Here is a 72089-nt window from a genome sequence, read left to right on the forward strand (position 1 = left end):
ATTTTGCTTGCATTTGCCTTTTCTTTATGTGTCACTTCCCCCTTCCTGTTGAAAGACCGTAGAATGAGGTCCATATGTCCCAGAAACACAATTTGGGGATCAAATAAAAGCTGAAGGCCTGTATTAAATGATGACATCAAACACTAAATTTTCAAAATGAGTGACTTATGTCTGGTTTTGTGTTTTGTTTTAATCCATAGTCTAATAATCACATATTATTGATTTTTCGTCATCAGACATTTGTTTTAGAACATGACTGGAATGGTAATCGATAAAATAACAAAGACATGTTGCAATGCATTGAATATTCTACATCAAATAAACACAATACAGCTAGTGCAAATTATCGTCGGGTGCATCAGAGCTCTGCCAATTCAACAAATTACAGACCTCAATTTTTCCTAAGTAATTAGTTATAAAATGTTAAATTTGAACTATCTTTGATTTTTACAAAGTACATACAGTGGAAATTCATTATAACGAAGTTGTCATGGGACATGCAGAGAAATTAGGTCTATATCCAAATTTCGTTATATCAGGGTTGTAAAAACAATAAATAACAAAGGAATCTTGTATCTTGGTTCTGGAAAAATACTTCTTTATAATAGGGTTTTAATTGTTTTACTGTATTTCACATACTGATCTATCTTGAAAAAACATGCATTAATTTAAAACCACTTTCATTAAAATCCATAGTCTAATTAAATTATACATGTAGAAAGGTAAGGTTAATAACGAAGATTTTCAATTGCGATTTTCCCGAAATGCGTGTTTTTCGAGATAGACCAGTATGTTATGCGTCCGATGATATATACCTTGTGTTTCCAAATGTACAATATGTGATGCGATCAAGCAAAATCAGTTGTTTGTCGAACAAAATCAAAATTCACTTTTCCATTTCATTACATATGCCTTTTCAGAGCTATATTTCACCGTAATTGAAGATCCTAGTTCTAAAAAGGGGTCAAGTCACATTGAGTGCATTTATAGATAAATGGCAAAGGTATAGCAATGCAAGGAGGTGGTTTTGTCCTTGCAGTTTCAATGCTCTACCACATTATTTCACTGTGGAACTTGTAGAGAGGATGTAGATAAACCTTGTAGCAGAAACTGAAACTAGCTCCGTTTTCATGATTTTATGAAAATTTTTAGCTAGCATCTTCAATTGGAATCATGGCTCAAATATATGGCAATTGTGAACATATTTGGAACTTTTTGGAAAACAATTGTAATTTTTAAGCTCCATAGCCTATAACTTGGCTCTAATTTCAGTTCATCAAGCCCTTATTTTGTCCTAAAATCAGTTCTTAGTTCCCAAAGTTCAGCACTCAGCGCTGCACACCCCTACCAAAATTTATGTTGAGTGCACTCCCGGGACTGGTTCCCATTATCTGTGTTCCGAACCTAGATCAAAATGATCAAACACAAAGTCAATGGATTGCCAATTACAGGTGTGCAAACCAAGCATGATCAAGTAAACTAAGATATGACCACAGAGCATCACTGATGTACCAACTTAAAATGGAGTTCTTTGGGCATATGACATATTCACTATGACGGCAAATAGAATGTAGAAATTATCAAATGTCTATAGCCCAGCCATTGCTGATAAAGCCTTCTTGTACGAAAGCCTTGATTTGTATATGACATGCAAACCAGATAACAGTATCTTTCAAGCTATTCATAAACACAATATCATACTCGTTTAGGCACACCTTTATGCTGTTCAAACAATACCTCATTGTCTATTGTCTTTTGTTCTGATGAACTAATCACACCTGCTGGCAGTTCTTGTATAGTTTCTCCCTCTGTAACTTTCTGTGAATGTCTCTCAGTAGGTGGTCCCCTTGAGGCTGGTGGTCCTGACATGAAATATTTTCTTTGGCATTGCTGTGTCAGAAAATGGGCTGCTAGGTAGCTTGTCATAACCCCAAAACCTGCAAAAAAGAAGTGGATATATTTTGATATTGTAGCTAGGCCCCTATCTCCATGTACACCAATCATCCATAGTCCCTAATTTGTTTGATCATCGATACCAGAAATAATAAATAATTTTTGGTGAAACATTTGGGTTTATAACGCATAAAAGCATAAAATAATGTTAAGACACATCACCCGACCCCAAGTATCCACTACCTCCTCTCAACATCTAGACCAGGCCTTCTCAACTGGCGGCGTGCGTGCCACTTGTGGCGCTTGGAGTCAGTCGAAGTGGCGCACAGTAATCTTAATATTTTTTTTCACATAAATCTAGAACAAAAATGGGGTGAAAATACTCAATCTGGGCCTAAAATCCAGGAGCTTCCGGAGGCACTGCCCCCTGGACCCCCAATAAAGCTTCACCACTGCACCGTACCCGCTATGAGCTCGCTCTAACTCACAAAGTCCTCAGGCGCCCTTAACATTTTGGCACTTTATGATGACAGAAATTTTCCAGTTGGCGCTTCAAATAAACTAGTTGAGAAGGCCTGATCTAGACCAATCTCCACCCCCAATCAATCAATCAATCAATCACTGACATTTATAGAGCGTCAAAAACCAAAAAAAGAATTTGCACTAAGGCGCTATAATCTAGGCACAAAAAGCAATGAATAAACAAAGATTATACAATGAAGGTGAATACCCCACCCTCATTCCATTTAATAGCAACATGAACCGACTTTACACAGTGTGCAAAATATATATACCGGTATTCAAGAATCCACAATTGACTTACCAGCCATCACAACAAAGTTGTATTTTTTGCTGTACTTTGGATAGATTTTTGGTAGAAAATGAGAAATGACATAGCCAGCACCTCCTCCTGAAAAGCCAAAGTAGTATTGAAGAATAAGCACACACTTGATCAAATAAAACGTTTGTTATACAGAGTCATTTAATTAAAGGCCCATTCAGTGATCCCATCGAAAGTGTAAAAAATTGAAATTTTGTATTTGCCTAAATTTATTACACTTTATCAATGGCACAGAATTACCAAGAATATACTATTGCACAAGTTACATCAAAAATTAAACAATATCATAAAAGGAACAATTTTTTTTTGAAATGTTTAGTGAATGGCTGGAGTGAACAGGTGCATTAATGCATACTGCCCCACCAAATCCAAAAAGATGGGAAAGGGAAAAATAGAGGGAAAAAATGTGTAGGGTGAGTCATTAAAATTGGCAAGAGGTATTTTTGAAATGCGAAAATTGGCAAAAATAAAAGCAACAAAAACAGCAGTTTTGACAAAATTGAAGCCCCATTCAAATACAAGTAGCTAATTTCTCTACTTAAGAGAAATTACAGATTCATGTAAAATGTATTTTGTCTATAATTAAAACCACTAGGGGCTGGTTTCTCAAAGCATGGCTAGTGGTTGGCCTTCTTAAGCCACCAGGCTTAAGCCCAAATACCAGTGCTTACAATTTCACATCGTATTTGTACATCATCTAGAAAGATAAATCAATAAATGGTTCCACATTGGTAGGGCTAACCTGCTGGCTTAGGAAGCCTGGCCACTAGCCAAGCGTCAAGAAATCAGACCTAGCAGGCTATGTTAGCACATCTATATGACACTAACAAATTTGCCCAAATCTGAATTTTGATGATTTTTACAATCCTGCAGATGAGCAAATCACTGAATGCACCTGTAGGTAATTACCTCAATCCTTTCACCAATTAAACTTCATATTAAATTGCACAGTGCATACTCGTTTGCACTCAGTACTCCGTTTTCTTCCACTAAATTGTGTGCCACACAATGAGGAGGTAAGAGGCATTAATAATACATTTTGTAGGTTCATCTTTTGAAGCTAAAATACATACCTGTGATGAAACTCAATGTTGAAAATGTAAACGCTTGAGACTGACACTTCATATACGCCTTTAGATCAAGATCCTGAAGTAAAATGAGTATACACACTTTAATTCTATGCTTGTATTATATTTGATTTCATCTCAGTAGTTATAAATTACGGTATCCTTAATTATTGTTGATTTTACATGAGTTCGGCAAAGTTTAAAAAAAATCTTAAAATGCAGGCTGGGTAAGTTACAGCATTTTTAGAGGGTTTTGTATTCTGATGAAGATAAATTTAAATTTAATTTGCAGGACTTATTTTCGCCAATTTATCAATTCCTGATTTCCTGTACATGTCTATTTTTCGCTGAGGCAAATTATTACACTGATCTAACTGTTTATTGTCTAGGGTTAAAGTTCCCTATCCCATGCATGCAGGCAAATGTGGCAGGGCTTCAGCTCTGGTGTACATGTATCTCCTGCAAATATTATGATAAGGAAATGTTAATTTTATACATGTTCACAATATGTTTCAAGTAATCATTCCACTGTGTTTCTGTTTATTGCCATCAATTTGGCAAAAAGTCTGGTAAAATAGGCAGGTTTTTTAAATTAATTCACATTGATTTAAATCAATTTAAATCCCATGATTTTTTTTTCCAAAAAAAATCAATGATCAACTTTTTAATATTTTACAATTTTTGATAAATGTTGTTTAATTTCTTTGATGAATTTACTGTTTTACTTCATTCCTATTAAATGTTTCTACAACTTTGGGATACAATCAAAACACCTCTATGATATCACTAATATCTATTGCAAAAAATCCATCTTCAAGTGCAGAATTCAACAGGTTTTTTTCCAATAATGATTTTACCAAATTTTTTTCAGATGTAAAACATGTATAGATTTTTGATACCTGATAGGATTGTGCATATACAGGGTGTCCCAGAATGATTTATACCGTGTTTGAAGAAAATATCAAAAATATATAGTCAACAGTGTATCTAATCTTAATAAGTGCAATACAATGACACACATGTCTCCTACTTATTCTGCGACTTTCATGGAAATAGCTTGATTAGTTTTGGCGTGACATTGCTATTACTGAAAATGGATGATAACTGCATTCTGCATGTGTGTAATTTACAGTGCAAAGGCATCATAACACATGGATCCTTTATCAGCCCAGCCACACTGTACAATATATTGAAGAAATCCTACATTCTTTTATAGGAAATACACCAAATTTGGCACAGATGAAGAGCTTACAATGCTAAATAATTATTGATATGGGAGTAAGTGAAACATTTCAATGACATCAGATATTTAGGTCGAAAAACATACTATTTATGTGATTTTTACCACCATTTTTACCCAAAAATGTCATTAGTACAGAGGATATATAACTTCCTCAAGGATCCTCCGCAGTAAAATTTAATTCTTAGTTTCGTAGCTGTGGGTTTGCCCATATACTGTGGACATAAATGCATGTGGTGACACTAAGGACGAACCTTCTCTATCCATCTCTGCCGGCATTTCAAATGATGAAACTCACACACTGCAATAATTGTCTTCAAAACTACCGCCAAAGAAAGAATATTAGGTTAAGGTCACTCAAGCGAGGCAAATCCTTTATTCCATACAAAGATTGCTTCGTAACATCATAAATAAATGATAGATATTGACTATTTAGTAGAAGTAAGAACAGGACACAGCAAATATACTGCATAACATTTTCCAAATAACTTTGTGCTGAACGGTTAGAAATTTTACTGATTTTCAAAATAGGTTGCTTTGTCAAACTTGGAATTCACTATTTTTATGCAATCCTCTCTAACTTCTACTAGAAACGTCCAATTTTTAAAATCTAAAAAATCTGAAAAAGCTAAATATATGTAGAACTTAAAATGCAAAACAATATGACCAATAGAAATGCAGTTCATATTTAAAAAAATCCATATCTTTCCCGGTATAAATCATTCTGGGACACCCTGTAGCAATCCACTGGTCTCTTTTGACTTGATCATGGGGTATAATACTTCCAGCAACCTGGACAATAGACCTGTCAAAGAAAATCTGGCTGGATAAAAGTATACTTACTGGGTACTGAGAGTCATCAACATTTCTCAAGCCTATCTGTACCATTTTGGACCCTTTAGAATGCTTTATGACACTATTTTCTGTTAAATTGTGTCCGTTGAACAGCCAACTGAGATGTTATTTCAAACCTGTAAATATGCACAAAGTAGAAAAATACTGGTACATTAAATTCGATATATGTGATATCAGAAAAGATGAATATCACAAAAAATATGTTTATCCTCCATCAATGCAACTAGCTATGTAAATTATCTGCCAAAACACAAAACAACATGTCCACTAGCCTGTCATCAATAACAACATAGCCACATCAGGATAAAATGGTGATTACAATGGAAACTCGTTAATACAAGCTCTGTTTAAAATACAAAAAACCTGATAAAACAAGCCTGATTTTCAGGTCCCTGGCACTGAATCCCTATGTAATATATGTGATGGATAAGATAAAATCCTGATAAGACAAACTAAATTTTGTGGCCCCACAAATTTCGTATTATTACTATTAAAGAGTTTCCACTGTAATTATGAACAAAATTTTGTTTGAGAACCTCTTTGTTTTACTTTTAATACAGTACTATACATGTAGGGCTGTGCAATGAGCCCTGGAAGAAGCCACATGTTTGCCCGTCATTTTAGATGCCAAGGAGTTTGCTCCTGGAACAGGCAAATTAATGCCTATTGACAAGTTTGACGGGTGAAAATCACACTCAAAACCATTTTCAGCTTTCCTCTAGCCATTTCCATTGTTACTCTGGGTATTTTCAGTGTGGCTATTGTCTAGGGATTATTTTTTATTTATGGCCCAATACATTTCAGTATGATTAGGACCATTTCAGTGGAATTAAGGAATGGCCTCTCATTTTGAGAATGTTGCGGTCTATTTCAGTGTGATTGTAGTCCTTGCCCCTATAAATATACATACCGTATCTTACTTGTCACCAATGCGCTATAATTTTTGAGAAAAATACAAAAATAGGCACAAAATTGGGCAGGGGTGTAATACCCCCCTTAAGTGCAATTTTAAAAACATTCTTGATGCGATTGCCTGTTGTGATCGGCTGTGGCAGTGTTTAACCATACTTCCATTGCTTTACACGGTGCCATGCTTCATCGGAATTTGCTTCATCGATTTTTAATAGATTTTTATATCAATAGGTCTCTAATTTAATATAAATAATGTGCCACCATGTAGGTGAGTATGAATTCAATGTCATGTGCCCAGATAATACTAGGCATAGCATCTAGTCCTGCTGGTTTCATACTTTCTGCCGCTTGCCACTTGTCTGCAAGCGGAGCGGTACACCGCTGAGCAGCAGCACGGGTGGCATGACTCGTACAGCCTCTGATCTATACAACTGAGGCTAGCCTAACTTCAGTAAAAAAACGCGATCGCCGATATCGATGTGATGTGGGACTTGCATTCACTTGGTCGGACATCCGGGAATTTTGTCCCCTTCGTCCCCTTTGCACAAGCGCCGCATAGCAACCAGCTCGAGAAAGGGGAACTGCACATGCGCACACTGGTTTATATTTCTTGCCAAAATTTGACCATTTCTAGTAAGGCAGTGACTCAAGCCCGGATATTCGGGTACCCGCCCGTTTTTCCCTACCCGGATACAAATTTCATTTACGGATAACCCTTATGGAAGAAAGCTGATATGAGCAACATCAAGTCAGAAATCAACACCTTTGGCAGTCACTTTGTCGCTTCCAATTCAACTGACACAGATGTCAACGACCTCTGGGAGCAGATAACAACCTTCCTCCTCAACATCTTGGACTCGATGGTCCCTTCCAAACTGTCTTCTAGTACAAGATTCAATCAACCATGGATCAATCGCCACATCAAGGCCTTATCCAGGAGGAAGAAGAAAGCTTATACAAGAGCCACCAGATAAAAGGATCCAAAAGACTGGACCCGATATAAGGACCTCAAGAAACTCCTGCAAAGAGACTGCAAATCAGCCTACCACAACTACATCAGTGACATGCTGTGTGGAGAAGGAGATAGCAACCCTAAAAGGTTCTGGTCCTACATCAAGAGCAAACGATGCGAGAATTCCGGTGTTGCGCCACTGATGAAACACGGTGTCCTGCAAAGTGACAGCACAACTACATGTAAGTCAAACATGCTGAACGATCAGTTTGCTTCTGTCTTCACCAATGAGGATGCATCTGATTTACCAGATCTTGGCATCAGCCCACACCCACCAGTACCATCTTTCTCCATCGACACTGAAGGTGTTAGGAAACTCCTTGCCAACATCAAACCCCACACAGCCAGTGGTCCTGATAACCTGCCTGCCTATCTTCTTAAAGAAGCAGCGGATGAGCTTGCACCAATTCTGTGCCTTCTCTTCAACGCCACCGTCCATCAAGGAAAGATCCCTCTTGCATAGAAATGTGCTGACGTGACTCCTATCTTTAAGAAGGGTGACAAACACAAACCTGAAAACTATCGCCCAATATCGCTCACATCAATTGTCTGCAAAACAGCTGAGCATATCATCCACAGCCAGATCATGCAACACCTCGATGCACACAACCTGCTAACTGAATGCCAATTTGGATTCAGGAAGAAGCGTTCCTGCGATTCACAGTTCCTGATAACAATTGACGACCTGGCCAGAGGACTTCGAGACAAGCAGCAGATCGATGCAGTTCTCCTTGACCTTGATTTCTCGAAGGCCTTCGATCGTGTACCTCATGAACGTCTTCTTTTGAAGCTCCATCACTACGGGGTCCGAGGCCAGCTACTCTCTTGGATACTGAGACTTCTTATCAGGGCGTGCCCAGAGTGTGATTCTTGAGGGGAAAAGAGCAGCGTCGCCAGCGTAACTTCAGGGGTGCCCCAAGGCACTGTTCTGGGACCCCTGTTGTTCTTGGTCTTCATTAACGACCTTCCCGAGTGTGTTTCGTCAAGTATACGACTCTTTGCTGATGATGCCCTCCTGTATAAACCAATCCAATCCCAAGATGACATCACTGCTCTCAACCAAGACCTCACCAACCTTCAAGAGTGGGAGAAGAAGTGGTTAATGCAATTCAACGCTGACAAATCACGAAGTTCTCAGAATCTCCAACAAGCGAAGTAACATCTTGGGTGCAACCCGTACTCAATCCATGGGACTGCACTCCGAACTGTTGATGAGGCAAAGTATCTGGGTGTCACTATCCACCGTAACCTCAGCTGGAAGCCGCATGTTCAGAACATCTGCAACAAAAGCAACAGCACCCTCGGCTTTCTCCGCCGCAATCTGAGGAAATGTTCCCCAAAGATCAAGGAACTGGCCTACAAGACATATGTTCGTCCCACACTGGAATATTCATCTACGGTGTGGGCAGTGTTCGAAATATGCCTCAAAAAGTTACAGGCCAGACAGGCTTGACCTTAAAAAGTTACCGGCCAGCCGGGCCGGCAACTAGATGCCAGTCAGAAAAGTTACCGGCCAGGCCAAAAAGTTACAGGCCAATGGCCGGCTGACCGGCCCTATTTCGAACGCTGGGTGTGGGATCCACATACGCAGGACCTGATTGCCCAGATTGACATGGTCCAACGGCGTGCTGCTAGGTTTGTGACGGCCGACTACAACCAACAGAGCAGCGTAACCCGGATGCTACAAAGTCTACACTGGCAGACACTCTATGAACGTAGGGCCCACAGCAAATCATCATGCTGTACAGGATAGTACATGGTCTTGCAGACATTCCTGCTCCCATCTTCATCAGACCAGACTAGAGGCCACAACCAACAGTTCAAACAACACCACTGCAGAATCCTGTCTTATCAACACAGTTTCTTCCCAAGTGCCATCTTTCTTTCTTGTGGAAATTCCTCCTCTTGTGTAGGAGCACCTCCGTAATCACGGAGTAAAGTTTCAGTTTGGGAGTTCACAAAAACACTCTCCCGACAACATCAAAGTTTCAATCACAAGTATAATGACACTGTAGTCACAAATTTACAATAATTATATCCACAAATATATATACAAAAGTCAAAGTTCTTCTTCTTGGCGGCGACAAACAAGTGCGATTTTCAGCAAACACGGCAAAACGGAGCAAAACATGCAGTTAATCTTGGTCAGGGAGTGTTACAATATATTCATTCAAGCAACCAGGGCATTCTCTCATTCCATTAGGGAGCACCTCCATAATTGCTCTACCTCCAACACTAAAGCAACTGGGGCAGTATTCAGCATTGGATACCAAACTATCAACATCACTTTCTTCAGAATCAGTCTCAGAGTCAGGCGAGGGTTGATTAACTTGTAAGAATGTCACAGACTTAGTTCCAGGAGGAGTTGGCAGAGACAGAGTAGCCAGAGACTCGGACTCGGGTACGCCGATTAAGTATTCTTCTGGGAGTGGGATGACTGGGAGAGGTACGTCGTCAGGTTCAAGTTCAAGTTTTACGTTCAAGTTCGGATGATCAGGCTGGCGGGCAGTGATTTTCAGGTACTGCCTTAACAAAGTTTGTTCAAGTTCACGGGCAGCACGACCAAGTTCAGGTCCAAACGTGGAAGTCGGGGGCGAAAACGCTTCAAGAGGGATAGGCCTACCAAAGCCTGAGGCTGGGGACAAGGTATTGTGTTCTCAAACTGTACAGACGGAGTTTCCTGCCTGTTCTCAGAAACCCCGGAAGTTTCACCAACGGGTTTGTACCACACCACCAACGTTAAATTGAGCCGGTACACACGATGAGGAAAGTGGACTTTTTTCAGTAAAGTTTTTCCTAGCTTTCCACTGTTCAAACCTCTTCCGATCTCTTTTCTTTGTAGATGGCGATTTTTTCTTCTTTCTTAGCTTATTCCCAGTGACATCCGAGGAGTTCAATGGAGTAGGCGTGGCAGTTTCCTCACCTGTTGTACTCAGTTGAACTGACGGTTTTGCCGCGGGTCCTCACATCGTGACTGTGGTAGCGCCGAATATTCAAATCCGGTTTCACTGGTGTTTTCCAAACTATATCCAAGAAAATTTTATTCTTGGTCTGTTTTACCGACCACACGGTTCCACATTTGAAACATTCAACGCCCGCAACACCTGGTTTAATCTTCCAAGTCCTGAGAAAACTGCTGAATCCATGTTTTCTCAGATGTTGTGGACGAGGAGAAAATTCCGGCACGTCCTACACAGTCGGCCATCTCATTGCATCTTCACTACCAATCACTGCGGTGTCAGCTCAGCTCAGTTTTTTACGTTTGATACGGGTACCCGGTTACTCGCCCGAAATTTACATCGGGTACCCGAATACGTCATTACCCGATAGGTCACAGCCTTAATTTCTAGGCAAGTTGGCCCTACTTTGTCTGCGTTATGTGAAAAAGGACACGACAATACGTGCAACGCTTTTGATGTTTTGGGAGACTGTGAGGGATCCGAAACAGCGGATGACGGAGCCTATTCTTGACTGTGTAATATTCCTTCAACACACTGCCGCATGCCGTACGCAATATAGTCAATATACGATGGACAGATAGTATCAGTTTGTGAATGAGGACATCGTATAAGTTCCTAATCCTTGTACATTGTTGTACCACTAGCTGCACTGCTGGGGCGGCTGGTCGGTAACTGGACATTTCATCCCCTCGCATTTTCATCCCCTGGACATTTCATCCCCTGGACATTTCATCCCCTCATGTTAAAACGCTATTGTAGCGTTCTTTGAGCGTGACAGTAAAAAGATTGCATATGAATATAATAATTGTTTAGGATCTTTAGAAGGAAATAATATCTTTATTTAAAATTAGTCTTATTTATCCAATGTATGCACTGTGTTCTGTATGAGCTATCAGTATTATCACCAGCTGATCATACGTATCAAAATCCATCGCTGGTGTTTGGCAATAGTGCAATCAATTTACCTATTAAGCGGCTTGTAGGCCCCTACACATGTACACGGATGATTCTAATTCAGTATTACGCCTAGTATTATTATTAAAAGTATTATTATTTTGTTATTTTACCGGGGTAGGCCTATCGTTATCATTAATATTTTTATTATTATTATTTATATTATTATACTTTGTTTTTGTTGTTGTTGATATTAGCCTGGACTATTTAAGCTAAAGTGTATTTCTTCTCTTTCTTCCTGTTAAATTTATGTATTTATTGTGTATTGTTTATGTATCTATAGGCTGTTAATTTATTTATAATTATTATAATTATAATTTATGTATTTATTATTTATTTTGTTTGTTTATTTATTTATTATTATTTACTTAGTTGTTCATCGAACAAAATTACTACCGGTACATTTTTATGGGAACCATGTATCTGTTATGTGGATAGTATGTTATATTCTTATAGTGATCAAATATGTCTGCATACATTGTATAGGCCCTAGGGAAGGATCATGGCAATATTTTTGTATTGTCCACTTGATGAGGTGATTAGATTTAGTGCAATGTCATGTTATACAATAGGAACAATAGCCGTCAGCCGAATGGTTACTTACAGGAAGTTGAACTCTTTCAATCAGTGGAATCTATATACATATAACTATATTGCCAGTTTTAGTCGTCCAATTGGGCGACTTTTGACTTCCGATCCCGCGACAAACAAAGTGCTCCTGCGATTTAAGTGACATTTTGGCTACTTTGAAAATCTCACCCGAAATCCATTAAATAGGCCTATTAGGCGATTTTTGAAAAGCCGACTTCAAAATTGTTGAATTGGATATTCTGTCATAGTCAATGGTCCTTCAAAACAAAACCTCCAAACAGGAAAGTTGAGAAAGACCTCAACTTTCCTGCTCCAAACAACTAATTCAAATAAAAAGAAAACATTCTGTGGTCAGTGTGCATCCAAGTATGACAATGGGAAACAAATTAAAGTCGATACACGATCAGGGAGATAACTGATATAAGGGCTTAATCCCATGATTATCCTTAGAATATTCCCATATCAATTCTCACAAGTGGCTTAAGACTCTTAAGCCCTTAAGACGACAAAAGTGCCAAACGGGGGGCCAAGTTTCTCTTTTCATGCAGGTTCACTTGGGTTTATTAAAATAACATAACCACATGCCGTTTCATGGCTCTGGGGAGTGGGGCAGTGGCTGAAAAGAGGTTAGTCTACATTACCAGTCGTTATCTATTTATTTATTTATTTATTTTTTTTTTAAATCAACTGCAAAAATGCATGATGTAAAAAAAAAAAAAAAGAGGTTGTTTTGGGGTTAATTAAAAATATCACTAACTACATGACATTATACATTGGCACGGGGGGTGAAAATAGAAAATAGCTTACACTATACATTACCAGTCGTTATCCACGGACCCGGGAGGGTGTTCTGGGTTGATTGATTGAAAGTTGACTGAACTTAAAACTCATGGTTATAAAAAATTGTACAAAAGGAATGGTAGGCCTATACTATTTTTTATTTCACGTTTTATCAGCAAGAAAGTATATTCGTCCCAAAGTATATAAGGTCTCACATAAATTTATCATGAAATTATAAAAAAATCGGTTAATGACAACTTGACTTCAAGTACAGCGTGTACAAGCACGACCCAAAATATTATGATGCATCCATCATCATGCACAAATCGGATCAAATCCTTTAGGTATTTTCGAAATGAAACATTTGTCAAAAATGAGGAAACCATCAAACCACAGTAATGACAAAGTTGAGCCCCATTAAAATACATCTTAGTAGTTGTGACGTGGTATATCAAAAGGAGACACTTTTGGGCAGGATCGTAAATGGAGAAATATAAAACTACCCTGTGGTGATTTTTTCATAATTTGGGTTTGTTGCAAATTGTTGATGTATAATTGTTGATAAATAAATAAACAAACAAACAAACAAATGCAATAGTTCCTAAAAAATAAATAAACAAACAAACAAATTAATTAATTAAATAAACAAAATAAGTAACCACATGATCTTCAGGTGAACAAATAGGACTTACATGTATACTCGACTCCACTGACAAATTATGATTATTAATATTTTTGAGCAAGTTTGTATGGGTGAAACTGAGTTTGTCTTACTTTTAGAAAATTAATCTAGAAAATTTAATTTAGAGAAATCAAATTTAAATATTTGCGGTCGTGCGATTTTTTATAACCCGGTCTTTAAGGGCCATGGATTGTAATCCATACAGATGCAGAGTGTAATCTGTGTAAACTCTGTCGGGAATCATGTAGTTCAAACTTTAAAGTTTCCGGGGAGGGGGGGCACTCTAATACTATTTAGTAAAATGACATGCATGTGCGGAAACCCCCAAAATCAGTTCTTTCTGCAGTTTTTTGAGCCATATTCTAAAACTTGGTTGCCGATCTTATAGCAGTATAGAGTGTCCCCCACAAAATGGTCTTGGGAGCAAAAAATGTCTTTTTGGGTGAAAACAAGAAAAAATTGGATCTTTGGAGGTGGGGAAGGGGATCTTTGGAGGAAAGTAAGAAAAATAAATGGGCAAAAACAGGAGAAAAAGAACAAATATAATGCAGATATTTATTATCAGTTGAACTGATGGAATTCCAGTATTTTTCGTATAGTACTCCTTAGTCTTTACCGTTTAGTATTAATTTAATTCTCCTACAAGTGTAAGTTCTAACTATCCTTGTACTTAACTACTTTTAGAACCTTTTAATCGCACCTTATCAGTGATAAGACTATGGTTAATGGTTATATTACAGATTCCCGAATGATTATATAGTTATATAGATTCCATTGATTAATAGCACACCAGTCAATGATTGAAAGAATTCAACTTCCTGTAACCATTCAGCTATTGTTCCTATTGTATAACATGACATTGCGCTAATCACCTCATCAAGTGGACAATACAAAAACATTGCCATCCTTCCATATATATGCAGACATATTTATCAAGACAATATACAATAAACAGATATTAAATAGTATTAAAAATGTACTAATTTTGTTAGATGAACAACTTTAAGTAAATAATAATAAAATGAATAAATAAATAAATAAATAAATAAATAAAATTTATTAATTAAACAATAATAAATACATAAATAACAGGAAAAAAGAATACACTTAACATAACAATAATAAATAGTCTGAGCTATCAACAACAAAAACCCACAGTAAATAATAATAATAATAATAATGATCATAATAATAATATGCCTAACAGCCTAATAATATTAACAATGATAGTAATATTATAATGATAACAATACTCACAGTAATAACAAAAGATATGCGCGTATGCACTGTTCAATTTAGGTAAATTCATTTAATGTATAAACTATTATTAACTAAATAGTCTAATAGGCCCTGCTGCCATTCAACATTGATCGATTATTATACGTGTGATCAGCTGGTGATAGCTCACACAGAACACGGTGCATACATTGGATAAATAAGATTATTAATTTTTCCTTATATTAATTAGTTCCTTCTAAGTTCAAGATTCTAAACAATTATTATATTCATATGCATTCTTGATTCACTGTCACGCTCAAAGAACGCTACAATAGCGTTTTAACACGAGGGGATGAAATGTCCAGGGGATGAAGTGTCCAGGGATGAAGTGTCCAGGGGATGAAGTGTCCAGGGGGATGAAGTGTCCAGGGGATGTCCAGGGGATGAAGTGTCCAGGGGATGAAGTGTCCAGTATTCGGCTGGTCATCATGCTGGTCACTGAGTCTGAGCTAGCGCCTGGTGTGACTGCGCAGTGAAGCAAAATCCTCTTCAGAAGCGGCAAGGGGCAGGAAAGTATGAAACCAGCATAATGATGTCTTTCTTCTTTGAAGTTCAAATTGAACATTTTGATCATGCATGCATGTGATGCTTGATGTAAATGATGGTGATGAAAATTTACCTCACTCTATAAAAAAAATAGTACGCTAGTAGTAGTACGAATACGGAATAGTACCTGGCACTGCCAGTTCAAACAAGACCTTAAAAAAGCACAACTTTCGAAGCTTTTTGTCTTGTTTTGTTGACTATGGTAATCTAATGTAATTTCAGAGTTTCATGGTTTTCGTAACAATGGCAGAGTAGAAAGCCTAATTTCGGCAAGACACAATTTCATAAACTTAATTTTGTTGACGATACTTTATGACCTTTGACATTATGAAACGGTGTTTTTAAAGTTCTCAAAGTTATCTTCAAATTTTCTACTTCATTCACAGATTGTTGTACGATTTTGGAAGAAGTAGAGACTTAAGATTAAGTTTAATTATATTTCATTCATAAAAATGTATTTTTCTCAAATTCAAATGCAAAATAAACTTTGACAAAACTTGAAAGAAAATAGAAACTTGACATAAATCACAAGAGGGCGCTCGCACCGAGGAAAAAACAAGAAAAAACCCGAGCACGGAAGTTGAATTCGGAGTTTAAGCTTATCAATATTATTCTCTTTATGACCACTAACCGGACTCTGACCGTGGTGTGAACTCATCTATGAATGTTTTCCGTGCTTCTCGTTGTCTTCGATCTTTTTGTAGCTTTCTTCCTAGCTTCAGAAAAATGTTGAAGCTTACCCTGTTTGCGGCACTTGCGGCCATTCTTTCTGCATACGGCCTGGTATGGACCCAAGTTTTCATTGCTGTGTTTGCCGTGTATTTTGTCACAGGAGGGTGGCGTTATACCTGGGTTGTCATACGCACTTTGCCAAGAGATGTGCAGTAAGTAATTGTTGATCTAGAAATAATTTGCATATAAAAAAAAATATAAGAAAGGTTACTCGAGACTGTCTGAGTCTGAGTCGAGAAGTCTATAGCCAAAATATTAAATTCTCGATCATGAGAGCCAACCCCGGGGGTGCCACTCATATACCATTGCATGTTGTCATCACTGACCAGACACTTTTATTTTTCACCCAAAACACTGACATGCCCAAGGGCTGAAAGGTAACCCTTACCACTGACCTGCTATGAAAAAAGGATACCCAAATCACTGACCACAGCCATGGTGCAAACAAAGGTACCCATATCACTGACCTTACAAGTTACATGTCCCAATGACCCTTTTCACTGACGAAGGTAGAAAGCAATATTTACCTAGTGTATTTATATATGAAATAGCCTGGAATATCATCCTTAACACAAAATTGTGGTCATAAGCTTATCAATTGGTCATGTGTGTGCCGAATTTTGCACCCTCTGGACTGGTGTGTTTTTGAATGGTACACAACCCGCGGCACACAATCGGAAGTAGAAACCCGGGAGTAGAAAGCAAGAAACATCAGCAAAAGCGATGAAAAACGTGATTGCATTTTCTTAATAAGCGTAGCTATTTACCTTTGATTTCAGTGCTGAATCCCGGGCGAATCCATGATCCGCGCTAAGCCCTGAAATCTGAAATATAAAGCACTTTTTTTCCCCGTTTAACTTCGGTTTTGCGCGGGTGACAAACAGCGATGGCAAATGTCACTTCACGATTTCCAAAAGGCATGGTTCCTGTCATATCTGGTTCAGCAGTCAAACGTATGTCGTAATCCATTCCGATTACACAGTATCCCGGGCACAGTATCTGTACCTTGTACAAAATTCGTAGTCTCTACGCCCGTCTCTACGCAGCCCGCTCGGCAGCATGCACAAACATCACTGAGTTTTAATCATGGTACAAGACCGGGCACAAGACTAATATACATGTATTACACTTACAGACCCGGAAGTAAGAAGTTGTTTACAATCAGGAACGAAAACAGCGGCTGACGTCAAATGCTGGACTTTGATTTTTCATGAACCCAAAACGCCGACATATCTATTGTAAAAAGGTACCCTTTTTCCAGAAAACACCAAAATTGAGACCCTTTTCGCGTCCCGCCGCTGGGGCGTAGCCTATGCTTAAAAAAGATACCCTTTTACCGCGAAATTTTGGTCGGTGATGACTTCATTGACGGTTCAACTGGCACCCCCGGGGAGCCAACTTGGGTTCGCACAGTTATTTGCGTCGAGCGTACTACGCAAAGACCAGCGCTTACGGCGCAAACACAGCTTTTGAGAATTGACCAATCATACGGTCGTTGCTAGGCAAGGTCAAGGTTCGGTCATGCAGGTCGCGCGATCGTGTTATTCTATGAAAAGTACGCTGACGCAGAAGGTACATCCTCTCATGATCGAGAATTTGTTATTTTGGCTATATAGCCAAACTTTGCTCACAGTCACCGATAGCTTACTCGAGAACTCTAGCTTCGAATTTGCATGTATACGATAGTTACGCATTCGAAGCTAGAGTGCTTTGCTATGGTTTTTCGGTGGGACAGCGGTGCAATTTTTTTGCACCGGAGGTTATTTATTCTGGTCATTTTGAATGCTCCGGTCTCTGCTAGCCTAGTCAGGCCCTAGTTCTAGAATGTGAAGCTATCGGTGAGCAAATTCTTGGCTAGAGACCCGATAGCTTCACATTCAAAATCTAGTCGGATTCGCTGAAGCATGACACCATGTAAAGCAATGGAAGGATCACGACAGGCGATTGCATCAAAAATGTTGCTAAAATTACACTTGAGCAAAGTTTTAGACTGCCCAAAATAGGCAAATCTTACTCAAAAGATACAGCTGTTGACTCATCGTAAATTTTACATCGGCGGGCCAGAGCCCTGTCCATCAGGCCTAAAAAAAAGTGTTTGATTGGCGTAACATAAAAAAAAAATAATAATAATTTTTTTTTATTATTATTTTTTTACACATATATTTTTTAAAGCTGTAAATTGTGTAAATTGGAACTTTTTTAACATTTTTTTTTATTTCAATTGTTTTTACATTTTTTTGAAAAATATAAGAAAAAAGGTCTAGGGTCAGGCCAATTTTTAGGGTCGGTTGGGTTACGCCAATGAAACAATTTTTTTAGGCCTACGCATACAGGTGAGATCGAACTGATTTAAGAGTAGACCATGTTTTGTTCATATTGTGAATGTTTTAATCATGTCTATGATATTTGTTGGGCTTTAAAAAATCTTGCCCTTCATTACGTACGACACCTCAATGAACTCATACAGTATTTCTATAGGTGTGTACAAGTACAAGTTGCATGCCCTGGATCATAACCCCGAGATCTTTGAAACAATTGAAACTACATACCGTACCAGTTGATGTCACCACATCAAAATTACCAATGTCACTTTCTAGGTAAATTATAAAATCTTCTGAATCATACATGTATGAGTGATAAGTTGTAACCTGTTGTGAAGGTTACCAGGGATGGTTCCACGTTGAGTGTTTTATTTAGTGTTTTTAACATGTCTACTGCCGTCTACGACACCCTTGCATTCATCCAAATTGATATGTTGCCAGTGTGGGGCCAGAGCCAAAATTACCGTTTGTGGCGGGACGGAATTTTGATAGGCCTTTTAAATTGTAGCTCTGTGACTATTTATTTTATGGATTTTTCATGTTCTTAATATAAATAAGTAAGTTACAGACTACATTCACACGCAAGAAAAATAGTCCAAAGAATCAACATGTTGCCATGGTAACACAAATTCATTGATGTGGCGGGACGGAATGATAAACTTCATGTATTTGTGAACACAGTACATTTGTTGAATTTTATCAAAAGTACTGGAATAAAACATTTGTTTGTAACATTGGTATTAACTTCAACTATCCTTCTTTTGTTATGGAAGGAATTATAAATTTTACCCCCCTCTTTATAGTACGTTAATCAATTTTTAAAAATCATGTCAATGTGGCGGGACGGAATGTGGCGGGACGGAATTTTGTCCACATGTCAAAATCAAGAAAAAAAAAGCAATTGATTCACTTTAAAACTGACAAAATTGTCTTTTCTTTCACTTCCAATGAAAAATTATTGCAAAATATTGACTGAGAAAGAAATTTTTCATCCCTTCCTGAACTTAAAAAAATCATCTCAAAATGTGGCGGGGCCATGTTTTACACCATGGACCCTGAAAATAGAATTATTGCTGGCATCCTACCACAAAAGGCCTGAAATAGAAGAAGTTAAAATGGCTCTGAGTCTAGCAAAGTTGATGAATTCAATTTTTTTGTACTCAGGAATGTTTATTACCATAATAGTTGATATTTTGGAAAGTTTTGACTAAAATTTTTTTTTTCGTCCCTTCCGAACGTAAAAACCACCTCAAAATGTGGCGGACGAATTTTACACATATTTTAATTTATTTCTTTATTTTTGCAAAGTCCACTGAAATTTGTTTTTAGTGGTGAAATTGTCTATACAGAAGAGCATTATAATAGGCCTACCATAAACAAAAAAACCCTATATTTTTTTAATATGTAGTAACATCAAATTTAACAATTCCGTCCCGCCACACCGAGAGGGCGCTACGTGTGTATTTCATTGCTTGTATTTCAAATTGACGGCAAATTTTACTCTTTTTTTGGTGTATTCATAATCTTTGGTTAGTAGCCTATTAAACCAGAGGAGAAATTCACTCCTGTGACAATTTCTAAATTTTAGGTTGAGTGATGACCATTTTTGGCTCTGGCCCTGTGGGCTTCCAAACTTTTCTAGTTCCCTTTTTGCATACAGTGACCTTGACCTTAATTCTTACAGTGCAAATTCAACATGTAATCATAATTCTTGTACCGGTACTGAGCTCTCAAGCTCACCCCTAGCCTCATCATCACCAACTGTCAACAAGTGTAAAAAACCCAAAGGAAACAGAACTTAAACGCAGATAAGATACATGTAAGACTAGCATTCAATCAAAATTAATTCCTGCAAACTTGCTTCATTACAAAAGTCATAATTTATTGTCATACTTATTGTATCATGTAAAATTCCAATTCTATGATCATAATATTGCTTACAAATGCCTATGGATTCAATATTTCCAGAGCCCTTCTAATGCCTAAAAATAATAATATTGCTAATTACAATTGCGTATTCAATTGTATATTTCCAGAGCCCTGTTCATTCTAATATGCCTGAAAATAAAGCTCCGTTCTCACCAGAGATCAAACCAACTCGTCTACGATGTCTTCCGTGACTGTGCACGTAAAAACCCGGACAAAGTGGCCTTTGTGACTGAGGAGCAAGAGTGGACATTCAAGGATTTTGACAAATACAGCAACGTTATCGGCAACTACTTCTACGAAGCTGGTTTCAAGAAAGGCGATACGGTGGCGCTGTTCTTGGAGAACACACCAGAGATGGTGGCGTTCTGGTTAGGGTTGTCAAAAGTTGGTTGCATTGGAGCTCTTATTAATTTTAATCTGAAGAAGGAATCACTTGCACACTGCGTGAATGTATCGGATGCTAAGGTGCTTGTTTTTAGTGTGGAGTTATCAGAAGGTATGGCTATTATTAGTAAGGCTACAGAAAAAACAAAACTTGTTTTATGGGCATACAGACTTTTCAAGTAGGGTTAGTCGATCGGGATTGTTTTTCTGGAGGCTCAAATGACCCCAAAATATCACCCAAAGCTTGAAAAATCTGGCAAAAATTTGTCAATTTTTGCAAGTTTACATATTTTGAAATTTATATAAATGTTGGCCAAAAAAGACTTGATTTTACGTGATTTATCAAGGGGTGTAGTACCACCTTAAGTATATTGAGTAAAAAGGATTTTGCTTTATGGCAAGGTAGGCCTATGTATTGTAAAAATACAATATATGGACAGTAAAAGTCTAGGTGTTTCATGTTTATTGTTATTTTCAAAGGACCATAATACACATGTACGGTATCTTAAAACTAGCCTCGTTGGATGGTCACGTAATAATTTCAAGTGCAGGGGTTGAGTTTTGAAAATAACAGGCGTGCTACAAGTGGCACCTCTAGAAAGTTAATATAAAAATACATGGTTCTTCATCTTAACATACATGTATTTCGATGTTCTATTAATTCTCAGCTGTACGGCAAGCCCAGCCATACATGAACAAACACATCCAGTTGTTCAGTTTTGGTGTGGATCGTCCATCAAGGGTGCCATGTACACAACTAGATCCCCTCCTCAAGGCTACATCGAGTCTACCACCACCTGTGGTACCTGGAAGGGATTTCAAAGGTAAGTAGTCCTACATGTAAGGATAAATCTTTCACCTTCTTCAATAGTGTAGGACTGTAAGATGGGTGAAGGCTTCAGTTCGTTATTATACAGAGTGTCCCTGAAAGAACTGAATTGTCGGAAACTTAATTGTTTGGGTATATTATAATGCGACAGCTAAACATAACTAAGTAACTGGCATGGTTCAGGAAAAAATGAGCTATCATATATATATACTTTTTGAATTTTGACAAATCACCACACTGTTCTTGATAAGAATTTTATGAAACTCCCTCATTTTCAAACCCTTCCACAGATTCTAATATCAATCAATGATCTGTATTCGAGTGCTAATCACTGCACATCGTCAGCTCATGCGGCGTTTATTGTCATTGATAGATATTTGACTCCATGGAACGAATTGAAAATGAGGTAGTTTCGCAAACTTCTTTTATTTCAAAACGGGCGTTCAATTGTCAAAATTCAGAAAGTGTGTGATAGCTGATGAAGATATAATTAAGCTTGCAGTTATGACTGACCAACTACTTGCCTCGTGAAAATATTCAGTCGCATGACTTTGTTTGTGCACCATAGCCCGACTAACTAGCAAAATCCAATCGTGGTTACCATCATGGGCATCAATCCATGGGGGATGTGTCCTCCACCTTTCGGCAAAATGACCAATTTGTTGTTCTTTTCAGCCAGTTTTGGCAGTTCAGGCCGACTGTCCCCCGGGACTGTACATGTCTCCCCACATTCCAAGCGGATTGACGCTAATGGTTACCATCCATACTGTTGTACTGTATGAGAGATTGTAATTTTAGCTTCTAATCGATACTGCTAGTGAAATTTAAACTCAAAACTTGGGAATCGAAGGAATATTTTGGTACAGACCTTAATGTCAGGTACAAATATAATAAATGTGTGACCATCCACATTGAAACAATTCTTAGGGTTACTGTATTACCTTCAGGGCACTCAAGAAAATAATTTTGGGTGGATGCTTATTTTTTACATTGTTTAGGCCAACACAGACGTAAAAAAGGCCTAAAATATTCATCTACATTTTGTATCATCATCATGTCATGTTTCAGACCATGATTCGGATTTGCATGCAGGCTGCAAAATAACCAAAGGCACCAAAGGCAATTGCCTTCGGTGCCCCTACCAGTTGCCTTGATGCCCTATTACCGTAATTGCTGCTATTCTTTAACATGTAATTGCCTTGTAAAATAGATGTGCCCTTTCAAAATTGCCTTGAAATGGGTGCCCTTCATAGTCCTTATTTTGCAGCCTGTTTGCATGGGCAGTTAATAAACTAATATCAGTTTGCTTCTTGCAAAGTCACTGGATGGGTAGTGAATGGAACAAAAACAGTACATCATTCTAGTGATGGTATTATGGGTTAAAAAATAGCAACCTGTACTTTTGCATTTCTTATTTCCATTTTTATTTCTTTATTTTGCAGACAAGTTATTTTACATTTATACTTCTGGAACAACTGGGCTCCCAAAAGCTGCAATAATCACCAATTCAAGGTAAGCTTGCAGGGAAAATGAATCAGATGCCCGATGAAGTCAGTTTCCCTGTATTAGATTTTAAAATTTATAAACATCTTCTACAACTTAAGCAACATGTCAATCACTACTACTTTATAACTGTTATATTTCAAATACAGGTTCCTGTACATGACCTATGGTATGAGGTACGCATTTGGTATGCGTGCAAGCGACATCATTTACTGCACCATGCCCCTGTATCACTCCGCTGGTGGTATTGTAGGAGTTGGCCAGGTGTTAATCGGAGGTACTACGATGGCTGTCAGGAAGAAGTTCTCAGCAAGCAGGTTCTTTGATGATTGTGTCAAATTCAATGCTACAGTGAGTGTGTTTGTTTTTTTTATGTCGAGCATATCTAGGCATTAACAGCTGAAATCTATAGGAGATAACGCTGGCCAGGAACAAATGACCTGGGGGTCGCCGTTGATAGCTGGTCGGGGTATTTATACAGGACAGGCAAGTGTAATTTTGGTTAGATTTTTTGATTGCCAAATTCAAAAATACTCATTAGTTTTAGACTTACACCATCTTGGTTGATGGCGTCTTCAGAATGACCATTGGGATCCACCTTTCCCGTGGGATTGGCTGCTATGTGTACTTTTGGCGATTTTCGCATCCCTCAGTTGCTTGGTTCTTATTAGTGGATCGTACACATGGTAAGACTTACAGAGCACAAGAAAGATGCAGGAAAAAGTCACGAACAGAAAGTACACAGAACAGTGTCAACTTCCGAACTAAACACATCTGCCATAACTGATGACCACATTGAAAACCATGTCATCAATTGTGAGGAGCCTAAGCCTTTAGTACTAGCGAGTAAAGCACTCTGAATACACTTGAAAGGTGCTGTATAAATGCCAACATTTATTTATTATCCAACATTTATTTATTATACCCGCAGAATTAGAGAAGGAGAACCGGAACTCGATCGCCATCTTGATACAGGCATGGAGCAAAAATTTGGGGTATTCTGTTCCCGTCGGAATACACTCGAGGCATTCGTTGTCATGCAAGCGCAACATGGATGACGGGCGCATTTTAGAGATGCACTTGGTGCGACCTGCGTGCAAGTACCAACGCTTCAGATGAAACACAGAATTGTTTTTGTTCGTCTCCGCGTAGCGTCGGCAAGGACCCGAATACACCCAATTTTCTCCCCATAGCTGACGGCGCGAATGTATGTGGTGGTATAGGGAGTTCTGGTTCTCCTTCTCTAATTCTGTGATTATACCAGATATTTTTGTTTCCTTCATCCATAGATTGTGCAATACATAGGAGAGATATGCCGCTACCTCCTAGCTACACCATCTAAGCCATCTGAAGGGCAACATAGAGTAAGAATGGCAATTGGTAATGGTCTCAGACCTAACATATGGGAAGAGTTCTGCAAGAGATTCAATATTAAAAAGGTAAGAGTGAGAGGAAAGGTTCCAAATTGTACCAAATATATGTGACATGGAGGCCAAAGACGGCAACTTTGAAATTGAGATACAGACATAAATATGGACTAAAAAACAGTAAAATACATAAGAAAATAGATATATCAAGACTTCATAACTTTTGAACCAAGTATGACCTGTGGTGTTTTCAGTATGATAGCCTAATGTTTGTGTCACATGTATGGATGTATGTGATTTCAACAGGATTCAGCTCTATGTAGAAATTTAATCTGAAAAAAAAATGGAACCTGAAGTAAAGAAATTGGAGCTTGTGCACCTGCAAAATACTGTCCGCAATTTACCACAAAGTAAGTATTTGTTCCCATCTTGACATAAATAAAAAAACCTGTGTTTGTGTATCGTTTCTTCACATGCAAACAATAGTCTTTCGAACAGAAAAATTGTGTTTCTTTCATGAAACAAATTTGTAAAATAGCAGAAATGAATGACAATAATAACTTTGCACCATCTGTTTTACAGTCATTGCATGAAATTGTCAGGGTTTGTGTTGGGCCTTCATATTTACCTTGGCCCAAAACAAGGCTCTCCGATTTCACACAGTGACCTCAAAACAGATAGCGTGCAGTTATTATTATCTAATCAATGCTACATTTGACTCAAATGGGGGTTACATTGTAAATTGAACCAGGTGTGTAAAAACAAAGGAGGATACCAATTTGCCGTAGAAGTGATGATGTAACAGGATTAATTACCATAGCAATATACATGTAGATGAATACAATTTTTGAATATATCGGCCTGTACAATGTTCATGTGGTACCTATGCATTGAACCACAGATGTCAAAGAACGGAAAAAGATCTTTAGAATACTCATATCATGCTGATCACTCGCACCTGTAAGATTATAGTATCTAATCTTACAGAGTGGTATTGTATACAATATATGCATTGAAACACAGATATCAAAGAATCATGCTGATCACTCACACCTGTAAGATTAGTATCTTTGAAAAGAGTGGTATTGTATTCAATCCGTGGTTGCAGTCACACACAGGTGATGAGTGCAACCTGCTTGCAGTGCAGGGCAATATATTCAAAAATTGTATTCATCTATTGCTATGGTAGTTGATCCTGTTACATTATCACTTCTACGGTGAATAACTTTTTATAATTTTAGAATTATTGTTTTCCTGTAGATAGCAGAATTCTATGGAGCTACAGAAGGTAACAGTAATGTAGTGAACATGGATGGTAGAGTCGGTGCTATTGGGTTCAACTCGCGAATACTTCCATCGTTCTACCCGGTCAGTCTTATCAAAGTAGACGAAGATACAGGAGAGGTGATACGGGATTCTAACGGACTATGTATTGCTTGCAAACCAGGTGAGTTGCGTGAAAATAGGTGATGATTGTGAGAAAATCTGATCCAATCAGGGACCGTGTATGAAGGGACTGGAAACAGCTTCCACCCATTGTACCATGTGTGTTGCTGGTTTCCAAATTATCCTCAGTTGAGCAAGCATATGGTCGAATCCAACGAAAAGTGTACACGGCATGTTCAGGGCCATAACTGAAAAGTATTAATCAATTGGCATTTGTTTTTGTATTGTGTTTATTCGCCTTGATCATACGCCATGCGCCATATATAATAAGACCCCTTCTGTGAAAAACTTAGGCACAGAGACCCCAAAACATGCTATTTTTACCCATTTTTTCAAAATATTTCTTAAGGTATTTTTAAAAACATCTAAACCAGTTATGAAAAGAAGTCATTGGATTGAATCTAAATCGATTTCCTGAAAGGTGTGTATTCAAAGATTGCCTGTTCAATTTTTCACATATTTGTACATAATTATGAATTTTTTGTGATAATTTTTTGAGTGGTATTTTTTACATTACCTACTGAATACAATTTTTCATAGCACTAGATATATCTTTAAAAATGGAAATCACTAATAAATGCTTAATTGATACAAGCTTTGATATGTCCAATACTGAAATGCATTGCATTTGGACATCTTTATTATTGTGTTTAGCTGCCAGAAATTCTAAATGGCACAAAGGTAGGTTTGGTAAAAAATATGCATTACCTCCGAATACATGTTAAAAGCTGTGTCATTTCCACAAACTGAGAGAATAGTAAACAATAGTTAAGCAATAGGTGCAGGGTAATACACTCTTTATTTCTATCAAGTTTCAATAGCCTGCGTTTAAATATTTCTGAGATGTCAACAATAAAAGCAAGTATTCGTAGGTAAATTTCGGTAACCGAATGTTACCTACGAATACAGTTTGACATCATGACAGTATTGTGAAACAACGCCATTCATGCCAATGCCCATATTGGTACATAACGAAGGCCTGTATGTTTGCTATCAAATTATATGTCAATGAAAGTTGCGAATTCACATACATGCCCAACATGCAAAACTGAATACGGCTTAATTGTTGAAAAATATGTATTGAAATAGACGACGGTCTGCTCATTTGAAAGAAAATCAGATTCGAAGAAGATTAGGGGGGGATAAATACTTGGATTTGTCAGCTGTCATGTGTGTTTCATTTTAAACGTTTACCGACCTTCTGGTTTGAGTAATTCGTGTCCAAATTGGTTTATTAGAAGGTAACTTTTGACGTTTTCGCTAAGTTTACCTACGAATACCATGGACAAAAACGACTTTTCTCATTGTCTCATGATCTAGACAACACAGTGGTGGACATTAGTATAAAGCTAATTATAGTTGCACTCAGATGAAAGGCCACAAGACGTAACTGACTCCAAGATAGACTTCACAAGTCTGCAATAACGGTTTTAAGCGATTTGTGTGCAATTAAGCAAATTAAAGTCACTTTAGTGCCTTTGTTTCTTACTTCAATCCTCTTTCAACCACTGTGAACCGACATTAAATATACATGATAGGGTCTCAAGTATCAATAAATGCACATAAAGAAAATAATACATTCAAAGTGCTTTATAAAATGAAGATTTGATTATGATATCCACCAAAAGTCTAATTCTTACCTACAAATACTGAAATGTTACTTACGAATACAGCATAATACATGACATGTGTAATGAAGTGTCCCTACCAATGGAAATTAATTGTCAAAACCTTTAAGTGGTACCCCAGGACACTATTATTACCCATATACGGATTCATTCAACAATTATTTATTATGTCAAATTGCTGATTAACTACTTGTATATCAAAATGAAATGGTCAAAATCTTGCTAAAAGCATCAAAAAATTTTTGATCTAAGGTAATAGCATTTATTCATTTGGACGTATCATCTGATAGGGATCTAAAAACTACCATTTTATTAATTCATTACCATAATAGCAAAATTTAAACCTCTAAACTCAATATAGATATTGTTAAATCGCTCATGTTACTTACGAATACCCGGGTTTCTTCACCTTTTCATTGTATAAAGCGTTAGGTGTATGCGTATAATTCTTTATATTCTTGAAAACATATATCATACTCGTTCTTATACAATGTGTAAATTGATTCATACTCATTTGATAAATAAAATACAGAAACTGACCTAAACTTCATTTTCAAAAATGAACTAGCTTAAATTGACTAAGATCATAATGATCGCGTTATAAAAATAAAAACAAATATTTTCTGGTTGAGCTAGCATTTTCCTGACACCCTGTGGTCTACATTACACCTAAAAAAGGCGTTAATGGGAATATTCCATTTGTTTTAGGTTGATTAGTATTGCGATAGTGAAAGCATCCTAGTGGTATTCGTAGGTAACATTGGGTTTTGATGTCACATTTACTATCACACGTCCTGGATTTATTTTTCAAGATTAGTAATGGCACTTTTGGTTTCTATAAGGCCAATATGCCATCAATCAATGGGCAAAAGGAAAAAATTGTGGAGACATTTTTATTTCGGACTTTTATTTTTGGCCCGTGGACACTTTTGGTTGGATTCGACCATATGTTGATCGATAGATCCAAAATCCTATGTAAATGATTCTCAACGCTACACAGAAATTATTTTCGACAAAGGATAGACATTTTACACAATTTGACATAACTTTTGAAAATAGTGGAATATTTTGATGTGTTTTTGGTATTTTGTAGGGCAACATGAGTAAATAATAAGAAATCAAATATTGTGCCCTCGGTGCAACTCGCATGGTATCGAAGGTCGTAAAAGAGAATCTGATAACAATAGCTTGACAATAGCTATCAATAATCTGTTTCCAGTCCCTTCATACACGGTCCCTGATCCAACCAAGTCAAAGGTGGCAATTTTGATAATTTGAGTTATTATCCTTGTTAACTTACCCAGTAACTACAGCTGATTCCAGAAAAAACAGCACTTTTTATTTGAATAAAAAACGGCTGTAATCAGTGAAAGTGCACTTGGTCACTAAGGTATTGGTTCACTTTAAGTATGACACACTCATGGACCTCACAGAGAGAACACATACCTGAGAAAATTTAATGATCACACTAGTGTCAGTGTAAGCATCAAAAAGATGCAAGTTTGACGTTAATTATGCTGGCATTGCTGGGTGCCAAAAATATAACTTTTCAAGTTCAAGCGATAAATCAATATTATATTTGACGGACATCAAAAAGAGCCATCAAAAATGTAACATTAGCAGAAGAAATAGTGATCAGAATGCAGTGGGGAGAAAGGTTGGTCCGTAAAGGACACATACTTGGTCCAAGGAAAATCCATGGTCCAGACCTTTTTACAAAAGCACAAGACAGACTAGCTTAGCCTATAAAGGCATGCTGGCCTTAGTAGGTAAAGGAAGCGAAAAATACAAAATAAACTGAGCTCAAAAAGAAACTTATAATTTTTCACAACTTGTGAATCACAGGGTCATATCTTTATATCTGTAAGAATGCATACAAGATCCTTACTTAGATGATGAAACGGTGTTGCGTTCTGCTTTTCACACACTTTCTTCAAGAAAGAGGTCTTGTTCCTTTATTACTATTCCACTTACTCTTTGGGAATTATCACCTGTGCAAGGATCTTGTAATCATTCTCACAGATTTCTTGTGCTGGGTGCCAATTATTGGGCTGTGAATGTGTCCATGAAGCTATTCCATGTCAGTGCATTTTGCTGTTGTGTCAGTTGGATAACTGCTTGATTACTGACATGTGTTTAGAGTAGAGTATTGAAGTAAACCTGTGCGTAATTTTGGTTCATTTTGATGGACAGGATTTTAAGATACGACCTTGTGAAAAATTGTAAGTTTCTTTTTGAGCTCAGTTTAGAAAGAAGTAAAGATGGCCACTCCCAACAATCAATACAACAATTTTGCTCTTAGCCCTCAATTGGGTCAAGTTGAGAGATAAGAAACTGGATGGATCCCTTTCTTGTAATACAAGCCATACATATAATACTATAATCAAATATCAGGTATTAAATTGAACCTTGTATTGTCTCTGATGTGTACAGGTGAACCAGGACAACTTATAGGTAAAATAGTCAAAGGAGACCCTACCAAGGAATTCCATGGTTACGTCAACCAACAGGCTACGAGTAAGAAGATTGGTTATGATATATTCAAACATGGAGACTCTGCTTTCTTAAGTGGTAAGACCATATACAAAATCCACACTACCCTTGTGGAAGATTGAGCTAAAGTTATCCACAGAGGGAGTATGAGGTATGAATAGAATGGACAGTCGGGTAACTTCTCTTTGAATTACTCACTCCAGTTATGGAAGATATAGGTATTTAGCGATAATGAGTTTCAGTGAAATTTACACAGGTTTGCCTACCCAGCGATGAATAGCAGGCTATCAAGAAAAAAGATCCAAATTTATAAATGGTCAATAGAATAGATGAATCCAACGAGCCAAGTGATGGTCAGGATTAAGTCGGCCATATTTGGGGGCCATCCATGCCAAACTAGCTTAGTTCGTCTGGATTGCGATCCAAGATGCCACTATCGCGAGCGCATCGGAGCGCATAGCACTTGCGCCGCATCACGGGAGTGGTAAACGCTGCACGCCTATCATACTGGCGTCGCGTAAAATGGATGGATGGCCCCCAGCTATGGCCGCCAGTGAGGTGTAGGAATTAGTCGGATTCGTCTATAACTACAAAACTAACCTGACTACCATCCACCGTTATAATTGAACAAGAAATAGATTTAAAAAAATGTTTTACAGATCAAACAAGAAATGTAATCAACAAAATTAAAGCCCCTTCTCTCCCTAACAAAACTAGTTTCAATCCTAATTCTTCATTGATTTGTTCCATAAATTCTCGCGTTTCACAATACGATGCGCCGCCAGCAGTTGTTCTTGGCAGTCAAATTTTTGACTCCAGAGTCTATATCGCTGTTTTAGCTGCTATTGAATTTTCACACGAGTGTGATAATAAATATGTTGAAAACAGCTCCACAAAGGCTTCCCTGATCAATAGATAGAAAATGGATCTACTATAATTGTAAATTGTTGTTTTAGTGTGCATTCGCATGTACCATCATTATAATGACATTTAAACCCACAATGCTGTATTTTCCTGTATTGTATTCATATTACGCGGGCTTTGGATGTCGACATTTTTCCATGATGCGCTGCATATTTTGGCCTTGACCCAGCGACCGCTGCATGGAGGCGCATCGTATTGTGAAACGTGAGAATTGAAAAGCAAGAAAAAGTTCCAACAATGGTTTTAACTTTCAGTTCTTGAATCTTCTTGCAGGTGATATCTTGGTGATGGATGATTATGGATATATGTACTTCAAAGACCGTGCAGGTGATACATTCAGGTGGCGTGGAGAGAATGTATCAACAACAGAAGTTGAGTCAACAATAAGCAAGGCAGTTAAGCTTAATGATGCTGTGGTATATGGCGTAGAAGTTCCAGGTGAGCGTACAGATTGAAGTGGATAACACCTTGGTCTGGGGCGGACATTTTAAAAATGAATTTAGAAGAGCAGCAACGACATCTCTTGCATTACATTCCAGATGTTAAATCTACATCATATGCAAAATTTGAGGAAATTCGCACGAGGCCGTTTTATTTTAGGGCCATTTGTCTATAACTGGTCTTTACATGTAGCCATATGGAGAGAATGCCCGTTGAGGGCGCTATAACCCCATTTTAGGAACAAAATGTGATTTAACAAAAAACGGCCTCGTCTGAATTTTCTAAAATTTTCAGAGTATGTAGTATGAACATGTAGAAATATAATCAAGTAGTTGTCCTACCTGCTCTTCTCCGATAAAATAAAAAGTCCTATACCTCAATGATAATGAAACCTAGGTGATAACCACATTAAATCATAGTTTTAACCAGAACCTCTCATGGCATAATTGCTTACCTATATGCTGTATTTTATTGAGTTATTGTGTGCCTAAATCGGCATTGCACCGAAAAAATGACAATGGAAATAATCGCTGTTGAAGTTAAAAGTGTCACATTTGTTTTCCTCCTGCATATTATGTGAACATCGGCTAAATCCACAGCCCCTTGCGAAGTTTGGCTGAAATCCATTCATAACTTGATATTTGGATCGGTCAAAAGTATTTGGAAAAAACACACATTTTATCAGCTAAAACAGAGCCATTCAACCATGAGGTTCTTGTGAGGTCATTGCTTCCATATGTTGTGCTGCGCATGCAGATAAGCATATCTGCATGTTAACAAATTGCATAACTACACAACACGATGTGTTGTTGCCCGTTTATGCCCGGCTGAAAAAAAAAAGAGTTTTTTTCTTTTAATTGCAAACACAAGTGAAATAGTAAAATAAAACCCACAAAAACGTGCATTTGGGGTTTATAAATCTGGATTTTCTTTGCTTGTATTTATAAAAAACATTACAAAGTACATATGTATATCAAATAAGCTCAATTTCTGGAAAAAAAACAACATCTTTAGTACACAGCCATGTTAACTAGCCCTAACCCTAAACGGCAGCCCTAAAACACAGGTAAAAAAAAAAGGAAGGTTTTATTTCAAACTCTAATGGTGACCCGCAGGTCAAATTGCTAGAATTAGAGTCACGCGGTAGCATGACCAGCAAGTTTTAAAAAAAAAGCGACTGAAAAAGAAGAATAAACAGATGCACCAAGGGACTATATTTACATCTAAACAAAACGCTATTGTTCTATGATATTTTTCGCTGGGTACAAAATATATCTAAAACCATGCTAAATCTTATTTACTGTCCAAAGTGTAACATTTTAATAACTCATTAATTCAAAAAGTTACACCAATCTTAGAGTCAATCCGATTGTTTGATAATAAACAAACATTCTTCCTTAATTTCACGCGGTATTTCATAGCCAAAATTAGTGGCAAATCATAGCTAATCATACTGATATCCAGAATCTTTCGACACTGCTACAGCCATACATGGCTGTCACTGGCGCACTACTTTTTGAGATTAAATAAATAAATAAATTTTGGATTTATAAAGCGCCTTTCTCCAGATCTTAGAGGACTCAAAGCGCTGTAATTTCGCTGCAATGGTGAATCATCACAACTTCAGATCGCATCAACTAGGTTGCTGCCGAACGGCGCACACCTATCCGCATGTATATTGTGACATCGACCAATTATCTGTGCAGCTCCCCAAATTCCATTGGGTGAAGGAAGTTTTGATAACCAAACAACTAATCACCGATTCACTTTCAAATATACCCTAGCATTTTCCTAGATACCCTACATACAAATTCTGGATCCCATTCGCCAAAAAATCAAGTTTTTCACAATTCTTTTATTCTTTCCGGACCACAGCATACATTCATATTAATAAATACTCCACTTTTACATCGTCGTTATATCGGGATGTCCCGTGGCGGCGGTTAAGGGCATGGACTTCTAATCCATTTATGAATTTTTGATCAAGTTCGAAACTTCCCACCACTTTTTTTTAAACGTTTTATTAACCAATTTATTGTCATAAATCAAGAATAACACCATTTCGAACATCCATTGCTATTGTGATATTATTATTTTTTTCCATCAAACAAACATGTTTGGTTTGATTTTTTATACACATTTAGGCCTAGGCCTAGGGCCTACTTTCACCATCCAAATGCTTTTACCATGCCTGACTATCATGACATCTTCGTCATTTAAAACACATTTATCAGTTGCTCTGTTCACAGCTCAGACTGAAATTATATTTGGAATAAATATTATAAATTCTCACAAATTAAAATCACAAACCGCGAAAGATCGCCAACAACTGCCGCTGAATATTGATATCCAACTAGATTTCCCCACAGGGCTATAAAGAACCACAAACCGCGAAATTTGGATATCTAACTAGATTATTTTGAGGGCTACAAAGAATCACACACCACGAAATATGGATATCCAACAAGCTTAACCTATAAATTAGCTCCCGATAGAGGGCAGGGCTTGATAAGGGAAATTAAAATCACATACCGCGAAAGATCGCCGACAACCGCCGCTTAATAGGGATATCCAACTAGGCTACAAAGAACCACAAACCGCGAAATGTGGATATCCAACTAGATTGCCCGCAGGCCTATCGATTATAAAGAACCACAAACCGCGAAATATGGATATCCAACAAATTAAGACCACAAACCGCGAAAGATCGCCAACAACTGCCGCTCAATATTGATATCCAACTAGATTGCCCCGCAGGGCTATAAAGAACCACAAATCGCGAAATTTGGATAGGCAACTAGATTGCCCCACAGGGCTACAAAGAACCACAAACCACGAAATATGGATATCTAACAAGCTTAAACTATAAATTAGCTCCCGATAGAGGGCAGGGCTTGATGAAAACCACAAACCACGAAAGATCGCAGACAACCGCCGCTTAAGAGGCATATCCAACTAGAACCACAAACCGCGAAATTCGGATAGCCAAGTAGATTGCCCCGCAGGGCTACAAAGAACCACAAACATTAAAACACGATTATCTTGCCTAGTCGGGGCATTTAGTATAGGCTTAAATATATGCGCATTTACCAGTTCCGACTTGAAGTAGGCCTAAATCGGACTTACTCTCTGTGTCTCTCTGGCATTGTCAACATTGGGTGTGTGTTGTTCATATTTATATTTTCTTTACATATTTATGTTGCCTTGAATAATTAAAGTATACTAGTATTAAAATGTATATTGGTCATTGTATACGCCTCTTAACATTACAGTCACGCTGTGACGAGCAAGTTTTAAAATAAACGACTGATAAAGTTTTGTTTAATTAGGGCCTATTTATTGTCATGAATCAAGAATAGCAACTTCAAACATCTATTTTTCGTTTTATGGAGCACTTCGTATCCTGACGACTTTCCAAGCTTGGAGCTGCTTGGCTACATTCATAAAAAGAAAAGAAATCTACCAAAAAAACGTTGACAACGTAAAGAAATCAGCAAGTTTTAAAAAAACCACCTCGGCTCACTTTTTGAAACTTGGTCCCATTTTGAACACCAACAGCAAATCAGTGTTTTTATTTTATTTCAACAGAATACAGCGTTTCCAACAAGATTAGATTACAAGCCTACTTGTTATTCGTTTAATTCAATCATTAATCATGATTAGTATAAATAATAGGATAGTGGCTTACCAGAACAAGGTCGTTCCAGAAAGCTTAAGGTTATGTTTAAAATTTATATAAATATGTTTAAATCAGTACCTTTTACAAATGGGACCAAGTTTCAAAAAGTGAGCCGAGGTGGGTTTTTTAAACTTGCTGATTTCTTTACGTTGTCAACGTTTTTGGTAGATTGTACATTAAACACAACTAAACAAACACAATGCAATTTGCAGACAGCAGCTTAATCAGCGCCAATATTGCACGGCTGTTTGATGTATGGCCACGCGTTTTGAACTCGCCACCCAAAAATGGTGGTGTTGTTACGCTTTTCCAAATCGAGACTCGTTCAAATTGTTATATCTCTGCTTAAACAAAAGGTATTGAAGTGTGTTTGGTGTCATGTTGTAGCTAAATGTGTGCCCTAACAGACCTCCAAAGGAGAATTGTTTATCAACTAAGATAGTGGAGTTAGAGTTGTTTGAGTTCAGAATGACCGAGGTGGGGGATGAGGCGGTGGCGGATGAGGCGGTGGCGGTATGTGCAAAGTCTATGGGAAATAAAGATTTTGTGTGTGCGCGTTGAATCAACTGATCATATCTTTGCATCCATATGGGCTACAGACATGGTTAAGAGCTCTTTTGAAAGATTATTTATTCTGCTAATTGTTTTTAATCATTTTTAACTCTTTATGATTGGTTTAGTCTATGAAATGCAAACTTTTATGTGCAAAACTACCTGTTTTCATATTAAACACTGTAGTAAGCAATGCGGATGTCTTCAAAATCTAAAAGTTGCCCTAAATTTTTAATTACTTATCCTATCATAGTCAAAGTTTACATTTTCTGAGAGGAAATTTCAAGTTGATGAGGAATCTAAATATGGACTTACTTTTTTGGTATGGGTTAGGGGTAAAATGTTTCAGTTCAAAATATGTTGAATTGTAAAAAAATTTGAACATATTTTTGGACATCCTGTATTCCGAGATTACCAAACAGCTGTGATTTTTTTTCTTCCAAAGTCAGTAGGCTCCCCCTAACCTCTAACCAAATCAATGTTGATTACTTTCAGTTTATAACTGCAAGTTAGTAATAATCAATGCATTAAGTGACCCATATTTTATTTGGATTTTTTTATTCCACCCTGTATAACTTCAAGGTCACCCTGTACAATGAGTTGAAATGTGTATATTTAAATTGCTTTTGCCTTCAGCTTTCCAAAATGTATACTTTTGCTAGTTTAGGGTTGATAGTTGTGGAGATATTCTAATTTGAAACTTGATTGGTGTAAAAATTCATAATATTTGTGATGTAACGCTAAGGGTGGCGAGTTCAAAACACATGGCCGTATATAGAATTGGCTTCATTATTAACTAAATGCAAACTATAGATGGCGCTATTTATCCTAAATCATATTTCTTTATTTACAAGGGTTAGGTGATTAATACCACCATTATAACAGCTGGAATAGGTGAAACAAGCAACAAGAACATTTTATAAACATATTTTATCAAACAATTAAATGAATTATTTGTATTAAAAGCTTGAAAGGGTAATTTCCAGTAACTAAATAGCGCCACCAATTTTGTCATTAATAGATACATTTTATATCCGAAAAAGCTTTAAAAATACTATAAAAGCGAATAATTTTGTAAAAGATGGGAAATTAAAGTTGAGAACGACTCAAAAGCATCTGTATACATTAGCACGATATCACTGTTAGCTGTTTAAGCCTAAAATTTGGTTATACATAATGTTTTGTTTGAAAAACTTATAAATGATCCCATCAAACAACCGTGATTGCAACATTGAAACAAACAACTATACAATCAAACCCAACCCCATCCCCCAGTAGGCAATGAAGATAAAGTGCCTTGCCCAAGGACACAACACGTTGGCACGAGCGGGGCTCGAACTCACAACCTATAGATTATGAGTCGGGCGCCTTATCCACTCGGCCACACATGCTCCCAGGTATTGAAGGTATTCTGTAATTGCACCTTACAATCAAAGCATTGGTTATCATTGAATTGGTAATCATTGGTTATCATTGGTAATGTGTTATCATTTGGTTTAACATAAACAAGTATGATGTGTTTTTTTCCTTGTAGGACTTGAAGGTCGAGCCGGTATGGCAGCCATCGTAGACGAGACAGGACACTTAGATCTTGTTTCCCTCAACCATAGTCTAAAGAATTCATTACCGGCTTATGCCAGACCAGTGTTTATACGAGTCATGAATCAAGTCAACACTACAGGTGAGTAATATTATGGGATATTATGGTTTTTTGGAACGCATCACTTAGCTCTTATTCACCGATCGCACGGTCATCTCAAAATGAGGTTTTACCCGCTAAGTGCGTGCTGTGTGTGCGTACACATGTTAACAAATGCTTTAATTACCAAGCACACTTTGCAGATGCCTTCTGGCGTGTTGCTAGAAAAGCGCAAGAAACACAAAGACACATTTTGCGCATGCATTTGCAGGGAGAAGCTCATTTTGGTAGCAAGATGGCGGATCCGTGTGAAGAGTGAATACCAGACTAGTATTTATACGAGTCACTAGTCATGTCGACAAACACTTAAGGTGTGTAGTATTATGAGAACCATAGTTTCTCATAATTTTTGCCATCATGAAAAGAATATAAGGACAATACAACTTGAGTCACATATTTAATGATCTGCATATATAGAAAAAAAACCAGCAGGCAATCTTGTTGGGCTATTTTACATGAATATGGTAAGAAAAAGCTTTTACGACCAAAACTAATAACATTCAGGCAAGTGAGACAGTTGTTTCGTTGGTTTTCGAGGAGTAAATAAGGAAATAAATAAGAAAAGAAATTAAGTGCCTTGAGGAGATAGGGAGGAAGCCAGGGAAGTTTAAAAAAATTACAGTAAAAGGTGATGTTATCAAGCAAATGAGTCAGATATTGGAAATATTGATTTTGAGATATAACCAATAATAGTATTCAACTTCCTTTAAATTTTAGCGCTCTTAGCAACACTAAAATGGCCATATCTCTGGAACTGTAAATCTAATTATGGTGGGTTTCAGCAAAATATAAGTCCTGTGAATTGCTGATGTAATTGAATTGAAAACTTAAATTTTTATTTTTATTGACATCGGACTCATTTAGCTTGATCGCATATTAAATTCCATATTACCGTAATCGTTTAAACAGCCCTGAAAGGTAGTATGACTCTGGCTTTAATTCTGAACTTTTGCTTGATCTTAAAATACTTCAATTCTTATATTAAATACTATTCCAGGTACTTTCAAGCTAGTCAAAACTGATCTACGCAAAGAAGCTTTCAATCCAAAACATCTGAAGCCCAAAGAAAAGCTGTTCTTCTTAGACGGGAAGGTTGGCGAGTATGCACCAATAGATGGCGCTGTATATGCGGCCATTCTTTCAGGAAGTATACGTTTGTAATGGGGTAGTACTGTAGATTTGTATTATGCTAGTACTAATGTTGGACGACAACATTACTGTGCTTTTTAAAGGAAAGAGTAGTGTGCTTCCGACCCTAAATCATCATGGAGTGTGATCCACCAGTTTTACAGTTACCTGTGTATGCAATAGCAGGCCTACTGCACTATTCCACCATATTTCTACATGGAATGAATACTACCTATGATGAGTGTCCATTAAGCATTGAAACATGCCAAAACTTGAATTCTTTGAACATATTATGCAACCCATGTCCAAATCATAATAACTCGATCTCGCTGCCTGATTACAAAGAAATTAGGAAGCAACCCAGAAGACGTTGGCGACCTAGGGGCAGCAGAGGCGGCCAGCGTTTACATATTAGACCTAACCCTGAGCATCAAGAGGGTTTCTCAAACTTGTCCCAAACCACATCCCAGCCTTATGTTGTTGACTTGAACAGATACCTTCATCTGTCCGCTTGGAACGCTCTGTCAATTAGATACAAAACAACACTCCTTGCAGATTTTCTGATTCAAAATGACATTGATGTAATGTTCCTTACTGAGACTTGGATAAATGAGAACGATGATTCAGTCATTAGAGAATGTACACCACCATTTTACTCTTTCTCCAACTTTCCAAGAGGCACAAGCAATCATGGCGGAATCGGTATAATAAGCAAAGACTCTGTGAACCTTCAGACTGTGCAAACTGGTTTTACTACTGTAAATTTTGAACATGCAAGTGTTGTTGATTTAACAAGTGGAATTCAGTATATTGTAATATATAGACCACCCCCTTCTTCCGTAAATCGTTTACGTACTTCAACCTATTTAACTGTGTTTGATGAATTTATTGGCGAGGTATCACTTTTCCCCAATAAAGTAGTGTTATTAGGCGATCTTAACATACATGTAAATGAGCCTTGGAAGTCTGAAGTTAAGAGGTTCATTAGATCTTATGAGACTGCTGGTTTTTATCAGTATGCTGAGGGTCCTACACACATATCTGGTAATACCATCGACCTTTTCCTGGCTCGACTTGAGGATGGGATTATTCTTAGATGTGAGTCCCAAGTAAATCTCTTTTCTGACCACTTCATGATGCATTGTTATGTAAACAGAAATAAACCTACTCTAACCAAAAATCTGTCAAGGTCCGTAACTTCAAACAAATGGACCAGGTAGCGTTTCAGGCTGATGTCACTAAAGCACTGTGTACTATCTCAGATGAGTTAAATTTAGATGAGTTGGTTACTGAGTATGACTCTAAAGTTCTAACAATTCTTGACCAACATGCCCCTGCAGAAGGTGAAGGTGCGTACAAATAGACCCCGTTTTCCCTGGTACAGTAGTGAAATCAAGACTGAAACACAGGTTCGCCGAAAATATGAACGTAGGTGGCAAAAATCTAGAACGTCTGAAGATAGGAAGGCGTACATTGATCAAAAGCAAAAGGTTAATCAACTTATTGAAACTAATAAAACCAAGTATTACAAAGACAAATTATCTGATGCTGACACAAAGGGTGTGTTTAAAACTGTAAACAATCTGTTGAACAAAGATAACCGTACCTTACCATCATGTGACTCAACGAAGTCACTGTGTCATCAGTTTGCAAACTACTTTGAAGAAAAGGTCTCGAAAATCAGAAATGATCTGGACAGTATTGAGTCTGAAACCAATGAATGTACTGCTTATGATGTTAGATCAAATCATAATGTTCATAGTTTTAATGAATTCACCATTATGTCCCCTGATGATGTAAGAAGACTAGTGAGGGATTGTAATAGCAAGTCTAGTGTCATAGACCCCATTCCCACATGGTTATTGAAAGAAAATCTTGAAGTATTTCTTCCAACACTCACCCGTATTATAAATTCATCTTTGAGTACTGGTATATTCCTAAATCACTTGGAAGAGCTGTGATATCTCCGATCTTAAAGAAGCCATCATTAGATCGGAATAATTTAAAGAATTATAGGCCAGTATCAAATATTTTGTTTGTGTCAAAAGTTATTGAAAAGGTTGTGACAAACCAACTTAACGACCACATGGCCAAATATAATCTGGGTGAAGTTTACCAGTCTGGCGATAAGTCAAATTGTAGTACAGAAACAGCGCTACTCAAAGTAAAAAAAGATGTACTGAATGCTGTAGACAGACAAGAAGTGGTTTTCATGGTCCTTCTTGATCTGTCTGCAGCATTCGACTACAGTGGATCACGGTTTGCTACTTGATCGTCTGAAGAATGATATAGGTGTGTCTGGTACTGTACTTACGTGGTTCGATAGTTATCTGAGTTCTCGATGTAGTAGAGTAAGTATTGATAATGTGTTTTCTGAACAGTCAAAACTAGTTTATGGTGTCCCACAGGGTTCCGTCATTGGACCAGTTCAATTTGTTATATATACACAACCGATGGGAGCTATTGTTCGTAGTCACAATGTGTCTTTTCATTCATATGCTGATGACACTCAGCTTTATGTATCATTCAACCCAAAGATAGCAGGTGCTGCTGAAACAGCACTTGCGAAACTTGAGCAGTGCATCGCCAAATAAAGGAATGGATGAATCAAAACAAACTCAAATTGAACAATGATAAAACTGAATTTTTATAGCGGGTCATACCAAAGCCTTCAAAAGCTCCCCAAAGTACAGTTAAAGGTCGCCGACATCCATATTGAACCATCATGTAACATCCGAAACCTTGGAATAATTTTTGACTCGAATATGACAATGTGTAAACAAGTTAACAGTCTGGTTTCATCTGGAAACTATCAATTACGCAATATCCGCCGCATATGCCGTTATCTTGACCAGGACACACGTCACCTTGTCGTCCGAGCATTGTTTCTCCCGTCTTGATTACGGCAATGCCCTCTTGTATGGCGCAAACTCACAAGACCTAGTTCGCCTCCAGTCCCTTCAAAACCGAAAGCAAAACTGATCTTCTATGCATCCAGACTCGATAGTCCATCACCCCTTCTGAAAAAACTGCACTGGTTACCGGTCACAAAAGCGTATTCAATTTAAGATATGTGTTCATGTTTACAAATGTCTCAATGACTGTGGTCCTGAATATCTTGCCAACTTACTTGCTCACATAAATCGTCCTTCAACGGCTCCGGTTACACGGTCTGCAACAGACAAGACTCTTCTTGCAATACCATTTAGTAAGAAATGTATAGGTGAACAAGCCTTCTCTGTTGCAGGCCCATCACTTTGGAACTCACTTCCGCAGCATGTAAGAAATGCCGGCTCAATTACAGTTTTCAAAAAACTCTTGAAAACTCATTTGTTTTAATCTGAATTTGTATTTTTGCTTTGTATTATATTTCATGTGGTATTATTTGTTGTATTTTGTATGGCGCCTTGATCATACTGGATATTGCGCCTTATAAGAATTTAATGTATGTATAAATGGTTTTTGCATCGCACAAAATGCCTAGTTCAGCCATGCAGTATTATGTAGAGTAAATTTTACCAATTTTGCAGTTCAGAGAATGGATTAAAGCATAGTGGCTGAAAGTAAGTAGCAGCATTGTAACACACTCTTACATTCCTTTTTATATTACTGAGGTATAAATTTGCAATCTCTTGACACTATGGACCACAATGACCTCATCCCCCAGGCATGATAGTTCAATAACCTCAATGAAACAATCATAGTGCAAAATTTGACCTCAAGTTGCAGTGTATGAGTGTTTGTATCCAAATGTACAAAGGTTATTCAATGAATGTGCAAATGTATTGGGGTTGAAGAACTGTGTCCTGATAGATGAGCAGCACATTGGCGATCCTAGTGTAAGTTATGTTTTTGATCTGTCTGCCATATTTGATATCTAATATTTCTATCAAACAAAATGTGGACAAAACACATATATATTTGAAAGTGAAGAGTGCTTCTTGCATGTGTATGATGGTATCATGTATACTCCTAGGCTCAAGCATCTGTTGGATGCACCTACATGACTTGGCTATATTTGACCTCCCATTCCAGGTGACCTATCTATGTGCATTGACCAATCACAATGGGCTATTCCATTTGAAATCTAAGATTTTGGAAATATGTTCCACAGAGGGAGTATGGATTTTAAATGGAATTAGCACATTAAGCAGCTCCATTTGAATTTCATACACCCTCTGACGGAGGGAAGGCAAGTTTCAAATGGAGCTACCTAATGTGCTAATTCCATTTGAAATTCATACTCCCTCTGTGGAACATATTTCCAAAATTTTCCACGCAAAAACTAGGGGTAGTGTGGATTTCAAATAGAATAGCCCAATACTCAGAAGTTGTATTCAGGAAGTCTGTCAGAGCTTCTGTGAATTTATTCTGCCAGCCTTAACTGATCCGAGTCTCTTTACAATTTGGTCCAAGAATCACTTGTTGCAAGAATAGTCAAAGTTAACAATTCAATTGAATTGTAGCTGGTCGATTGGTTGCGGACATGTACGAAGTAGCGGCAACACTTCTTTAAATTTAGTCAATTGCACCAGGCATCAGCAGCCTGCTTGGGGTTCATAATACACACATTTTAAATTTCTTTGTATTGTATTGTTTTTATCAATAATCAATACAGTTAATGAGCTAATATGACTTGAAATGCTCATTAATACAATGTATGTAATTTTTGCCAATATTTTGCTAAAAACAATGTTCATAACATATTTATTTAACAGAATATTGGTTTCAAAATGTTCCTATAATGAACACAATGGCTTCAAGATTAACATAACAGGAAATTTTCACAGTTAATCAGGCAACCATGAATTTAAAGGTATTAATTATATATAATTTTTTTATTACACAGACATTTTGTAGCTTTTTATATATTTATTGATTTAATTGTATTACGGTGAGTGGGATGGCACCATGCAGGAGCCATAATTTTCCTGTTTTAGCTATTTTGTTAAAATACTTCAGTGTATATACAGGGTTCCTCAAGATGTAAGTCCCCCCTAAGACATTTGGTATAATCCAAAAACTACTCAATAAATTCTATTGTTTTTGGAACACAGCTGTAACTGTGGGTGTATTACGTCTGTATTTGGTGCTGTTGAAAGCAGTTATATTAGCAAATTAACTGAAATATTGTGATGCTGTCTTAATTTAAAAAACTGTTTGCAAGTAATGCACATATCGCAGAAAAGATATCTCACACTTCCCACAATGCATTTCTTCATTTTTAATAAATCTGTACTAATTTGCTATCCAGTGCATCGTTAGTAACAAAAGGTACCTCAGTGAACCAAAGCACATTCAGATCTTGCAAATTGTGTTTATTTCTTGACTATTGACCCATGTTTAGCCAATATATTCAAACATGAAAACAAATGGAACCTGTACAAAGAAATATGAGAGTCATTTGATGTAATGAGGTGATACATCATGTTGCAAAGGATTCTGGGAAGGGTAAGATGTCTTCTCTGCCCGTATCATAATAAGCAGAACGGAGCTTAGCATTTTTTAAATAAAATTTCAGAAAAGCTATTGCTGATATGCCCCAGGGTCAAGTAAAAGCAGCTTTCTGTGCAAATAGTCAGTAGGCATAGCGTTGTGCAATCAATACTGGTGTAGCTTTGCTTACAAACGATTTTATGTCACTAACTGGGACTGTTAGTATGTGACCAGCTGCAACAAAACCTGGAACAAGTCGGCAGGCATATTTTTGAGTTATAGGCCTTCAAAGATGACATTCCCATAAAAAAAATTAAATTTTGGAATTCTTAATTAATTGGTTTTTGACTGTGGGACTAAGTGGACTTTCAAATCCTTGAAAGTACTTGTTATAAAGAGGTTATTTAATCAATAAATAACAGTTGAACTATGATAATCCCTATTCAATTCTGTGTGAGGCAGGAAACTAATTGGCCCATTACTCAGAATAGCAATTTGGCAAAAATATCAAGGTATCATTTACAAAATTATCCATATCTTGAAAAGTATTGATGCTATATAATTTTGGTATCATTTTAAAGCTTATTGCCTAGTGCTTACATTTTTTATTCAAATCATGAAAAATGCGACTTGTTCTTGGTTTTGTCAGAGCGGGTCATATGGGTATAACTGCTATTCCTGTTGAAATCCATACAGCCCATATGGAAGACATGACCTCTACCAGTGTGAATTTCAAATGGGGTTACCTGAATGGGTGACTCCATTTAAAATCTGCACTGCACCCCTTGAGTGGGAGATAAAGGTCATGTCTTTCAGAGGGTGTAATGAATTTCATCTGGGATAGCTATAAACATTAACTAATTTTGTATACAAGGCTGCTTCCATGTATGTCTATAGCTTTGAAATGTAAAGCTAATGTAACAAGGAAGTCATTAAGTTTGAACTCAACATTTGAGAAAGTTCCTGCAATCTTATTGGTTCTTGGCCATGTTATATGACACAATATATATAACACGGTTCAGCATGTGCCGTCAGCGCAATAAGCATATGCGCAATTTGAACTAATCTAAGATCTAGGTAATTCCTTGTAAAATTAAATGTAGGATTTAATTTTATTAAAATTTGGTATACTTATATGATTAATATTTTTATTTGAATTAAAGTGTTTAAGAATGAGAATAAAGATATTGTTTTTACTAGCTGTCATACATCTATTGTCTCATATAACACGGGCAACATTATTTTTGGCGTAAGACAACTTGGCTTCGCCTTGTTGTTCTACTTTAGAATGATGATGTTGCCCATGCTATGAGACGATACCTTTACCTTTATTCTCTAAGTGCAGTGTGTTCAATTTTAGCCAATTATCAATTGACAATCAATGGTTCATTTTTGACATTCATTGCACAAAATGTGGATGTGTAATGCGAAAATAAGACTTTTGTATAATAAAAATAATTATTACTTTTACATGTACAGTTCTTGTCTATTTAATGTGGTAATCCATATCTCCAACCCAAGTCAAAATGCAAATTAAGTTTTTAAAAAACATATTCATCTTGCTTGATAGCCAATAGGTGTAGAGAAAATGTTGCACAAACAACATGTATACATGATTTTGATTTTTAACTTTTGATCCAAACACAAGGAAATAATTCCTACCTTTGATTTTTCAGATGGTACTCCATCTTTTATTAGTGAGTGAGTGACTCTATCAGGTCATGATCTTTTTGACCTTTGACCTCACAACAGACTAGCCATTTTTGGACTGTAAAAAATGTGTGCATCTCAAAAACTGGCTAGTCTTTCAAAAATGTTGACAACCATTGTATATAATATATTGTTAGCTTTTTATTTATATTCATTTCATTTCATTTTAACAAGAAAATGTATACATCTCAAAAACTGGCTAGTCTTTCAAAAATGTTGAAAACCATTTTATAGAATATGTGACCTGCTCCAACAAAACCCGAAACAAGTCGCCAGACATGTTTTTGAGTTAGTTATAGACTTTCCCTATAGACATTCCCATAAAAAAGATACAATTTTGGAATTCTTAATATCATGGTATTTGACTGTGGGACTAATGGACCTTGAAATCTTTGAAAGTGCTCATTAAAAAAGAGGTTTATTTAATCAATAAATAACAGTTGAACTATGATAATCCCTATTCAATCCTGTATAAGCCAGAAAACGAATTGGCCCATTTTTCTGAATAGCAATTTTGCAGAAATATCAAGGTGTCATTTACAAATTTAAAATGATCCATATCTTGAAAAGTATTGTTGCTATACGCTGGCGAAGTTACGTAATAATCGGATTAACTACCATAGCAATAGGTGAAAACAATTTCTGAATATACCGCGCTGCACTGATACTTTCACGCGGTACCTCTGCATTGAACCATATCATGCTGATCACTTGCACCTGTAACATTAGTATCATTGAAAAGACTAGTATTGTGTTCAATCTATAACTGCGGACATACACAGGTGATTAGTTCAACCTGCTTGTAGTGCAGCGCGATATGTTCAAAATTGTTTTCACCTATTGCTATGGTAGTTAATCCGATTTATTACGTAACTTCGCCAGCGTATACATAGAGTTTTGGTATCATTTTAAAGCTTATTGTCTTCTGCTTGCATTTTTATTCAAATCATGAAATCTCAAATATGTGACTTGTTTCTGGTTTTGTCAGAGCGGGTCACATATATTGTTAGCTTTTTATTTACATGTATATTCATTTCATTTTAACAAGAAACATTTGTTTGATTTTAAAGTAATATTTCAGCCTTACAGGTTAATTTTCAGGCTATGTACACTACAGAATAATTTTTAAAATGACAAAACACTGAACTTGGTTTGATTTTTTACAGTCGATGTTTGAAAATAAGGGGAGACTTACACTTACATTAGGTTATATTCTAGTTGAAATCCATACACCCCCTATGTTAGACATGACCTTAATATTCCAGAGGGTGTAGATTTCAAATAAGATGTCATATCGTCCATAGGGGGTGTATGGATTTCAACTGGAATAGCCCATATTGAGTTTTTAACCCCATCATAGCTCAAACTGTACCATAGCCTTACAATCATGTTCATGTAAAAAAACTGTAGGGAAAAGTAACTAAATGCCGAAAACAATTAGGCAAAAACAAAATTGTTTGTTTGCCCTCCACCGACTGACCCAAAATTGACCAAAACCAGGGCCGGCCATTTTCACCAAAAAAAAATTAAAAATATAGATTTTAATTTATAATTTTAATGTTTTTTTATTACTTTTTCTGTGTGTAGATTTCATTTCAAAGCTAAATTTGGCCAACAACATTTTGTTAAAAAGAAAATCATTACAAAAAATTCCATAACTGCCCATTCCTGCACCCATGTTTCCAATAAACTTTGTGTCTTATGCCTGTAATGTTTCCAATAAACTTTGTGTCTTATGCCTGTAAGTATTTAGTCACTCTAATTCGCTGTCGTGCACATTAGTAACCATTGGTTACTGCTCTTAAGCCTGGGCTCAAACACCTGTTCCGAATTTTGATATGCCAAAGGCTTTGTGTTGTGATCATTTTGATCAGTGGTTCGTAACAAAGAAAGCGTGATCCAGTTGACCTAGCAACAGTCATATTCTACTGTGCACTACGACAGCGAATTGAATATATTTCTATGGTGTGTTATGTGTATTGATTGATTTATCTTTCCACATGACCAGTGCTCATTGCTTAGGTATATACAGTAGTTTGTCATTAAAAAAATATCCCACTGGAGGGCAAGCAAACAAATGTTTTTTGGACTTATGTATGGATATAGATCAGTCTCCATGGGGATGTATTGATTGAGTAAAAAAAAAGCCTAGATGTTTATCCACAAGCCTCAGCACACTTTACAGGTTGTTGCTGACCACTACAGCCCCAAATCATTCCATAAACCATTAAACAACAATTCATGGACTTTGCTGCTTCAAGAGCGCACACCCTAGGCATTCCACAAATAACCTTCGCAACCATGATCAGCTCCCTGAGTTTCATACGGGTTACAATAAGACAAATTAGCAGTAAGTTCCTTGTCCAGGGGAATTTCAAGTTAACTCAATTTTCCACGAGAGCATACTGGGCACTGCAAGGGTTCGAACCGCAACCTCACACCATAGTCCGAACGCCTTATAGATTGAGCGAACTTGACTGCTTTTAGTATTGCGAAATTGCCGCTTTGTGCAAATTGAGAATTTAGAACCAGAAGGCCCTATCTGCAATAGCTGCCAGGTGCCATATTTTTAGATGTACACAATATAGAATGCAGAAATAGTCAAAATGTAGATAGGGCAGCTATTGCAGATATACAATCCCTCAAATTATGCAAGTATGACGTTGTACTATATTCTGAGGCTAATAAATGCAGCTGCTGATTTCATAACTTTTATGAAAATGATTATCATTTGTTAATTTGTAGTTCATAGCTTGCCTGTAATTATAAGATATACCATAAAGTACCATATATTCATTCCATTTTAATGGAATGAATATATGGTACTTTATAAGTGTGCACTCTATAAGTGGTACTCTATATATGGTACTCTATAAGTGTGCAGTGTGCACCCAGTAACTTTACAAAAAGCAAAATGTGATATTATTAAATACCGATCCACTACTGTCAAAATACTTCCATTAAGCTTGTATAGTCCTCTTGCTCTATGAAAAAGGATCTTTATTTTCACTGCGTATTACTAGTTATTACCCCCTTTGGCCAATTTCACTCCCAGCTGGACAAGCCCACCCCAATGATAAACCACAGTAGACAAGCCAAAAATAGAAAAATTGTATGTAATAGTTGTATTATGGAATCTGTTGGCACACTTTTCACACCATGTTGATAGCTATATAATAGGCATCAGCAGGGGATAATTGGAGGGATTGGTGGTTTTTATAGTAATTCCTTTTTCATAGAGCAACCAGAGTATACATATCAAGTGACTACATGTGGGAAATTGAGCCTTAAAATGTGCACTATAGGCCTAATCAAATTCCATTAATTTTTTTTTAATGTGGTAATTTCTTCTCAGTGGATTGAACTTCCAGTCAGTGTATTGGAAACTAAAACTGACAAACAATCGAATTGTCTTGAGTTGGAAACGTTAGAGGATAATGAGCATGCGCAGATCGTAAAAAGGAGTAATTTCAGTTTCAGATGATAACGCTTAATTCGTAGTGGCAATAAAGCGTACCTTTTTATCCGGCGTGTGCTTAGCCTGGTTCGCTTGGCCTGTTACAAACAAAATCGCCATGCGTGGCTGTTAAAGAACTAGTGGATTCGCCCTACTATCACGGCAATGCTTGACACAAAGATATAGGGATGATAATAATAATAATAATAATAAGACATTTATTAAAAGCACACTATTACACACAAAGCGGCCTCTAGGCGCTGAATACATAATACACATAATAATGAAAATAATACAGCATTTATAAAAATTACAATACTTATCAATATACAAAATATGAATTTACCTTAAAATTAAACAATAAAAACTATGCATAAAAAAGCAGGCCAGCTGCACATACACAACATCAAGGGCATAAAAAATAGCAAAAAACACAACCATCTCCATCCAAGGATGGAGACGCCTGTGTAAGAAGCATGCGAGACCCACCGATGTAGCACAAGTGCCAAATCCGTGGGCATCACATGCCCCTCAACATAATTAAATATAATGACACTTACAATAAAATTATTACACTCATAGAAAACACTACTCTCATGAAATAAATAGCATGGCAAATAAATAAGCAATAACACGACCACCTCCATCCAAGGATGGAGACGCTTGTGTAAGAAGCATGCGAGACCCACCGATGTAGCAAAAGTGCCAATCCGTGGGCCTCACATGCCCCTCAACATAATTAAATATAATGACACTTACAATAAAATTATTACACGCAAAGAAAACACTACTCTCATGAAATAAATAGCATGGCAAATAAAAAAGCAATAACACGACCACCTCTATCCAAGGATGGAGACGCTCTGTGAGAAGAAGCATGCGAGACCCACTGATGTAGCACAAGTGCCAATCCGTGGGCCTCACATGCCCCTCAACATAATTAAATATAATGACACTAACAATAAAATTATTACACGCAAAGAAAACACTATTCTCATGAAATAAATAGCATGGCAAATAAATAAGCGAAAATGATGACCACCTCCATCCAAAGGATGGAGACGCTTAGGTAAGAGCATGAGAGACCCACCGATGTAGCAAAAGTGCCAATCCGTGGGCCTCACATGCCCCTCAACATAATTAACTATAATGACACTAACAATAAAATTATTGCACTCACAGAAAACACTACTCTCATGAAATAAATAGCATGGCAAATAAATAAGCAATAACACGACCACCTCCATCCAAGGATGGAGACGCTTGTGTAAGAAGCATGCGAGACCCACCGATGTAGCACAAGTGCCAATCCGTGGGCCTCACATGCCCCACAACATAATTAAATATAATGACACTTACAATATGTCAGATTAGCAGCAAGTGAACACATAATAAATAAAACAGCAAATGTTACTGAAAGTATTGTTTGAACAGGTAAGTTTTGAGACCTGATTTGAATTGTTCTACAGAGGCATGGCATCTCATATGGATAGGAAGATTGTTCCACAATACCGGTGCTGACATCGCGAAAGCTCTGGAACCGTAAGTTATAGTCCGTGGAATAATAGATGGCAATCTTAGCAGATTCTGTGTTGAAGATCGAAGAGAGCGTCCGGGCTCATACCGAGTAATCAATTGAGTCATATACGATGGAGCGAGATCTTGCAGGCACTTGAAGGTCAGAAGCAATAACTTGTACTGGATCCTCTGACAAACCGGCAGCCAATGAAGCTCAAAGAGTACTGGCGTGATATGGTGACGGCGTTTAGAACAGGTCACGAGTCTTGCCGCAGCGTTTTGAAGTCTTTGAAGACGCTGAATTTGTGACACTGGTAGCCCAAAGAATAAGCTGTTACATGAGTCTAGGCGCGATGTTATATACGCGTGCACAAGTTTTTCCGTCGAGGATCTATCAAGAAACCGCCGGATCTTTCCAATTTTGAAGATGCAAGCCCAGCCTTTGCGAAGAACACTCCTGATGTGAGCATCCATTGTGAGATGTTCATCAAACACAACCCCGAGGTTTCGCGCCTCAGAACATGTCTTTACTATTGAGTCACAGATGGTAAGCGAGTCGAGGGCAGTGGTTTTCTTGAAGCGGGATGTTAAGTGCAACACTTCTGTTTTTGCATCATTGAATTGCAGTTTATTTGCAACGGCCCATGCCTTGATATCTTCCACGCAGTGCTCAATTTGACGAATGGAGGTGTCTCTATTGGCTGGCTTGAACAGAAGATAAACCTGTGTATCATCTGCGTACATGTGTGATTGATGTTATGCTTGCTAATAATGTCACTGAGAGGAGCGCTGTAAAATGTGAACAGCGGGGCTCCTGCTACCGAGCCCTGGGGCACACCATAAGTAAGATCTCTAGGACGTGACTCAGATTCTCCAATGACGACAGATTGAGTCCGGCCATCCAGGTAAGAGCGGAACCACGAGAGGACTGTTCCACAAATACCATAGCGCTCTTCAAGACGTGTGATTAGGATGGTGTGGTCAATGGTGTCGAAGGCAGCGCTAAGATCGAGTAGAAGTAGGGTTGCCTCTTCATGTTGATCGAGTCCAAGCAAGATATCATTTGTGACACGGAGTAAGGCAGTTTCAGTCGAGTGGTTGCGACGGTAGGCAGACTGGGCTTCAGCGTACAGATTATTGGAAGCAAAGTATTCCTGAATCTGAGCTAGACAGCACCTTTCGAGCAGTTTTCCCAGAAATTGCAGCTGTGATACTGGTCTATAGTTCTTGTAGACATCTTGATCAAGGTTCGCCTTTTTCAGAAGTGGGGTCACTTTAGCTGTTTTGAAGCTTGTTGGAACACAGCCTGAAGTCAGCGACATGTTGATGATGTTAGTCACAACTGGGAGAATACTATCAATGCATTTCTTGAATAGATCCGTTGGAATTGGATCGAGCGAGCAACTCTTCGTAGGCGAGTCCATTATGATCTTCCGAATCTCAGCACTGGAAAGCTCATTGAATCTCTCAAGACTTCCACTGCACGAGTCTTTGACAGTGGTAGAGTGCGATAGATGGACGGCGGAATCTAGGCCTTGACGAATCTTCTGAATTTTCTCGTCGAAGAACGATGCAAATTCCTCTGCAAGCGCACAACTTGAGTTGTGCTTAGGCAGCGCTGGTTTGCTGCTAGGATTACACAGGGTGTCAACAACTCTGAACAATTCTTTGCTGTCACAGTCAAGGATCTTTGCTCGATGATGATTGCGCTTTGCCGTATCAAGCATAGTTTTATAGATTTTACACTGCTCAGCATAAATTTGCTTGTCGATCTCTAACTTGGATTTTGCATACTTCCTTTCAGCACGACGCTTTTTCTGTTTCGCAGAGCGTAAGTCGTCATTATACCAAGGAGTCTGTGTTCTAACTGTTACAGTTTTTTCAACAACTGGAGCATGCTTATCGAGAAGATCGCAGAGGACAGTTTCATATTGATTCACTAGCCCTTCAAGGTCGGAAGCAGGATCAGTGTACATCAACGACGATTCAATATCTTGCTTGAATGCCTCGACATCTATTTCCCTGATCTTTCTATACTTCATAGTCTTTTTTACAGCTTTAGGAGGGTGGATATTGAGGAGGCACGTAACCGGGTAGTGATCAGAGTACAACTCTGGGGTTACTCTAACCTGACCAGCAATAACTTTGGAGGTAGAACGATCAATTAAAAGATCCAAAGTGTGACCTTTTTTGTGCGTCGCTTCAGTCACATGTTGTTTGAGACCGACAGTGTCTAACATCTCTATGAAGGATCGAGCAAATCGGTCTTGAGCATCATCGACATGGCAGTTGAAGTCGCCTAAAATGAGTATTTCTCCAGGAATTAGAGAAACAGACTCAAGGAAACATCCGAAATCCTCCAGGAACATTGAATCAGTCAATTTGTTCTCCTTGGAGGGAGGTGGGCGATATATGTTAAATATCCTTACAGTGGATGATCCACGCGATATGCTAACATCCATGTGTTCAAAACTTGGGTAAACAGTACTATTGTTGGTTACAAGCTGGTAACCTCTTTTGATGATAAAACAAAGGCCACCACCTTTTCCAGATTTTCTTGGTGATTGAACCAATTCGAAATTGGGAAGTGTAAGAGCAATATCAGCCAATGCATGGTTATCTCTTTCGTCCCCACGAAACCATGACTCCTGAATGGCAATAACATCAATGTCATTGTCAATTATGACGTCACATATTTCAGTTGTCTTATTGTTCATAGATCGGGTATTCCAGGTAGCTATCTTAGGTTTTACTGAGTGATTGTCTGTTTTTATGGAAGCTTCCTGCAACTTGACATTAATGATATTGTTCTGTTGATTATGCTTGATTGGGATTGGCACAAGATTAGATTGATCAAGTTTGGGCCTACTCGTCTGGCTTTTGGGCAAAGTGTTTATTCGGCTCGTAACAATCGAAGTGATTTGGCGTTGTTTTAGTCTGCCTGCTCTACAGCCACGTTTGGTCTTCTTCTTGGCACTAATACCAAATTCATTGATGTTTAACCATGTTTGTGAATCAACTTTGTTGTGCGATGTGTTTATCACACCTTCTGCAATACTGATCAGCATCGATTTGGAGTAATTCAAAGTAGGATACATTATACAAAATAGTTAGAGTACGAGATTGTAAACAAATCAATATATTGATACCGATAGAAAGCAATACGGAGATACGTAGTATTCATACATACAGTTCAAAACGTAGCACAGTCAAGATGATAAAGTCCAAGTTTCACCAAATAATAAAAGTGTGCAGCTAATTTTGGTAGCAATTTAAATATGCTTCAAGTCAGCTCTGTTCATGTTGTGTTGAATAGCCTCTCTTTAAGATAGGATCAATGTTTCCAATGCCATAAATGGTGCTTCAGCACATACAGACATGATATATGCTGCGGCATAGGACAACACTAGGTTTCCTAAGAAAATATAGACCTGAAAAGGAAATGATCAAAATGTTAAACAATGTGACTGTCAATAAATTCCCAGGTATAAAGAAGGAGACACAAATTCAACTTTACATTTACATGATATCTGTGCATGGTGTATTTTGTAGATAATCCCAAAACCCAGAGAGTACCAACTTAGAATGGTCCCGTGGGTACCGGTACTGGAATTATGACTCTTTGGGTCAAATCTTTTTGGCGATCAAAAAATATAAGTGGTCAATACAGCAGCTAGCACTACTTTCGGGCTCTGTTGCTATTAGTTCATACTATCCAGAGAGGACTTTCGGGCTCTGTTGCTAATAGTATACTATCCAGAGAGGACTTTCGGGCTCTGTTGCTATTACCCAGAGAGGACTCTCGGGCTCTGTTGCTATTAGTATAGTATACTATCCAGAGAGGACTTTCGGGCTCTGTTGCTATTAGTATACTATCCAGAGAGGTACGCGCTCGGTTGAACGCTCGTGTAAGTCCATTGGATGACTTGACATGCATCGATCGGTCCATCTTTGCAGGTGCATAGCCCGGGGGTCACTCCCATTGTGGCCTGTACACCATCCGCGATAACCAACTTTTGAAAAGCACCCTAAACAAGGATTTAACCCTTGGCTAAAATGATACCCTAAACAGGTAACATGCATGATATGCGCCTGTTTAAACACCCTAAACAGGTATTTTATTCCTTACATCAAATTTCATACCCTAAATTTCATTTCCGCGTATTAGCAATTGCAATTTTGCTATCCTTTTTTCCAATTTTTCATGTATTTGACACCCTAAACACGATACGCGCGCATCGTGCCTACCCACGAAAAACTACCCTTTTACGCGTTTTTATTATCGCGGATGGTGTACAGGCCACAATGGGAGTGACCCCCCCTCCGGGGGCATAGTTTTATGTGTCATTGGGATGTGTCCACGTTTGGTGGTGAACAAGTACGCACACACTCTAGCTACAGCGCTGCGTCACCACCAGGTCAATAATTACAGTTGTAAAGACGGAATCACGTGGAAGTGTAAACGCACCGTCAAGCGCAAGTTAGTTGTTCGGAAGGCGAGACCTCGACTGGGTAGAGCCTTCCGAGCTACTAACATAGATAGTCTATAGATAGCTTAAAATCCTCAATATTTCCCCCGATTTGATGCATTTCCCCCAAAGGTGGGGTGGGGTGGGGCATGTCCCCCTCTGTGCATGCCCCTGCAAGTATGGACTTCAAACCAAATGAACGGTCGTCATGGCGAACGGTCAGGGCAAGAACCCAGGACCTCAGTGCGTCAAAGGACACAATCGCTATGTTTTATTTCATTTCCTCAACATATGAAGCATCAATCAACATGCCCATTACGCGTACTTTTATTAGTAAAACAGTTGGCATTAAACTTACCATGTTGTAGTCGTTGCAATGAAATGGCGTGACGGCACTCATGTAGTAGACATTCATTACGATAGGATGTAGTAGATAGGCAGTGTATGTGAGCTTTGCTAATGGTGCAAAAGCTGACCAACCAAGTATACTGTTTACAGGACCTAAGCGACGAATAGTGTAATACAAAATATTTAGTACTTCGATAAGGAAAAAAAAATAGGGTCTTTGGGTGACATTGATATTATTTGACCTTCCGTGTATTTAGAGGGTCGTTGGGTTGGTTGGTTAGTTAGTGGTCGATCCCCTGTTCCTTCATGTCCTTCGTTTGTGCTACCTACCTCCTTTTCCAATAGCACAAACGAATGCAACCCAAGCCACAGAAGACGACCATAATGTTCTTGACACAGTTTGGTAAAATACTTCTTGAGGTTGGGTTTGGTAATGCCCTTGAGCTGTTCCGTATAGACCATATACTATTCCAAGACCTGTTGCTATAGCATAACACCATCCAAGCAGAGCACCCCACTGAATTTAAAAGATGATACAATTTTGTTAGGTCTCACTTTAACACGGATCATTTTCACCGTCCCTATGATGATCACTATCTGCTTCCCTGGCTCCCAGGATCTATGCTAGCACGAGCATGGACGCCCAACCGAGATCCAGGACATCCCGACCCCAATATGGAAAGGTTTGTATACAAAAACAATTCTCTTACAAACAATCTATGCACAGTTTCAACCTCGATACACCTGAACACACATTTTCGTCCAAGAGCTGCAGTCTTTGATTACACTACACAGTTGAGTGCATAGCATCGTAAGAACTCTGTGAGCTTCTGGCTGGAAAGCAGGCCTTTGTGATTGGTTTTTGTCGAATTCTCAAGTGTTCTCTTCATCCAATCAGAATTTCTTTTATGTCAATCGAAAGCTAAAACTTCCCCCTAAAAACACCTTTCTCCGTTAGGGAGTGTTCAGAAATACTTTGGTGGGGGGGGGGGGGGGCGGGAAAAAGGGAGGGGGGGCCAAAAAGTTTTGGACCTTAAAAGAGGGGGGACCAACAAGTTTTAGGTGGTAGGAAAGGGGGCCAAAAGTTTTCCTCTTCAAAACCCAAAATTTTCGCGCGCTTCGAGCGCATTAATACCCTCTATATCACTTTTAATACGGGCAAGTTGGGGTTTTCAGTGCTTTTGTTTGAAAAAATGATGGCACTTAGTGTACACACATTTATTAATTAATATAACATTAAAGATGATCAGCAACATCTGGGTTGGTCTAAGAAATACTGGCACTTTTTATCATAGAATGTTATATCTCTTCAAAGTAGGCTACCGTACCAATCTGATCAAAATACAACTAAATCAAGAAAATATTGCAAATAAATTGGATTTCTTTGCACGTAAACTGCACACTTTAGTTTGCTATTTCTCATTGCAAAATTATTTTGTACACATAGGCCCATGGGTAGATTTAGCATAGGGCAGAGTGGGCACAGGCCCAGGTACCACGGTCTTTGGGGGCCAAAACTGATACCTGTGTACATTTGCGTGACCAAATTAATCTTATATTTGACCATTTTAGCTTTTTACATAAATTAGTTCAAATTTTAACAATATTTGAGTAATTTGACCATTCAAGCTTCAATATGGCCAAATTTTTGGCGCAGTTCGCGCGCATTTGTACTATCATAATAGCCACGGATCAAAATTATGCTGATGTGCCTATGAACCTCCAAATAAATCATCTATTTCATTTATCCCTGTAAAATCAGATAAACACCCTGATTTGGGACAAATCTAAAAGTATAAAATGAAAATGTCCTTGTGCTTGTATTTCATGTGCAATTGTCCCATGCACCGGGAATGTTTCAAACATTTGCCTCCCTCAATGACATGTGACCCAGATACCATATTATGATCCTAGCATCCTCTATTTATGTTATTTTTCATTAGATATCCACGAAAAAAACCTATTCCCAAAATTTCAGTTGATTCCGATTTTGCGTTCGCGAGTTATGCATAATTATGTGTATTACACTGCTCCATAGACAATGCGTTGTAATTTCGTTCTGGTGCACCAGAACGAATTTCAAATTTCACGATATCTTTGCAAAACGAAATAATCTGCAAGAAATATTTTGTACATAAACATTAGGGGTGGTGCAATAATTATGTGTACCCCCAGGGTGAATTATAGGGGGGCAAAGATTTTTGGCAGGCCAAAGGGGGGGGGCAAGCATTTTTGGCAGGTCAATAGGGGGTCAAGCGATTTTGGCAGGTCGAAAGGGGGGGGCAAGCAATTTTTGGCACAGATATTTTGGGCACCGGCTCTATATTACGCCCTAAAGAGGCGGAGGAAAACGTTACGAACACGTTCAAATATGCAAAATTTCCTGCTCGCTGTGCTCGCATTATATGTTAAGACAATTTAAGGTTTTAAATTCGGGTTCCCCAAAATCTTGCATGTGTAAGGGGGGGGCAAAGATTTTTTGGCACGTCAAAGGGGGGCAAAGGTTTTTGGCATGTCGAAAGGGGGGGCAAAGGTTTTTGGCACGGCCAAAGGGGGGGCAAGCGATTTTTGGCAGACCATTTTGAGAATTCACCCCCGGGGTACACATAATTATTGCACCACCCCTTATGTAGCCAGAGGTTTCCAGTGATATAAAAATCTCAACTTTTTTTTTTTTTTTTGGGGGGATGAGGCTGTGGATCACGAAATGCCCTTTTAAGTATGTTTGTTATACGATAAGGGGGGGGTCAAAAAAAGTTTTTGTCTGTCAAAAGAGGGGGGTCAAAAAAGTTTAGCGGTTCATGGAGGGGGGGTCAAAAAGTTTTCGAGCGAAAATTTTAGGAAGACCAGCCCCCCCACCAAAGTATTTCTGAACACTCCCTTAGGGCAACAGATAACGCAATTCAATGTTATAGCAATACAAGGCGAATGTGGTAAATCTGTTGAAACTACCTATCCACACACATTTTTTGACCCAAATCATGAAAATGTAGGTTTTAAAAGTCAAAACCTCAAGTTTTGCTTACATCAACGTCACGAACGTAGTCTTAGCTCTCAAATGCCGTTTGTTCTGTGCAATTTGCTTGTTTTAATCTCGAGATATGCTTGGTTAACGACGAAAGGGTAAAATCACATTTGTGCCACTTTTACTAGGGAAGAGGGCTTTACATGTAAATCAGTGATAGCATCAAGTTTATCAAGGGTTCCTTCGTGAAATCAAAAGAATACATCAATTACACAATACAAACCTTTTTTACTGTTTTTACTATTCTATCATGATGCAGGAATAATGATTCTCTTTTTCTACAGATTAAAAGAATAAATATTTCACATTCTGCTGTAAATTTAAGTACATGTGCACGTCAATGATTTTATCATGGTAAATAATGTTCTCTTATAGTCACTCAAGACATGTTAAAAGACAAACAAATATTGCACACTAAGGTCCGTATGCACAAAAGAGTTAGACAGGGTCTAAAGTTAACTGCCTAACTGGAATTAAGTTCCATCAGGAATGGTCCTTTACTCTTATTTCCTTCCTAGAGTAGCTAGCACATTCTAAAGATTTTAATGCAACGTTCAAAAATAATACAAAATAACTTAAGCAAGTGTAAAGGACAATGTCCTTCTCATGGTACTAAATTCCACTTAGACCAGGTCTAACTCTTTTGTGCATACGGACCTTATAGGTTTATATTACTTGTTGGGAGAGAAATTAGACAAAATAATGCACGCACGCTGATGTTGATGCGAATGATGCGTCTAATACACGAGCCCCGAAGGGGAGTCCATTAGACGCAATAACTTCAGCTATCATTGATGTACAGCTCTCTTCCCTAGTAAAAGTGGCACAATTGTGATTTTGCCCATTCGTTGTTAAATAAACATATTTCGAGATTGAAACAAGCAAATTGAACAGAACAAACGGCATTTGAGAGCTAAGACTGCGCATTGACGTTGATGTAAGCATCATGTCACAACGGTATTTTCTAATTGCCAAAGAGGGCGCTTTTCACTTGCACAATTGTTTTTTTTAGACAGGCTGTAGTACTTATAATTGCCAATAAATTACACTAGCCTCATTTTAATGAGCAATGGCCAATTCTTGTCACACGGTTGTAAATTCAATGAACTACCGGGTGTCCCAAAAGTCCCTTAACATTGTGAATTTGCCATAACTTACGTTGGGTTAATAGTGTTGTTACAAAAATTGCACAGTATGTAGATAATTCTTTTAGAAATGTTATGATACCAAACATGCCTATTTGGTCATGATCCTTTGGCATGAAATTAATGGATATCTACCGTACCGTAAAACCCACTTTTATAAACGCAAAATAAGTCTCGTCATTTGAGACGTGAACACGATATAACGTGTTATCATTTTAAAATCTGTTTTGATTAATTTGGCTGTGTTTGTTTGTTTGTTTGTTTTCAATGCGTAATCTTAATGTTCTGTTTTATCTGGGTTTTATATGGAAACTACTTAAGATCTTTTCTGAGGATTCGATGAACAGTTGTACGCGGTACGTTATTCTCCATTGAAAGTCGACGTACTGATCGCCTTGTGCTTTTCGCCACCGCTCTTCGTATGACGTCAATGTCTGTAGCCGATCTTCCTGTTCTTCCACGTCCTGCCCGAGTAGATCATGAACAGTCCAGGAATTTCAGCACTAGTTGCTGGATTGTATTTCGGCTGGGTAGTGCATTATTTACATTAAACTGTTCCTTAAACATTGCTTCAGTGAGTTTGTCCGACTTTGTCTCGGCAAAGAACCATACGACCTGAATCCGTTGATCTATAGGAAATTAATCTTCACTTCAACTGTTTTAAAGTAAAGTTTAATATTGTCAATATATCCTAATTATAATCTAAAACAGCAGTCACGCTTACGCTAAGCCATGTAATCCATGAATGTTCATACCTAAATGTAGCGTGCGCAGTGAGTGAACCAACTCTATTGTTCAGGGAAGCACATCATTCATATTCTTGAACAAAGAACACATGAGCTTGCTTTTTTTGGGTTTGATACACACATATGTACAGTCGCACAGTAAGGTCAAAGGGTCATCAATAATGCTGTTTTTGGTATCAAATAACTCTAAAAGATCAATCTATATGAATATGTTCTCCATTTTGGTATAAAGTAGGACATATTTGAGATATGGCCAATTCAAAATGTTAAGTTACTTTTGGGACACGCTGTATAACTTTGCTAAAGAGTGCTTACAAATTGATATGCTCCTGAAAGTGGGAAAGGAGTACATCGCTCATTCGAACTCTCATTCTCACCTTTGGTATTTTCCATTGTTTTCTGTACATCTCATATAACACGTAACCTGCAATCATACCGACAAGATACCTGTTGATTCGAGCCCATGGTTTGATGTAGATTAAATCATCGCCATTAGCTTTAGTAGAATTGTGAAAATGCCTCCTGTTTAGTAAAACAATTGATATCATAGCTGTGTTTTTACTTCATTGTTATTCTTGAATAGCTAGGTAAAGAAATGAATCGTACTATGGATCCAGTGCTTCGTGTGAACTCACATAAACCTATAGTAAACCCGAACATAATCAGCCTTGTAGTATAGGGATACAACATCAACTTTTCAGACCTGATCTGCTACTGTATAAATGATTTATCCTTCTTGACTTTTCACTGTTTGCATTTTGGTAGAGGCTTTTATTCTTATAATTATTTTCTTGATGGCTGAGTTATACTTTCTTTTGACTTTGCTGCCTGATGTGCAATATCAACATTTCTGCACATGTCTTCGATCTCGGCAACCCTGGCTTTCCTTTTAAAGAAGTTGTATCTGCTTCTCTTGGCTGGGTCCTTTATTTGTTTATTGCTTCACTCTAGTTCATTCACATTCCAGTTGAGTGACTTCGTCACTAATCCAATGGTTTGAATTCAAGGACTTTGTTGGATGCTTCGTTTAAAGCTGTCTCGATTACTTCCTACATAGTTTCAGTGTCTGTGTCTGATTGCTCCAATAGTGGGGCAAATCTCACTCAGTTCCCCCTACTTCCCCCTCCCTACCTGGGAGTTTCAAGCGTATATTTAGTTGATGATCAGATCCAATGTCTGCGCTTGGGAAGCTCTTTGCATTCGTTACAGAGGTCTTCCAGCGGTCGTTGATCATGATCTATAGGCTATTTTTTTCTGGTGTTTTGGTCTGGTGACTCCCATGTCCACTGTTTACAATTATTTTTTTAATTAAATTGTAAACTTACGGTTGTTTTATACCGAGAGAGACGTGTAGATCATGCTTCCATGACAAAACAGCAAGACTGGTAAAACATGCAGTCATGAGAGCAGCTATTATAGCATATCCAATCTTGGAATATCTGAAAGTAAGTCAGAATATGTGATTAAGAGTACCTAGTGGCGTAGTGATGGGGGGAATCACGTAGCGTTGCGAGGTACTGAAATTCCTGTTAGAATCATACCTTTGAGTAAAAGGTTTATGTATTTGTTATAAAATTAGGCTAAACCAAATCGCCCACCGTCGACTGGTCCCGCCAAGAGCCGCAATGGCCCCGTTTGACCAGTCGGCAAAGTAAAACGTAAATATGCGCCCACACATTTTTGGTAACTTTATTAATCGAAATTACAAGGAAATTATAGCTTAATATTAGTTTATTAGACCCACGCCAGTAAAAAAATGCACTAAATGGCTTCAATCGGGGCTTCATTTTGAAAACAACTTCCAACTTTTTAGGAGCGCACATTCCCCTCGAGACACCCCCTGCTAGCGTAAGTCCATTAGATCCACGTTTTCAGGTCTAGGGGGGGGGGGTAAATGTGCAACAAATAGCTTCAATTGGGACTTCATGTTGAAAAAAAATTTCAGAGGGCGCTTAATTCACTTCTACTAGTACTAAAACATGTGCCCACACGTCTCAAAACGGATTCATGCCCAAGTGGCTAAGGGACTTTTTGGTAGCCTTTCTTTGGATATTACGTCCCATACGCCCCCTTTATTGGCGGTCGTGAACAAATATATTAATGTTAGATGTTGTCTGGAAAGATGTAGAAAAGTTGGGAGCATTGTTTAATGTTGCTTGCTATTTGTTTTTGTTTTATTTTTGTACTTATGTGCAAAATAGTCAACAGTTTGATGCTAATTTGTAAAAATGTTTTGGTTATAAATGAACTGTTGAACTGGTACTGTTCAGTTTCTAGTGATGTCCTTGACAAATTTGCTCCAGCGGAGATCCGCACGTGTACAGTAAGAAATCATCAGCCCTGGTATGATGATGAAGTTCATGCCACACGACGTGAAACACATCGTGCTGAACGGAAATGGCGGCATACACGCTCTGAAGATGATCGCGATAAATATGTATCTGCCAATAAAGCTGTTAGTGACTCCATCACAAAAGCAAAGAAATCATAATGCTGACAAACTTGCTGACGCAAACACCAAAACCGTCTTTCAAGTTGTGAATTCACTTCTGAATAACCAAAACAAACATTTGCCCACTTTTGATGATCCTAAATATCTTGCCACACGATTTACTAGATTCTTCACGAACAAGATCAGTGACATTCGCGATAATCTGGATAATGATCCAGACAAGCTTGATGTTTCACAGTTCATTGATAATTGCCCAGCAAACTGCGGCCCTCTCACTGGATTTGTTGAAATGACTTGTGACGAAGTTCGCAAAGTGATAACTGCTTCATCAAATGCGTCTTGTTTTCTAGCCTCACATCCAACTTGGCTAATTAAGCAACACATTGACCAACATCTACCTGCAATCACTGCGATTGTTAACAAATCCCTCTGTTCGGGTATTTTTTCATCTGCCGCTCACAATGCTATTGTGACACCGCTCATCAAAAAGCCTTCATTGGATAAAGAGATACTGAAGAACTACCGCCCTGTGAGCAACCTGAGTTATGTTGCTAAAGTTATAGAGAAGTGTGTTGCTACCCAACTTGTTGAGCATCTCAACTCAAACAATCTTACTGATCCATTGCAGTCAGCGTACCGCGCTCAGCACAGTACGGAGACTGCTATGATCAAAGTACTGTCTGACATTACATCTGATATTGACTCAAGACGGGTTGTTTTTGTTGTACTTCTCGACATGAGTGCAGCTTTTGATACTGTTGACCACAAAATACTACTGGACCGTCTTGAACAGAGCTATGCAATCACTGGTACTGCCAAAGCATGCTTTGAGTCTTATCTTAAAGGCTCATGATGCAGTCATGTCTACAGTAGAATTCATCTCGACCTTTGCAGGACTTAACCCCATTAAAAGCTATTAAACCAAGATAACACTCATTGAAACAGCTCAACTGATTAAATCGGATCTTCTCTGGTTGTGCACAAGTGACTGTTTTCATGTGCGATATCGCAATAAAGCTGGTATTCATAGCTTCAGTTGGGTAACCGATTATAAAGGAAACGAAAGGAAACAATGTTATGTGTGGCTTTGTTCACGAAATCAGACAATGGCGTGCTTTTTGTAAACCAGCATTCTTGAAAATGAGCAACATAATGATTTTTGACTTAACACGGTTTGGAAATAATTTCTTCATATTTTTGGTGTTATCTGTCGTTTACATGTCCTTCCTAAAACACAAAAGTACGACCCTCTCCAAACACCTAAATTAGCTAAAAATTTAGGACATGTTACAAAACTATATTGTCTAGAATTTTAGAAGAGTACTTTTAATATTGGCCGGTTATTTTTCACACAGCGACGTTAACTAGGCAATGTACTATTACCTATAACATTAACTAAAACACCAAAGTACGAATATTTCCAAACATCTGAATTAGCTAAAATTTAGGACATGTTAAAAACTATATTTTCTAGAACTTTAGAAGAGTACTTTTAATATTGGCCGGTTATTTTTCACACAGCGACGTTAACTAGTCATATCCCCATACTGTTAACGTAGGGCTATTTGTAGGGTCACGCGTCAATGGGAAAGAGCACTGTGTATTGTGTATAGGAAAACGGACAGTAACTGCAGTATGTGGGCTTCGAAGGTGTGTATATCTGGCTCGTTATCAGAACCTGTCACTCTCAGTTATGGTGTGCCACAAGGGTCAGTGCTTGGCCCTCTTTTGTTTACTTGTTATTCCAACCCCGTTGAAAATTGTGCGCTCGTACCAATTAAGATATCACATCTATGCTGATGACTGCCAGATTTACGCATCTTTTGATCCTCGCATTCCTAAAGATATGGAAAACACTCTCGTCAATATAACAAACTGTATCGCTGAAATCAGGAGATGGCTGTCAGCAAATTACCTTAAACTCAATGACTCAAAATCCGGGTTTTTCATCACTGGATCTAACTACAACTTAAAACTTGTTGATACTATATAAAATCACCGAACTTGTCATTGGTGGCTCAAGTATCAAGCTCTCCCCTGTCATCCGGAATCTTGGCTGTTTTCTTGACGTAAACGTATCCCTCATGGCTCACGTCAACAATCTTCGCAAGACAATCCTGTTCCACATCAAAAATCTCTGGCACATACGTAGATTCATTGACAAAGAAACATGTCACCATGTAGTTCGTGCTTTAGTTATTTCCAGGCTGGCCTATTGTAATGCTGTCTTCACTTTACTATCTGCCAGGGATAAGGATCGTTTACAGCGACTGCAAAATAATGCTGCACGTCTTGTGTTTGCGGTTGGACGTCGAGTCGAAGCTAAACCACTTATTCATAAACTGCACTGGCTGCCTGTTGAGCAGAGAATTCTGTTCAAAGTCCTTTTGTATGTATACAAGGCATTTAACAACTTAGCTCCTAAGTACATCGCTGAACAATTTACTGTTTATGTTCCATCCCGGCCCTTTCGATCAGCCATGGACACAAATCGGCTTGTGATACCAATGTCTGAATTGGTCACTGTTGGTGATCGAAGTTTCAAGGTTGTCGCTGCAAATGCCTGGAACTCTTTGCCGAGACAATTGCGGACTGCTGGATCTACAGAAATTTTCAAGGGAAATCTTAAGACTTTTCTATTTTAAGAACTTTGTAATTCATTTATTTGTTGTAAACGCTATGGTACCTTGTGAATAGCGTCCTAAATACCTGTTTGTTGTTGTTGTTGTTGTTGTTGTTAGGTGAACCCGACATACTTTGTGCCATTGGTGAAAATGTCCGCATTCTGTGAAATTACCAAATCCCTCTCCGCACAAAATATCCTAGTTAAGCCCCTCTTTGTTTGTTTTCTTTTGTTTTTCGCCTTATCTTATTACTTTCAGATGTCATATTTACATACCTGTATAAGAAATAGATAATCAAAGGACTTATCATGAAGAACTGCATATCATTTGCCACGTACCACGACCACCTCAGACACTGGAAAGACAACGCAAAATTAATGATTTGTTGGATCTGAGCTGTTACTGTTTGTTATTATTATTATTATTATTATTATTATTATTATTATTATTATTATTATTATTATTATTATTATTATTATTATTATTATTATTATTATTATTATTATTATTATAAACATGAAATTGCACCAAAGTCCGGCGCTTTATTAACTGAGCTAATGGGCTTGAGATACACATTTGAAGTCCGGCGCTTTATTAACTGAGCTAATGGGCTTGAGATACACATTTGCAGGTTTACTTGTAATTGTATGTAACTATGTGTATCGATGATTAGCTCAAACCCCTTTACGCTTTTGTGCACGTGGCTCTTCATGTTTGCATGTTTTAAAAGCGCTCGATAGTAAGCACATATGCTAACTATCGAATTTTTACGGTATATTTAAAACTATTGTTTCTTATTATTTAATCATATCAGATGTAAATCACAACACTTACTTCCTCGTTCATATATTTTGGATATAGGTTATTAATATAGAGAAGATTCGTCCACCAATATTTTTGGCAAGCAGTAACAGGACTTGGCAGTTGCCCGGGGAAATCAGCGGTCAACGCCCAATAGAATGGTCCATTGGTGAAGTGTGGTACCAATGTAGTCCAGAGCATGATTATCAGCATATATACTGGGGTCAGCCTGTTCGTGGAAATGAAAAGTATCGCAATGCTTTTTCAGATCAGATGAATAATGCTTTCTAGGACTAAGTTTATCGTCCTTTCCGTTTTCATATTAATTATCAACCATTGTTGTTGACTCGGGGTTTGATTGGGAAGCTGGGATGTGTGGCAACTTTGGGTGCATTTCCAGGTTTTTTGGTATACTTTGAGGTGCAATAGTCATAAAATGGTTAAGAGAAAACTTTTCCAAAATTCTAAAAAAATAAAATTGCAGATTCCTCATTGTTTTTTTAGCAAAATTGACGAAAAATGGAGGATTGGGCAATGTTGACGTATTTTTTAATAGAAATAATATATAATCAATATATTTTTTGATTTCTTTGTTGTCAAATTCGGTATGTGTGTACATCCCCCTCCCCCTTATAAGTCATACACATCAATTTTTATTTACCTTTAGATGTGTTATCCGTGCTGGATAGAACCAAGGGACTCCTATAAACTATCCCTGTATAAAAAACAGTTTTTCAACAACGGTATTTTCAGATAGTGGTAAGTCCATGATACACTTACCTCCAAAATCTATGAAAGTAATAAAGTGCCCAGTTCAATCGTCCATCTCTCTTTTCGAGATCAATCAAAGTGAAATACGTTCCTAACATGCCACTGCGATGATCACCATGATAAAAAGATTATTACAAACAATTCAAAGATTAATACGAATAAAAGCTTATTACCACGATATGATAAAAGATTATAAGAAAACGCTTATTTTACAAAATACTTGGATTTTCAATTTTGGTCATTCTTTTTAGTAAAATTTAGTTTCATTCTATTTTCGACAAAATAATTGAAGACCTGAGCTCAAGAAGACCGCAAGTCCACTTGGCCCCTCAACATGTATACACTAATGTTGCGTATAGTTTCGTATAGTTTGGTAATGTTTTATACATGTTCAGGGGCCAAAACCCTGAAATATGTATTAAACATTATAAAACCCAAAGAAACTATGTACGTAACTTTAGTGTATACATGTTGAGGGGCCAAGTGGACTTACGGTCTTCTTGCGCTCAAGTCTTCAATAATTGCACGTATCATGATATATAGTAAAAACGAGACGAAAAGCCTCTGTGCCAAATTATTTATTAACAAACAAATTTGTGTGAACAAATACACAAACCTCAGAACAAAGAAGGAATCGACGGAGAAAGTACCATTAGCAAGAAATTGAATGCTGAATCGTTTGACAATTGAAAAAGCTGCTTTTGGGTTGTCTGTGAAGAGATAAGTAACTGAGTTATAGTCTTGATGAATTATTTTTACTGCTGGAAAAAATATCAAAATCATCCTTCATTGAACACCATCATACCGTCCTTGTTCATCCCATTACCTCCACATGCTCCAACACCACTACCACCATCACCATCACCCTCATCATCACCACCACTATTATCATCAGCAATACCGTCACCATTACCAACACTCTCATCATCGCCACACTATCATAATCAGTATCATCATCACCATCATCAACACCATTCACTCTCACAGTCACTCTCATCATAATCATAATCAACGTTTGCCTACAGTGCTTCCAAAGTTGGTTCAGTGCAAAGTTCTGCAAACAGTTGGTCAGCTATGTGTTTGCAAGCGAATATCGCGGCAGTTGCTTGCTGCATGCAAGCAGACAGGTGCTAGCATTGCAAGCTTGTTTTGCGATTACAACTTAGCGATTAGACATTCGTTATAATGTTGAATATTACGTTTTTCTGCATCGATCAAGGGTACTAGAGTAATGTTGGCCCAAAAATTTCAAAATTTTTGAACTTCGTTATTTGGCCGAATTTCGGCCTTAAAACCACAACATTTTTGAAAGTCCTAAAACGGTGTCAAAATGTTCCAGAATACTTGATCGATACATAAAAGTGGTTTTAAGGCCGAAATTCGGCCAAATAATGAATTTCAAAAACTTTCAATAATTTTGAATGTCCAAAATAGGTCTGAAATTACTCCAGTACACTTGATTGATGCAGAAAAATAATTAAAAGTGTAGGCCTAATATTCATCGTAATAACGAATGTCTAATCTCTAATCTCTAATCTCGAACCAACTTCACCGTGCCGATGCTTGCAGGATGCATGCAGCTGGTTTTGCAAGCTTAATGCTTGCAGTATGTGCAGTTTGCATAGTGCTTACGCAAGGTTGTGCATGCTTCGCTGTTACTTGCGCAAACTTGCAGCAAGTGTGTACACCATCATTTTCATTAACATCACCATTATCGTTTTCATTTCACCATCATCACCATCATCATCACCACCATCCTCCTCTTCATCATCATTTAATTATCATCGTGCGATGTGAAAAGGTTTGGCTACAAAACGAATCTCTTATAAGCGCATCTATGGCACAGTTTTCACCTCGGTACACCTGAGCACACAATTTCGTCCAAGAGCTTCCAAGCAAGCAGTGAATTGTCTCTACACAGTCTTTGTTTACACAACACGGTTGAATGCATAGCATCATAAGAGCTGTGTGAGCTTCTAACTGAGTGGAAAATAGGCATCTGTGATTGGTTTTTTGTCAAAACCTCAAGTGTATCCTTCAATTTTTTTTATATCGAACGAAAACTAACACTCCCCCCTAAAAGCACCCTTTTTCATTACATCAACAGATAATACAATTCAATGTTTATAGCAAGGCGAATGTGGTAAATCTGTTGAAAACGACCTCTTTAAGCATAATTTTTGACCACAATGTAGGTTTTAAAAGTCAAAACTTCAAGTGATCATTATAATATTTTTAAATATTTTATATTAAATGAAAGAGCACACTTATATTGTCCATAATACTGGATTCATTTCAATGAGCAATAACCATTTTTCTTTAAATTGCAAATGTTGTGCGAAAAGTTACTAGTTTCGCCTGTTTTGTCATATGGTTGTAAATTCAATGAACAATGACTTTGCTTAAAGAGCGCTTACAAATTAATATGTCGTCGTCATCGTCATTCTATGCCTCATTATCATCGTTGTCGTCGACAACATCATACATGTCATTTTTCTCCCATACGTACAAGCACCCATTATCATCAAAACATACCACAAAAACTGGCAACATAAATGTCCGTATGTCCCAGAATAATCCAAAACATGCTGAGCACACGGATCCCATTTAGAGCCGCCAAATGACTATATGGACCAGACTTTTGAATCGTCAAAATCTTCTGTCCATTTGTTATAGCACAGAAGCATAACAATATTTGTTCGATCAAGTCTGTTGAAAAAAATGCAGGTTATAATTGAAGTTATATCCTGAAATATATACAATATAAAACTGTTCGAATCTGTGTGGGGCGGTGGATTGGGGTGTATATAAAATTCAGGTTACATTATCAATACAAGTGGTTAATAATATTTCGTTCGCTTTTATCATACTATTTAGCACAAACTTACAGAAGACTGTCTTTTTAGGTGCCGCTGAAGTGGTGGACAACAGAGGTGTATTATCGGGTACATCCACATCGTTTTTATTTTGAACTAAACCTTTTACAGTGCCCCTCATAGTTTCCGACTCGATGGAATCAGCCGTTCTATTCTCGACCGATTGAGTTACAGGCTGATTGAGTATATCGTCAACATCTTTGTCGTCGTCATCGGTTGAAAACATTATTTTTCGTATATACCTGAAAACACAGATTCCCGTGCCGCCAACAATGAGTAAACCCAGAATAGAACAAATGAATCTATAAAAAAAACCAAATGTCATAATTCTTTGCGTTAGATGTGAGCGCGAAATAGGCTGAAGTACGTTAGAATTTTTTTTACGTAAAAAGCCGAAATGTCATTATAAAAACACATTATTTCGAATTAGTGTCTTTTCGTAAGCGGATATTCGAGTGAGCCTGCTTCGAGCTAGTACTTCCATGCTTCGACATAACAAACGTTGCAACATTTAACATGAGACTCGGACATGCCTTCATCATGTTCATGCATGCATAGGCAAGAATTGAGAATAAGTGCCCCACCCTTAATCTCCCACACAGTTAGCATGAGTATCAAATACAGTAACCTTAAATGGGTGACTCCGTTTTAAATCCACCCTTCGTGTGAGAGATTAAGGCTATGTTTTCTATAGGGAAGTATCATGAATTCCAACAGGAATAGCAAATTTGGGTTGACTTCCACTAATCTAAAGTTGCTTCGAATACCTAATTGCTGGTAACTCGGCATCTCTGGTGCCCACTCGGCAAGCAATGCATGCACGATTCGGTATTCTAACCAAAGTGAGTTGTAATTTACGCCAATGAAGTAGTCTTTTCTGTCCGCTTTATGTACCCATTTTGCTGCTTTTGTGTGTTTTTGTTTGTTATTATAGTATATATAATGCATTTAATGGACGCTTTGGGAAAGTACACGTGGTATATGAAAGAAAATAACCTTAGTGTTAACTTACAATGCAACAATAGCACCGGCTGAATATTCTGGGTCTATGCTGCAAATGGTATAGGGATAGTAGCCTCGAATATCAAGAAGATCAGTTCCAAGTACACCTTAAAATAAATGAAAGTAAAATAAATATCTTGAGACGTTTTCATTGAACGAATTTGAAATAATTGTATTGCTATTTCAGTAAGTCAACCTCATGTCTTGCCTGAGCATTTCAATTGGGTCATTCCATTAAAAATCCACACTCCCGGATCCCCTGTTGCAGATTTTTTAAATATCTTCCACAGGGGTAATTTCTAATGTGATTAACACATTAAAAATCTCCATTTGAATTTTTTACGCCCTCTGAGAAAGATTGAATTTAAATTTTCCACAGAGGAAAGATGAATCTCAAATAGAGTTAGTAAACAGTGGTAAATATACTAATTTCATTTAAAATTCATTTCCCCCTGTCAAACATATTTCAAAAATCGTCCACAGGGGAGTGTGAATTTCAAATGCATTTGCCCATTGTATTGTTACCCCTTGATTTTGGTTTCTGTATTCGATCTAACCTATGAAGAGAAAGAGTTTGCCTCCAAACAATTAGAAACGATCCAGCCAAGACTGAATTGTTTCTCACCTCCACCAATAACGTTTCACACTTTATCGGGCTAATCAATAGGGCTTGCCAATCAAACATTTGAAGTTATACTCTTATCACTCTAAACCTAAAAAGACATACAAATTCTGCCTAATTATATTAGAAGTGAGAATATTGCTGTGATATGGCTAACATACCACAAATCCCCCTTGTTGTATGTCATGTTGTATACACATAAAATAACATGGAGAGAAAAAATGACTAAGACCCACTATGATAGTTTATCGTTTTCATTTCAACCAAGAAAAACGAAAAAAGCCAACTATGATAGTTTTTCGTTGTAGGTAACACAAGTATAAGAATAGGAATAAGAGAAATTCGTCTTTTTATACTTGTATTACCTAAAGCGGAAAACGATCAGAGTGGGTTTTTTTTGTATTTTCTTGGTTGAAAATGC

The 72089-nt window shown here is 37.7% G+C and overlaps 4 protein-coding genes across 5 annotated transcripts; 3 read left to right on the forward strand and 1 right to left on the reverse strand.

The window, feature by feature from the left end:
• Positions 1 to 365: 365 nt before the first annotated feature.
• Positions 366 to 15929, reverse strand: LOC140137367 (transmembrane protein 141-like). 2 transcript variants are annotated; one of them, XM_072159008.1, is made up of 5 exons: positions 15764 to 15929; positions 5885 to 6012; positions 3808 to 3880; positions 2717 to 2803; positions 366 to 1937 (listed from the first exon to the last, which is right to left on the reverse strand). In XM_072159008.1, the coding sequence occupies exons 2-5, from the start codon at positions 5927 to 5929 to the stop codon at positions 1696 to 1698; spliced, it is 447 nt and encodes a 148-aa protein (XP_072015109.1). In that variant the 5' UTR covers positions 5930 to 6012; positions 15764 to 15929; the 3' UTR covers positions 366 to 1695. The 2 variants fall into 2 exon arrangements, with proteins under 2 accessions (XP_072015109.1, XP_072015108.1); XM_072159007.1 differs by having other exon boundaries at positions 15739 to 15928.
• Positions 7873 to 8283, forward strand: LOC140137004 (uncharacterized). Its single transcript, XM_072158665.1, has one exon. The coding sequence runs from the start codon at positions 7873 to 7875 to the stop codon at positions 8281 to 8283; it is 411 nt and encodes a 136-aa protein (XP_072014766.1).
• A 224-nt stretch (positions 15930 to 16153) lies between the features above and the next one.
• Positions 16154 to 38793, forward strand: LOC140137369 (long-chain fatty acid transport protein 1-like). The gene is made up of 11 exons (XM_072159009.1): positions 16154 to 16495; positions 20701 to 21089; positions 21646 to 21801; positions 23249 to 23318; positions 23459 to 23660; positions 24599 to 24748; positions 25937 to 26123; positions 30184 to 30321; positions 31441 to 31605; positions 37374 to 37520; positions 38536 to 38793. Exons 1-11 carry the CDS (start codon positions 16272 to 16274, stop codon positions 38697 to 38699), a joined length of 1992 nt encoding a protein of 663 aa, XP_072015110.1. The 5' UTR covers positions 16154 to 16271; the 3' UTR covers positions 38700 to 38793.
• A 24162-nt stretch (positions 38794 to 62955) lies between these two features.
• On the forward strand, positions 62956 to 63825 carry LOC140137005 (uncharacterized). Its single transcript, XM_072158666.1, has one exon. The coding sequence runs from the start codon at positions 62956 to 62958 to the stop codon at positions 63823 to 63825; it is 870 nt and encodes a 289-aa protein (XP_072014767.1).
• The last annotated feature ends 8264 nt before the right edge of the window (positions 63826 to 72089 follow it).

This window comes from Amphiura filiformis, chromosome 17, assembly GCF_039555335.1.
Source record: "Amphiura filiformis chromosome 17, Afil_fr2py, whole genome shotgun sequence".
NCBI lineage: Eukaryota > Metazoa > Echinodermata > Ophiuroidea > Amphilepidida > Amphiuridae > Amphiura > Amphiura filiformis.

Coding starts and splice junctions, on each gene's coding strand:
- LOC140137004 (XM_072158665.1), top strand. CDS start 7,873: ATGCTGTGTGGAGAAGGAGATAGCAACCCTAAAAGGTTCTGGTCCTAC.
- LOC140137005 (XM_072158666.1), top strand. CDS start 62,956: ATGTATCTGCCAATAAAGCTGTTAGTGACTCCATCACAAAAGCAAAGA.
- LOC140137367 (XM_072159008.1), bottom strand. CDS start 5,929: ATGGTACAGATAGGCTTGAGAAATGTTGATGACTCTCAGTACCCA. Junction 2,804..3,807: donor AACATTGAGTTTCATCACAG/GTATGTATTTTA, acceptor TTGGCTTTTCAG/GAGGAGGTGCTGGCTATGTC. Junction 1,938..2,716: donor CAACTTTGTTGTGATGGCTG/GTAAGTCAATTG, acceptor TCTTTTTTGCAG/GTTTTGGGGTTATGACAAGC.
- LOC140137369 (XM_072159009.1), top strand. CDS start 16,272: ATGAATGTTTTCCGTGCTTCTCGTTGTCTTCGATCTTTTTGTAGCTTT. Junction 21,090..21,645: donor TAGTGTGGAGTTATCAGAAG/GTATGGCTATTA, acceptor ATTAATTCTCAG/CTGTACGGCAAGCCCAGCCA. Junction 24,749..25,936: donor AGAGATTCAATATTAAAAAG/GTAAGAGTGAGA, acceptor GTTTTCCTGTAG/ATAGCAGAATTCTATGGAGC.